The sequence below is a fragment of the Liolophura sinensis genome, chromosome 2 (genome assembly GCF_032854445.1).
Source record: "Liolophura sinensis isolate JHLJ2023 chromosome 2, CUHK_Ljap_v2, whole genome shotgun sequence".
Taxonomy (NCBI): Eukaryota; Metazoa; Mollusca; class Polyplacophora; order Chitonida; family Chitonidae; genus Liolophura; species Liolophura sinensis.
Genome location: NC_088296.1, coordinates 3,906,488 through 3,978,576, shown reverse-complemented (window position 1 = coordinate 3,978,576; position 72,089 = coordinate 3,906,488). Strand labels below are relative to the sequence as shown.

At 40.4% G+C, this 72,089-nt stretch overlaps 2 protein-coding genes across 2 annotated transcripts in view; both read left to right on the top strand.

The window, feature by feature from the left end:
* Nucleotides 1-12,256: 12,256 nt before the first annotated feature.
* On the top strand, nucleotides 12,257-32,159 carry LOC135463181 (uncharacterized). The gene is made up of 5 exons (XM_064740498.1): nucleotides 12,257-12,364; nucleotides 15,570-15,646; nucleotides 28,082-28,273; nucleotides 30,742-30,872; nucleotides 31,096-32,159. Coding segments are annotated over exons 1-5 (492 nt in total). The 5' UTR covers nucleotides 12,257-12,362; the 3' UTR covers nucleotides 31,186-32,159.
* Nucleotides 32,160-65,551: 33,392 nt separating this feature from the next.
* LOC135463193 (corticotropin-releasing factor-binding protein-like) overlaps nucleotides 65,552-72,089 on the top strand; it is a 17,214-nt gene continuing 10,676 nt past the window's right edge. The window contains exons 1-2 of the mRNA XM_064740507.1: nucleotides 65,552-65,590; nucleotides 69,301-69,461. Coding sequence (XP_064596577.1) covers nucleotides 69,312-69,461 — 150 coding nt within the window. The 5' untranslated portion in view covers nucleotides 65,552-65,590; nucleotides 69,301-69,311. The remainder of the gene's footprint in view (nucleotides 65,591-69,300; nucleotides 69,462-72,089) is intronic.

Genomic DNA, 72,089 nt, shown 5'->3' with positions numbered 1-72,089 from the left:
CTATTGGTCACATGATGGTGGTAAAGGTAAATAATTCACTTTAATCCTGACAGCCTGACCAATTATATGTAAATTCAGTTTGCAATGGACCTTGGAAAGTGTGAGATGTCAAATTTTGAAGAAAACAGACGTTCTGACAGCACAATCCCGCCCACTCCCTCCCTCCCTCCTTATTTTATTAGCGAAATGGAACCGTCCCATCCTCCACGACGAGGACGGCAACTGTGTATTGATTGTCAATTTGAGCACACTTCGTTTGCCATTGCTTTTAGTGTTAAAACTTTTGGAGGTAAGTTAGAATTTGAATTTAACATTCACAGTATGTAGCCTAAATTTATGATCAGAAACTATTCATACTTTGCTTCCTGTGTTGTTTATTAGTGGGCATTAAATGGTGTATAGATGTACTTCATTAAGAATCATTAAGAAAAAAAAGACATAAGATGTACTGATTTGAACAGAACTGGAGGAAAATCATGCATTGTTTATTCCGTTTTGATTGGCTGTTAGACAAAGTATAGTGATAAAGGATGTTGGGTGATGTAGTTCTTGTCTGTAGGTCACAGTTGAATTCACAAATTCTGTACTGTTTTATTAATTAATTAGCCAATTAGCGATGATTTCGTTTCCTTGTGTATGGTAAGAGTACTTAACGTAATTTATAAAAATGCATTTGAAGTGTTTTTTTATGGAGTGCTTTTTTTTATTATGTATAGTACTCATAATTATGAAAAATGTTTCTTTACTTCACAATGTTTCTATAAGCTTTGCTAGATGTAAAATGTGTAAACTATGTTGCATTTATTCGTGAGTTTTACTCCCACTTTAGCCTAAATGATACCTGTCATTCGTTATATATTTTGTTGTTGTTAATGATGGCATGTATTAAGTATGAGATGTAGTCGATAACAGATAAGAGTTAATTTGATGTGAAAGTACCACCCAACGCGTATGTGTGTGAGAGAGATGTAAGGTTGAATATAATCTTGCAAACTTAGACAATCCTCAAAGAGCATTTGACATTCCTATTCTGCTGTTGTTGGCTGGTGTTGTCATCATAGCTGATTTGCCCCCGAGCAATGAGGTCACAGGCTCAAATCCAACTCTCCCTAGTTCGGCCGCAGACTCATTTTAGGAGTTTTATCAGGTTTCTGGTGAAGAACTGTATTGTACTTTGAAGACTTTGGTTCCCATACACCCATAAAACTGACCACCATCATCTCAATTAAATATTATAGTGTAACACCTGTGAAATAATAAATTATTGCATTTTTACATGAATAAGGATTATGATAGCCACTTAAAATACTACCGAAATCTTTTTGTGACAAGAACTGAAATTAGCCTGTAAGTACTTCACTGCGCCAAGGCATTGGCACCTGACGCAGTATTCGTGAATACTTGTATTTAATTTAAAGGAAGATAGTTACATGTAGGTGCCTGAATGTATATGTACATGTAGGAAACCCGGAGGAAACCTGAGGCAAACCATAAAGGAAACCGGGGAGGACACTTTGAGGAAACCTCTAGCAAACCACACAGAACACATCAAGGAAACCGGAAAGCAAACATTGAGGAAACACCAAAGGAAAACTAGAGAAAATCACCACCCTGCTAAGTTTTTCATAACCATTGCCATCATGAGAGTAACATCTCTGGAGTCAAATTATTGATTTGTATGAATTGCATTTAAAGATATTCGTAGATAGTGAAAGATTTTTTAAAAAGTATATTAAAATTTTAGTTTGACCTCGATCATTAATAATTGACTCACATGTAGGGTACCTGTGATAATTAGTGAATTGTTCAACGAAGGTTTATGTTTTGTTAATGACTGTTGTTCAGTCGATGTTTTATGGATCTCTGTTTACAGTTATAAACTGATTATTGTTTTCACCTGACCCATTCCCAGCACAGAAGTGTGTTCTGCAATATCCATTCAGACTGATGCTACGTAACGTGTTAGCGTGGGAATTATATTCCGTGATACAATTGACAGCCATGATTTCACCAGTCAGAAACAAGGGGAATTACTCTTGAAGACTTCTGTAAATATTCCTAATGGTGACCATCTTTGAAACCATACTGCATTGTATTATGCTGTGGCATTGAACAACGTTCATCCATTTTAGAACAATGCACAGTTAAAAAGAAGTCCTGTAGGTCAGCTCAGGTTCAAACCCGATTAAGGTCAATTTATATATTTATTATTTGATTTTTTTGTCACACATACCTTTTTCCGGACAGGTTGTAAAAACCATCTAGGAAGAGGATAAATTAAAAGGTGAATTATACTAAATTCTGAAATTTTACTCACAAAAGTGAAAATCTTGTACATTTTAAGGGAACTTAGTATCTGCTGTTGGTTGTAGTGTATTATGTTGTACAAAGATTGACCAGAGCAGCTGTGATTTGGTCGTTTTCTGTTTGTTAAAGTTTAAATATCCATCATGTTCATAATTAAGCGATTAAAATGTTTTCCTAATATCTTCAACAGATTTATCTGGTTGGGTTTTTTTTTTTATTATTATTTATAAATGAATTTATTTTGGATTTTTGTGGCCTATGACATTGGTTAGGACTACACGCACTCTTCCATGTCTGTTCAGGATTGGTTACGTATTGTGGACATGTGTTAATGGAATGTTTTTCTATTTATCTGATCAGAGTTTAATGCTTTCGGTTGCATCCGTTAAGCTTACAGGTGAAGGATTCCCTTGGGCTCTGCCCGGTTTCCTAGCATCATAACACTGGCTGCCGTGGTATAAGTGAAATACTCTAGAGTAAGGCGTACAACACCAATCAAATACATAAAATATAGGTAAAGGAAACTGAAATGGCTGGAGTAAAACGCTGGCCATTGGCAGGTATCTTGCAAATCTACTGACTAAACCAGCAACATGTATTATAAATGACAGTTGGAATTAAAAGACAGTAACATATGAAAAGCACATATATGGATGACAGTTTAATGTAAATCTTTGAAATTAAAAAAACATTGAATGTCCAGACAACTCATTCTTACCACGATATTGTGACAAGTTTGTGACTTATCCACACCGTTTGATTTTCTTCTGCTTTTTTCATTTTCTCTACCTATTTTTTTCTTGCAGTAATTACATGTACACTGATATTATTAGCGTATAACATACCTTGATGTTATTGGTTTTTCTGTGATATCCGTAAGTTTGTGATAGTTAAGTGTAAGGTTTTATTTTATTTTTTATTTTGTACACAGCAGTGTTTTTACTCCTTTTGTTTCGCACAACGTGTTTTATTTCTATTCAGACATATTTACACTGAGCCCTTTGTTTATGTATTATTATTTGTTCATTCCATTAACGCACAATATATATTTATGCTTTACTAGTATTATAATGCTAATCCCTTTGCAGTGGGGTTGTTTGTGTGTGTGTTTTCTTTATCTTTACCTTAACAAAATAAATACGTTAATACATGCATCAAAACCTGTTATACAGCTGTTGTGTTGGCTGTATTGTTATAAGAAAAACAGAGTAAAAATGTTGTTTTTTTTTTTCATTCGTTCAGATGATAATTAAATAATAAGTTTCCTTAATTTCTGGCAGAGGGATGATATTGTTGAAGTTTCTCATGTATAGCTCACCAATCCCCAAATGTTGTTTCCTGTAGCAGATTTCTCTAAACCAGTAAACCGGGATTTCCTGAATCCATGCAGTTTCCATTACATCTAAACTAGGTTTTCGTCAACCAAAGCTTCCATTACATGTACCTCAAAATAAGGGTTTCCTTAACCCCAGTTTCCAAATCGGTAAAATGGGGTTTCCTCGGTCCAATTGCACCATCACAGAGTATAATGTCGGCTTTTCCGCATTCTGCAATATCGTGATTTATGACTTATGCTTACAGTATAAAGACCTACAATATTTCAAAGACTACCGCTAAACAAGGAGCGATACCATTTATTGATTTATTTCATTGCATACTCCTTACGGCGCATGTATCGCTGTTTACGCTCACTTTACATCACTGCCAACACTAGACAAGCTTGACCTTTGGGTCCTGTGCGAGGCACCCAGGATTAGCTAATAATAGCTAATATCCTTGCACTAATATCCTTGCGCGGAACTATAATCAGCATTTGTCAATTAAATTGTTAGAGTCAAATTAGAGTCATGCTGTGCATACCTTATATAAAGAGAATGCATTTGTCTCGAGTATTTTCAGAAACAAATGTTGAAATAAAGCGCTTGCGTTCTCTGAAATCACTTCCGGCTTCGATCATCACCGTGACACATGTGATCTCAGCGTTGTTCAAGATTTCTGTACAAAATTTGCTAGTGGTGGCAGTGATGTAAAGCAAACGGAGAGGCTCTGTAAGGAGTGTGATTTTATTGGCGTTTACTGAAGAATGAATCAAGAAGAACAGCGTTTATTGTGTGGGAACTTAGTGACAAAGTTGCTTCACACGTGTTGCGAGCGGTAGAAACAGGGTCAATCCTGGGTCGGGTCACACCTAAGATTTTAAAAGAGGAAGTTGTGACTTCCTCGCTTGGTGTTCAACATCAAGGGGATAGTGCAACCCGTGTCAGTACAATGGCTCGGGCTTACTTACCTTCGGTAAGGCGTCTCAGTGAAGCAGTGAAACTAGATAAAAGATCGGTGGAAATCTGTCCTGCAACAAGGAGGCACATTACATGCAATTTAAGGATTCCTTCGTCGTCATATGACTGAAAAACTGTTAAGTACAACGTTAAACCCCAAGCATTCACTCACTCACTCACTCCTCACACGTGACCTATATAGGCACGCCCTATTGGTGAATAACAAGTGGTCGTCAAGGAACGATTGCCCAAAGGGGTCGCTGACCACTTACTGTCACCAAAGGCTCACAGCCATGAACGGATGAATCTACGAATGGCTTGTCCAAAGCTGGTTTTGAACCCGAAACACTGATACCCTAGGGAGTTTTAGGTGGATCAGGGCCTGCTCCCAATCGGGCGTGCAATGGTAAGTGGGATCTAATATCCGTCGAAACACTGCAGCATAAATATAGATATGTTGTAATTCATAATTTTAAAGTGGTGTCATAGCTGCTGAGCCAGTCATCAACACCCTCTTTAGTCACGTGGCTAGAGTACTGGAGGTGAAAACAAACCGAATTTAACCCAAGTGAGATAGGCCGTGAATAAGATTTTAGCATAAATAATGAAAACTATAGCTTCTAGGTAAGAATTTTTTCTGGAAAAGTAAGCAGAATGTGCCATACGTTCAGATATGATAGTTTCATTGCCCTGTAGTACTTAAAACTTCAGAAATCAACAAAAATCAGCATTTCGCTCATTGAGCTCCATGCCATTTATCACCTCCTGGTCCTTTTAAGGAACTTGAATTGTCAATGCTATAAATAATGTTTTGCCGCCCACTATAATTAAACATAATTTGTAGAATATTTATTGCCCTGGACAGAAAACTGCCGAACCAGTTTTGCAGATGGCAACAGAATTTTCCTTGGACCTGCATTATAGAGGGACTCTGTTAACAGGAAAGACAAAAAAATGCAGCTGTCATGGGACACATTTGTTCGCTGAAAAGTGTAGACCCTATCTAAAAATGCTGCTGAAATTTGCTCTAAATGTTGCATATAGGTACGAAAACTTAAATATTCCGCTAGGATATGATTCCACCTAGCAAACAAACACTTTCCAACATCAATAAAACAGAATCGGACAGAAAGATTACCTCTTCTTAGGTCAAATTTTGATTTTAAAAAATACTTAAATGGAACGAAGTGAGCTCTCCTTCACAAAATGACGATTATTTTCCCGTAAAGTAAGTCGCGCTATGGCCATATCGGAAACACCATTTTGGCCTAGGTCAAAAGATACTAAAAATTTGACTGGGTATTAAAGTTTTATAAAAGAAGCTGGTGGATTTTAACGTTTGTTTAATTGCAGTTAAGGTTGGATTAACTGAGCACATTGTCAGTGTTGTGGTGCGCTCATTACCGAACACCGTCAGTGTGATCAGGGTCTTGTCTTCAGCCAATATGGTTTTATGATGCGCACAGCATCGAACATCGTCCATGCGGTCAGTATCTTGCCTTCAGCCAATATGATGTTGTGGTGCGCACAGCATCGAACACCGTCAATGTGGCCAGTAAGCTAATCTTCTGCCGATATGGTGTTGTGATGCGCACAGCACCGGACACCGTCCATGCGGTCAGCCGCGCTGGTCTTCAGCCAATATGATGTTGTGGTGCGCACAGCACCGAACACTGTTAATGTGATCAGTATCTATGCGCTCAGCCGCGCTGGTCTTCAGCCAATATGATGTTGTGGTGCGCACAGCATCGAACACCGTCAATGTGGCCAGTAAGCTAATCTTCAGCCGATATGGTGTTGTGATGCGCACAGCACCGGACACCGTCCATGCGGTCAGCCGCGCTGGTCTTCAGCCAATATGATGTTGTGGTGCGCACAGCACCGAACACCGTCAATGTGGCCAGTAAGCTAATCTTCAGCCGATATGGTGTTCTGATGCGCACAGCACCGGACACCGTCCATGCGGTCAGCCGCGCTGGTCTTCAGCCAATATGATGTTGTGGTGCGCACAGCACCGAACACCGTCAATGTGGCCAGTAAGCTAATCTTCAGCCGATATGGTGTTGTGATGCGCACAGCACCGGACACCGTCCATGCGGTCAGCCGCGCTGGTCTTCAGCCAATATGATGTTGTGGTGCGCACAGCACCGAACACTGTTAATGTGATCAGTATCTATGCGCTCAGCCGCGCTGGTCTTCAGCCAATATGATGTTGTGGTGCGCACAGCATCGAACACCGTCAATGTGGCCAGTAAGCTAATCTTCAGCCGATATGGTGTTGTGATGCGCACAGCACCGGACACCGTCCATGCGGTCAGCCGCGCTGGTCTTCAGCCAATATGATGTTGTGGTGCACACAGCACCGAACACTGTTAATGTGATCAGTATCTATGCGCTCAGCCGTGCTGGTCTTCAGCCAATATGATGTAGTGGTGCGCACAGCATCGAACACCGTCAATGTGGCCAGTAAGCTAATCTTCAGCCGATATGGTGTTGTGATGCGCACAGCACCGGACACCGTCCATGGGGTCAGCCGCGCTGGTCTTCAGCCAATATGATGTTGTGGTGCGCACAGCACCGAACACCGTCAATGTGGCCAGTAAGCTAATCTTCAGCCGATATGGTGTTGTGATGCGCACAGCACCGGACACCGTCCATGCGGTCAGCCGCGCTGGTCTTCAGCCAATATGATGTTGTGGTGCGCACAGCACCGAACACCGTCAATGTGGCCAGTAAGCTAATCTTCAGCCGATATGGTGTTGTGATGCGCACAGCACCGGACACCGTCCATGCGGTCAGCCGCGCTGGTCTTCAGCCAATATGATGTTGTGGTGCGCACAGCATCGAACACCGTCAATGTGGCCAGTAAGCTAATCTTCAGCCGATATGGTGTTGTGATGCGCACAGCACCGGACACCGTCCATGCGGTCAGCCGCGCTGGTCTTCAGCCAATATGATGTTGTGGTGCGCACAGCACCGAACACTGTCAATGTGGCCAGTAAGCTAATCTTCAGCCGATATGGTGTTGTGATGCGCACAGCACCGGACACCGTCCATGCGGTCAGCCGCGCTGGTCTTCAGCCAATATGATGTTGTGGTGCGCACAGCACCGAACACCGTCAATGTGGCCAGTAAGCTAATCTTCAGCCGATATGGTGTTGTGATGCGCACAGCACCGGACACCGTCCATGCGGTCAGCCGCGCTGGTCTTCAGCCAATATGATGTTGTGGTGCGCACAGCACCGAACACTGTTAATGTGATCAGTATCTTGTCTTCAGCCAATATGATGTTGTGGTGCGAACAGCACCGAACACTGTTAATGTGATCAGTATCTATGCGGTCAGCCGCGCTGGTCTTCAGCCAATATGATGTTGTGGTGCGCACAGCATCGAACACTGTTAATGTGATCAGTATCTATGCGGTCAGCCGCGCTGGTCTTCAGCCAATATGGTGTTGTGGTGCGCACAGCATCGAACACCGTCAATGTGGCCAGTAAGCTAATCTTCAGCCGATATGGTGTTGTGATGCGCACAGCACCGGACACCGTCCATGCGGTCAGCCGCGCTGGTCTTCAGCCAATATGATGTTGTGGTGCGCACAATACGGGACAACGTCAATGTGATCAGTATCTTGTCTTCAGCCAATATGATGTTGTGGTGCGCACAGCACCGAACACTGTTAATGTGATCAGTATCTTGTCTTCAGCCAATATGATGTTGTGGTGCGCACAGCACCGAACACTGTTAATGTGATCAGTATCTATGCGGTCAGCCGCGCTGGTCTTCAGCCAATATGATGTTGTGGTGCGCACAGCATCGAACACCGTCAATGTGGCCAGTAAGCTAATCTTCAGCCGATATGGTGTTGTGATGCGCACAGCACCGGACACCGTCCATGCGGTCAGCCGCGCTGGTCTTCAGCCAATATGATGTTGTGGTGCGCACAATACGGGACAACGTCAATGTGATCAGTATCTTGTCTTCAGCCAATATGATGTTGTGGTGCGCACAGCACCGAACACCGTCAATGTGGCCAGTAAGCTAATCTTCAGCCGATATGGTGTTGTGATGCGCACAGCACCTGACACCGTCCATGCGGTCAGCCGCACTGGTCTTCAGCCGATATGGTGTTGTGGTGCGCACAGTACGGAAAAACGTCAATGTGATCAGTCGGCTGGTCCTCCGCCGATGTAGTGTTGTGGTGCACGTAGCTGAAGTACAGATGTGAGACAGTTCCTCAGAAACGTCCCAGACGTCAGTGGTTTACGCCAGGCATTCCAGTTGCTTCCAATCATGAAACTCTCCGCTGTTGTATAGGTCAGAATTTCGTGAATATAGCGTTAAACAGCAATGAAATGAAATGAATTAATTCATATGTGTTATCGATATTGTGTAACACAAGCACATTTGAATTATGTCTTGGTGCACGATGTATTCGAAGCTAAAATATCCACGTTCCTCAAAGCCTGCATTAAAACGGAAACGCTTAATTCTGTTACAAAAAATTCGCAATTTATTAAAAAATTAAATTAAAGTATTTTTAGATTCATTTTCCAGTGGTGTCATCGATGATCCCGACATTTTTTTCATCTTTTATTTGAAATTTAGATGTTGGATGCCGTTAAATGAAGAAAAATCTACTGTTATTTCTCCTCGCTAGAGTCCATGGTAATTTTTGACTTATTAGGCTTAGGTTATATCCTATGTGAAATTGGATAACGTTTGTGTTACATCACAGAAATACTGCATCTAAGTATAAATGTATTATAAAAGATACCGCTCATAGGTAAATATATATACTCTAAGAGTGCTTGGGGGTTTAACGTCGTACATAAGAATTTTTCAGTCAAATGACGACGAAGGAATCCTTAGAGTGCATTAATGTGCCGCCTTGTTACAGTACGGATTTCCACCGCTCCTTTATCTAGTGCTACTTCATTGACACGCCTTACCGAAGGCAAGTAAACCGACCCGCCCGAGCCATTACACTGATACGGGTCAACCGGTCGTTGCACTATCCCCTTCATGCTGAACGCCAAGCCAGGAAGTTATAACTTCCTCTTTTAAAGTCTTAGCTGTGACTCGACCTAGGATTGACCCCGCTTCTACCGCTCCAGAAGCCGAGGCTCTACCACCTGTATACTCTTAAGAAAAATAGTTACCGGTAAGCACGTATATACATATGTCACAAACACAGATATGATTGTAATAGACAACTGTATGTGAAAGACTTGTGTATGGCGCGAACACGTTTGTCCGAAACGTGCGCATATATGAAGATGTATTTATCACAAACAGGTTCATATCATCTCGACAGGCCAGGTGCAGGTGGTAGCCAAGTGGATACGACGCTTGCCTTTCAGTCATGTCCGCACACGAGGTGACACCCTGTGCGTGTCTGTGGCTCGACCATATACTTTTAGCATGGGCCACAGAGATCAGCAGTAAAAGTAGAGTGTCGAGAAGTCCTGAGATTTGTCGGCCACGTTTCCAGCTAAGCTTCCACGCTGCCCACCGTGAGATGGGCTGACCATTTTTCCAGCTAAGCTTCTACATTGACTGCTGTGAGATGGGCTGACCATTTTCCAGCTAAGCTTCCACACTGTCCACCGTGAAATGGGCTGACCATTTTCCAGCTAAGCCTCCACATTGACCGCTGTGAGATGTGCTGACCATTTTTCCAGCTAAGCTTCCATATTGACCGCTGTGACACGGGCTGACCATTTTTTCCAGCTAAGCCTCCACATTGACCGCTGTGAGATGGGCTGACCATTTTTTCCAGCTAAGCTTCCACATTGACTGCTGTGAGATGGGCTGACCATTTTTCTAGCTAAGCTTCCACATTGACGGCTGTGAGATGGGCTGACCATTTTTCCAGCTAAGCATCTACACTGACCGCTGTGAATTGTTACATTCACAAACCTGAAACTCGGTCATGTAGTCTGCGCTGTTCCTAAATTGTCGAAGCTGTACCCCCATGGAAACATCTTTCCCGTAATTTTAAAGTATTCCTGAATTCATATCGCTTAACTTATATGGGAGAAAGGTCTTCCAGCAACCAGCGGATGGCCGAGGGTTTCCCCCAGGCTCTGCCCGGTATCCTCCCACCATAATGCTGGCCGCCGTCGTATAAGTGAAATATTCTTGAGTACGGCGTAAAACACCAATCAAATAAATAAATATATGGGAGAAGGTACGCATCCAGGTACCTTAATTCCTCATCCTTGTCGCATATGAAAGAGCACTCTTTCAATGCAATTTATGCACATCTTTAATTTGATTTTGGGGGCAAAAATTGGAGATATTGGTTGGATTTGCCAGTGTCAAGGTTTCGCAAGAAGTATAATTGTATCAGTCAACACAGAATAATGCCTGCATAATATGTTTAAATAAACCTTGCAAACATGCGAAAAGGCTGAAGAATTACAGTACATTTAGCTTTACAATCTGCTATTTTCACTTAACTCCGTTCCTAGCGTGGGCCAGTAAATTTTAGCAATATAGTTAAGTCTATATTTGTCTAATTGTGTCAAAACTAATACGAACAGGTTGTATGCCGGGTCAAAGAGATCGCGTGTTCAAACCCGGCTACTGCTGCTTCGATCAGTAGTTTTTGTCAGGTGCAGTTTCTGATTTATTGCAGCAATCACAACCCCCCCCCCCCCCCATCCACTTCCCCGCCCTCTCCCGTTTGCTGGGGTTATATGAATATTAATTAGCTTCCTGACTCTGTGACACGTACGTCCGTTTTTACATATAGAGTTGTGTTCATGAGCGACAAGTGCACAGAGCTATATATAGACACCAATCTGACAGAGCAGGACTTTACAGAAGTTAAACATATTTATTATTTCTATTAAGGTGAAATGTCAGGCTTTCCTTCACTGATAAAAGTGATATTTCAAAGGCTAAGTTAGATGTTATGCTTTCTTATTACACACCACGACATCATGACCTAAAAAAAGAAATGTTTTATTTTATGACGTTCCGATCTGAGCTCTCATAATAAAGAGAATATTGAACAGTGAAGGTTGAATGTCATAAATATTTCTCTTGTGAAAGGTAGAAATGATAACATATCATTTTCACTTCTCACTCGAAAAATACTTATGATATTTAACCTTCGCTGTGCAATATCCTCTATTTATATAACTTTAATATATCTTGATAGTGAAAGACGTTAAAATTATGATATATTTACCTTAACACGATTGTCGTTAGTTGTTCACTATATTTTAACTTCCGGTGGCCAGATGTAAGCGATTTGGCTTCAGTCCAAGATAGCTTTGTGAAACTCGGTGCTGGCGATTACGGTACACACGGGAAGATTATATTTATTGATTGATTGATTGATTGATTGATTGATTGATTGATTTATTTGCTTGTTGTTTATCCGTACTGAGGACTATTTCACTTACACGACGACAATCAGCATTATGTAGGAAAGAAACCGGGCAGAGTCCAGGGGAAGCACACGATAATTCGAAGGTTTCTGCACGGTGCAGGAAAGAAATCCACGTTTCCGAGCCGTCCGTCAATCACAAACTCATGATCCTTGCTACCGTATGTGTTTCTTTCAGTCCACGTCAGCAGGTGTTTCGGAAATTAACGTCCTACCGAGAAACTGACGGACAGGTAATCGATTTCCATCAAGGTGAGCTTACACAACAACGCCAGAAACAAACAGCGAGCAACTGACAATACAGGCTGACTGATTTTCTGCTCTGACGAACAGCGCTGGCAATCTTTCACTTCAATTAACTGACTCAAACGGACAAAATGTAAGGATTTTTGTACTGGTTGAAAAAGTACGTTTCATCTTTCATCTATTCCCAGGTTTCAATTAGTCATGTGTAGGTAGGATTTTCCTTGACCTTTATCACAATGTTTAATAGATCTGATCAAGTGAGCAGTCTGTACCTATGTGTAGGAGTTATCCGCCTTCAGGCGACTTGGCCAAAATCAGGTCAATCTCTCTTTCTGATATGCATGCATTCAGACAACTTTATCTATAATTTATATTGCGGAGAGGATTTTTTTGGGGGGGGGAATGTCAGTCTGTTTGAAGACTAAGTACTGGACTATGATCTGATATCATCATCATAATTATCATCATTAGCATCATCTTCATCCCATTCATCATCAGCACTTTCGTCATCGTCATCATCTTTTATTTATTTTATTATTTGTTTGATTGAGCGCTGAGTTGAGGGCTTTCCACTCATACCACTGTCGGTGGTCTGGTTTACGGGTAGGGAAAACGGGAGCGTCCGGAGAGTCATCATCTTCATCATAATTATCATCAGTAGCTTCGTCATCTTGGCCACAATCATCAACATGGCCACTATCAAGATGGTCACAATCATCAACATTGACAAATCATCAACATGGTCAAAATCATCAACATGGCCACAATCATCAAAATGGCCACAGTCATCAACATTGACTAATCATCAACATGGCCACAATCGTCAACACTAACGCAATTATCAACATTTTCACAATCATCAACAATGACATAATCATTGACATTGTCACACTCATCAACATGGCCACAATCGTCAACACTAACGCAATTATCAACATTTTCACAATCATCAACAATGACATAATCATTGACATTGTCACACTCATCAACATGGCCACAATCCTCAACATTAACGCAATCATCAACATTGTCACAATCATCAACATTAACGCAATTATCAACATTGTCACAATCATCAACATTGACTAATAATCAACATGGCCACAAACGTCAATATGGCCACAATCGTCAACATTGACACACTCATCAACACTGACTAATCATCAACATGGCCACAATCATCAACATTGACTAATCATCAACATGGCCACAATCGTCAGCATGCCCACAATCGTCAATATTGACACAATAACAATCATCAACGTGGTGACAATCATCAACATTGACACAATTATCGACATTGTCACAATCCTCAACATTGACACAATCATCAACATTGTAACAATCATCAACATGGTAACAATCATCAACATTGACACAAACATTGACATTGTCACAATCATTAACACTGTCACAATCATCAACATTGACACAATTATCGACATTGTCACAATCATCAGAATTGTCACAATCATCGACATTGGCACCTAGCCTTTCAAACGGTACGACACACGAGTTACGGTCTTATAGACAAAGTAGTTGAAGATTGCCCCGCTCCTACTGCTTGTGGGGCCTTGGGGACAATAAACGGTCGACGGCCCTCGCGTGGCCGTGTGCACAGTCTAACGATCGTTGAAAACCACTTGTCTTCCAAGAATGTGCTGTATACATCTGCACCTCACATCATGATGTGAAATAGAAAACATATAATAGATAGATGAATAATGAATCATCGCAATCATTACCATTGTCATCAACGTATTCACCAGCATTGTCATCATTGTTATTGTGATTTTCTGGGTATCACCATCGCCACGAATATTACTGTCGTCGTCATCAATGGGACTAACATCATCATCAGCAGCAGCAGTGTTATCATCATTGCCACCGTCGTTTTTTTTTGATGGGAGAGAGTCATCATCGCCTCTGATATTACTGTCATTGCCATCGTCGTTTGATTTTCTGGAATAGGGTGGCAGGGAGTCACCATCGCCACGAATATTACTGTCGTCGTCATCAATGGAACTAACATCATCATCAGCAGCAGCAGTGTTATCATCATTGCCACCGTTGTTTTTTTTTGATGGGAGAGAGTCATCATCGCCTCTGATATTACTGTCATTGCCATCGTCGTTTGATTTTCTGGAGTAGGGTGGCAGGGAGTCACCATCGCCACGAATATTACTGTCGTCGTCATCAATGGGACTAACATCATCATCAGCAGCAGCAGTGTTATCACCATTGCCACCGTTGTTTTTTTTTTGATGGGAGAGAGTCATCATCGCCTCTGATATTACTGTCATTGCCATCGTCGTTTGATTTTCTGGAATAGGGTGGCAGGGAGTCACCATCGCCACGAATATTACTGTCGTCGTCATCAATGGAACTAACATCATCATCAGCAGCAGCAGTGTTATCATCATTGCCACCGTTGTTTTTTTTTGATGGGAGAGAGTCATCATCGCCTCTGATATTACTGTCATTGCCATCGTCGTTTGTTGATGGCAGGGAGTCAAAATCGCCACCAATATTACTGTCGTCGTCATCAATGTGACCAACATCATCCTCTTCATTGCCGCCGTTGTTTTTTGATGGCAGAGTGTCGCCATCGCCACCAATTTTACATAGCCCGCGGGATCATCCTTGTTGAAGGTTGTTGGAAGACCTCCCCACGTACGACCGGAGAGGAAATCAGCATGAGCGACCGCATTCGTGGGAGGCCCGTGGGTCATTTACCCTTTTAATTACCTGAACAAAACAATATACTAGTATTTTTTCATCATATGTTTTGCTCCATCTGCTTCGGCCGAGGATGTATGTCAGACAATTTGTTCAGTACCCTAGGAATGGCGGTGGTTTACTACGAGGAGAAGCGCTTCAGTGTTCAGCTGGTTAGAGCGTCAACCTCGACGTCGTGAAATCTGGGGCCAAACCTGGGAGGGAGCATACCAAAAAAAAATATCTGCCTCTTGCTGCCTCGCTTGGCTCTCAGCACTGAGAAGTTAGAGCAATAAAACAGGACTGGTTGGCCCGGGTTCAGTATATTGTGACTGTGTAGAATGTAATTGCTGATGTCTTTGGCATGATACTTCAGGAACAGCATGGATTCATTCTGTCACAGAAAGACATGGTATATGTTCACACACCTAATGACTCCTCGTCGTTATATGACTGTAAAAAATGTTCAGTGTGACGTTAAACCCCAATCATATACACATACATAATCTGAGGACTTCGGTTTTCTTCACCCATGAATCTGTTGAGCGTCGTGGAAAGAAAAAAGACTGAAAGGCATTGAAAACACCAGTCTAATGAATAAATATTTGTTTGTTTCACAGGTATACCAGTGAGGTCTTCCTGAGTGTGTTTATCCTTCACGTGACTGCCACGATTACGCTGCTCACAACAACACCAGGTAAATACATGATCGAAATGATACATACGGGAGAAGATAAATGGTGAATTCTTAAATGTACATAATCATCAGTTGTCTTGAATGATTCATGAACACGGTTCTAAAACAGAATCGTAAATAGGGACCAATTTCTCGCCTTCATGGGGATATACTGCAGATTTTTGGTAAAAAAAGTCGCTCATCAAATCAGATTCTTTGTATTTATCCAGAATAGCTCAAATTATTACCTTTCAAGGAAAGTTCAATTTCAAAATTTTATCTAGATTGCTTTACGCGGCTGAAAACAAAAACGTAAATTTGTTCATAATTGTATTGAATAGTGCGTAATGTTTATTTTTAAAAAAATGTTCAGAACTGTAATCCTTACCCTTTCTTTGTTGAAGTGTCATTGAATTATGCATTTACCTTGAACAAAAGAACTTTATAGGTTACTTCCAAAATATTTGTGTTAACTTTATTGAGGTAATCCTCCTTGATTATATGATGTGATGAGGTCATACGTTCGAATCCAGCTCTCGTTTACTCAGTTTCGACTAAAAATTAGAATAGTTTCAGGCACTTGTCAAGGTGCGATGGTGTTTCATCAGCTTTCTTTCATCGTAAACGTAAGGAATATTGAAATGTGCTTTGTAGTATTTATATTTGATTACGACATATGAATGACTGCTAATATATACGTCAGTGTATGCCGTAAAGTGGTGCGCGAGTAGCATGGCAGCGAATGCAGGCAGAAATGCTGTGGGCAATGCTCAGTGCCATTAAATCGAAGATTTTTTTGATTTAAAGCGAAGACTCTATAGTTGGATATCACATTATGGCGGCGAGGATGAACACTGACAACCGGTCCCAGAACTGTGAGTGCTCGATTGTGCCACCCTCCCCTGTACAGCGAGAGGTGTACGTGTGAACTGTCGTTGCCAGCCACGAAAACTAGGCACCCAGAGCTCTATAGTCTAAATCAGCTCACCCTACGCCACAGAAGTTCGCCCGTTTTCCCCAGTTTTGATGTCCACTTAGACGGCAAAGTTGGGCCACGCTGGTCAAAATGGCCGTCGTGCTGTGAACGTCAGCTAATCGCCCTAGACATGGGTAACCCACTAGGTATGCGTGCTTTATTGCTTCATTAGGCTGGTACAGATGTTGATGAAATCTTTGGCACACTTCCTGATACTGGAGAAAGCGATGATTATCACATAGCTTTTTTATCACCAGACTCATATCACACACGTTTAAGACGCCTTGCAAAAACTTGTGACTTCACGGACGTGGATAAGGAAATAGCTTCACAAATCGTCCTGACGTGCACATCTCAGAGGCTACGGCGACTTGCTTTGCGTGAAAACTTGGAGATAAAAAAACCTCTTAGATGCAGGACGCTCCTTTGACGTCAGCCATATGCAAGCCAGTCGTGTGGAAGATGACAACAATCACCAGCCAGCATATGTCGACGCAATTCAACAGGCCGCGTGATGATTCTAACTCGCCGGGTTATTCGCGATGTCGACTTGGTGGCAGGACACAAAACAAACAGTGATCGCAGTCGCGTAACCTCGTTCAAACCGCAGGTAAATCCAGTGTGCAGAACGGACAGTTGACATGTGGTTCCTATGGTTCCTGTGGATATAATCTGTCGCACAAAAAAATCTTGTCTCACGAAAGAAAAAACGTGCAACCACTGTGGGAAATCAAACCACTTTAAACCACTTTAAGACAATCAAACCACAAACAGAATAAACAAGAAATACGTTACGTGCGTGAAGAATCAAGACCAAATCCTGGCAACGATGACGAATATGTTTACTGTGTCTCACCTGTTATCATTGGCCAAGTGATTGAAGGTGACAGTTTGCCCATAAGACAAATGACGCTGAACGAACTCTCTATATCATTTATGATTGAATTTGTCTCATCTGTAAACATAATTGACATGGACACCTATGACGGCATTAAACGTGCCGATCCAAAGCTCAATCTAAACCCCTCGAATACACGCCTGTTTCCATACGGGACAGATTTCTCCCGTCCTGTTATTGGAACCGTACAGGCTGGCATTACCCATAACAACATCACCACAGAGAAATTGTGTGTTTTCAGTAGTAAAACCTGTAATCTGTTGAGCTATCACACAGCACAGAAACTCAAAATGTTGTACATTCGATCGAGCGTGAGCACCATCTCAGCAAACCAGTCACATGACTCCAAGTCATGGAGACAAGCGATTATGGAACATTTTTCCAATTTCTTTAAGAGTATCGAAAAAATCAAGGGACAAGTGCATCTTCACGTTGACCATTCAGTTCGCACGAAACAGCACCCGCAGTGCCGCATACATTTCCGTGTCCATAAAGACGTCGAGGTTGAGCTACAGAGGTTAGAATGTCTCGAGATTACTGAAAAGGTCTAAGGGCCAACTACATGGGTCAGCCCTGTGGTCGTCGCTCCGAAGAAATCGGGAGGAGTTCGTGTCTGCGTAGATACTAAGGAGGCGAATAAACTGATTATACGCAAAAAGCATCCAGTGCCTCCAAGCACTCCGCAACACCAGCTAGAACTTGATGTCGCAACATAACAAATGTTTGGCGTTAATGCAGCATCCCAAATCTTCGAAAACGAAATCGCAAAGCTGATACGTGACCTGTCGGGTTGTATGAGTTTGTCAAACGACATCCAGGTGCATGGCAGAAACAAAGACAAACACGACAAAAATCTTTAAGCCGTGCTGCAGAGACTGCACGAAAACAGTGTTAACTGAGTTCTACGGACATATTTTTGACGCTAACTGTATCTCACTCAACCCTCGTAAGATTGGCGCAATCACAAGCCGGTCGGCCCCAAAGAACGTGAGTGACCTAAAGTCCCCTCTCGGTATGGCTTAATACGTATACCTGTTTGTGCCTGTTTGGACCTGACTTTACTATCATGACGGACCACAAACCTTTGCTAGAGATCTTTCAAAGTCAAAAACTGACCTCTGCTCGTCTCGAACGCTGGCGTCTACGCCTCACGCCGTACAAATGCAAACTTGTTTCCGACGGGGATGAAACTTCACCAGCGACTGAGAGTGTTGCTGAAGCCTACGTCAACTATGTTGTTCCCTGAAAGCCTTGACACTCGATGAGGTCAGATAGAACATACAGAATTACCCTCAGATGCAGAAATATGCACTCTATTTTCAGTGGTGATTGGACAGGTTCAGAACGAGCTGACCGTGAGCGACAGAATCATCGTTCGCGGTAATCGAATCGTGATTCCCCAGCCCCTGAGAGCGAAAGCCATAGACCTTGCCCACATTGGTCACCAAGGGATTGCAAAAACCAAACAACTGCTTAGACAGAAAGTCTGGTTTCCAGGTATTGATAGGTTAACTGAACGATGTATCCGATCGTCCTTTCCCTGTCAGCTTCCATGAGCCGTCCGATAACGCGTGAGCCACTATGCACGACAAAACTTCCATGTACACCACGGGAGGAAGCAGCTGTCGATCTCACAGTACCGTTTCCATCTGGCAAATACATACTTCTTGTTGTCGACGAGTACAGCAGCTTCCCAGAAATAGAGGTCGTGACTTCCATGTCATCCAGAGTAGTGATTCCGAAACTGGCAGGGTTCGCACGGCTGGGTATTCCACAGAAAGTCAAATCCGATAAGGGACCGTCTTTCAATAGCCAAGGCTTTAAGACTTTGTAGCAAACCTTGGTTTCAAGCACCGGCACGTTACCCCTCTCTGACCCGGAGCCAACGGTGAGGCAGAACGTTTTATTGCAACATTGAACAAAAACATGAGAACTTCTTCAGTTTAACACCGGAATCGGAAACAGGATTCGTTCAAATTTCTTAGACATTACCGTACTACACCACATTTCTCTACCCATGTTTCGCCATTCGAAGCACTGAGTGGACGTCAGATGAACAATGTCTTCCCGCAGCTGCCGACCGCTTAGGACAGTCATAACAGAATTGCTGAGCGCAACACCCTCATACAGCGTCCGCTTCGGGAGCAGTAGATCCAGGATCAATCCTGGGTCAAGTCACACCTAAGACTTTAAAAGAGGAAGTTGTAACTTCCTTACTTGGCGTTCAGCATGAAGGGGATAAAGCAACGACTGGTTGACCCGTATCAGTATAATGGCTCGGGCGGGGCTGCTTACTTGCCTTCGGTAAGTCGACTCAGTGAAGCAGCACTAGATCAAAGAGCGGTGGAAATCCGTCCTGCGACAAGGAGGCACATTACATACACCCTAAGGATTCCTTCACGTCATATGACTGAAAAATTGTTGAGAACGACGTTAAACATCAAACATTCACTCACTTACTCAGTAAGCAGAAGGCGAAATCATACTCCGACGATAGACACAACGCGAAACCAAACGATCTGTCTGTAGGTTACACCTTAATTGTGTGACAATGGAAAAGATATAAACCTTCTACTCCATTCGATCACCGTCCATACAGAATCACGAGCTTGCAGGGCAACATGTTTGCTGAGTCGTTGTGGTCAAAAGGCCATCACTCGTAGTGCATTGCACTTCAAACCAGTCATAGCAGAAGTTAATCCTACATTCGAAGACTAGGAGGATGAAGATTGTGATCTGGGTACCCTCTACACCACAACCCCCTCCCCCACGGCTGACAACTGCTCTTGGATCACCAACACAGCTGTCAACTTGTCGCCCCACGCATCTTTGTCCATGCCTGAAACCTCCAGGTGAACATCGGAGATCAACACGGAAACCCCCAGTTCGTTTCAAAGACTTTTTTCTATAGACACCCACTGTAGTGACATTATGTACAAGGTTTTAGTTTAGGCAGTCTGTGTTAAAGAAAAAAAAAAGCAAGAAGGACGTACAGTCACGTACCGTCGATTTTGATTAACATGTAATCACGTAAAGTTACTTTTCCAAGTTTGATGCTGAAAACCCCTTGTTTGACAGTTGTGTTCTTAAACGCTCCATTCCGAAGAAGGGATAGGTGTAGTGTTTATCTTTGATTACTCCATATGAACGAGTGCTAATATAAATACTGTAAATAGTGAATGCAGGCAAAGATATTGTAAGCAGTGCTCAGTGTCGTTAAATTGAAGTCTTTCTGACTAAAAGCGAAGTCTCTACAGTTGGATGTCACATTCTTGAAAAAATCATAAACCACAATAAACCAAATATATAATATCACTGCACAGCAGGATAGCCTGGTGTTTTATTTTGTGACTGGTCAGAGTGGAAGTTACAGGTGTCGTGTGGGTATTTTGTGATTGGTCAGAATGCATTGACAGATGTGGTGTCGGGATTTTGTGACTGGTCAGAATGGCATGACCTATCTGGCATGGGTATTTTGTGACTGATCAACATGATATGACAAGTGTGGTGTCGATATTGTGTGACTGGTTAGAATGACATGACAGAGATGGTGTCGGTATAGTATGACTGGTTAGAATGCCATGCTAAATATAGTGTCGGTATTTTATTATACAAATTGTTCCCTCAGTAGATACGTGCCCTAAAGAGCCCGTGCAATTGCCCTTGCATGTGTATCAATAGCCTTGCATGTGTATCAATTGCCCTTGCATGTGTATCAATAGCCTCTATTATAAATTTACTGGCTCTCCTAATTATCCTTTCCCCAATTCTGATTTCAAGTACATGTATATCGGTACAGTTTTGCGCTGTGTTCATATGCTCTACGACTATTTTTCGTAGTGTATAGATAGAACCGAATTTGTGTATTCATCATTGTAAATAGCGATGACATTAACCAATTGGTGCCTGATCACGGTTCTGATAAGGTAAACACTAAACTTATAATAACACATTGCTATCTGGAAGGCTAACTGTAAATATTTCCTTACTCTTACAATCCTCATCTTTATATGCTATATAAATGTTCCTGATAACTATACCAATTACCATTCCTCGATACTACCTGTACAGGTGGTCAGTCATGTTATATTGTTTGGTACGTCATATAATTAATTTAACACCACATTTACTTACAAGTACATGTGGAATATCTGTATCTTATATTAATTATCGATATAGATTAGAAATTACTCAACTCGTGAAATTAGGTCCAGTAAATACTTATAAACTCATGATATTCCCTACCATGGTTGGTGGAGTTTCCGAGCATGTGCTTCCTTTATACCTGTCCTTATATATATCATGGGTGACTTGAATCAGTATAGGGTGGCAATTGGAGCTTGGAATAATTTTTTACATTATAAAAAAAAATCGGATGTTAAGTAAGTTAGTGAAGTTTTACGAACATCTTTGCTGTGCAATTATAGCACAGAGTTCATGTCTCGGTCTTTGTATTATTGCTATTCTTTCTACGCTCTGTAATCAACATAACTTTTTAACTATACATATCACTTTATTACTTAGATGTGGAGACATACATGTAAATCCAGGGCCGTCATATCAGAATAATTTAAAAATTTGTCACTTTAATGCTCGTAGTTTACTTGCTCAAAGTAACCATTGTTCTGTATATTGTACCTTAAATATTCTGGTAAATGGTAAACCAAGAGCATATAATAGATACATATGGGATTTTAAATGTGCTGACTTAAATGCAGCTTCAGTCAATTATCTCTACCGCTCCCTGGGCAGCCGTGTGTGACATATTCGATGATATGGATGATAAACTGTATGTTTGGAACAATCTTTTTTTATCTCGTTGTGCTGAAACAATACCAAATAAGCAAGTAACAATACGACCGAGGGATAAACCATGGATGACAAATGATATTCGTTATAAATTACGAATAAGAAATAGATGTTTTAAAAAATTTAAGAGGACTGTCAGGGGAAGACAGATTTCGATTTTATATACTTAGGCGTGAAGCTAACACAAGTAAGAGAAAAGCAATATTAAGATATGGTGAAAAACTAAAGTGAAAACTGTCTAATCCCAATTTAGATACCAGCAAGTCTTATTGGTCTATAATGAAATCTCTGCTGGGTTCAAAAGCGAAACCACCTGTCCCTACTTTAATCGTTAACGATTAAAATGTATCAAGTGATACTGAGAAAGCTAATGAGTTCGTTAGATTTTTTGCAAGCCATTCATCTCTTCCGTCAGTAATACCAGTTTTACCTCCATTCACCTATTATACTGCTGCACGCCTTAAATGTATACAAACAAGTGAAAGGGAAGTAGCTGATTTTCTGTCCAAACTAAATATTAGGAAAGCTTCTGGTGCTGATGGAATTAGTAATTTCATGCTCAAAAATACAGCGGAAAATATAGCACCTTACCTCACCAAACTATTTAATTTCTCACTTCGGTCAGGAGTCTTTCCATCAGCTTGGAAACTATCTAGAGTATGCCCTGTCTTTAAAAAGGGAGACAGACATGATATGTCAAGTTACAGACTAGTTTCTCTATAGCCCTCTCTCCCTAAAGTCTTAGAAAAAGTAGTATATAAGCACTTGTATGAATATTGTATTAACCGTAACCTTCTGATATCGAATAATTCTGGATTTAAACATGGCGACTCGACAATATGTCAGTTAGCTAAAATTGTACACGATGTATACAGAAGTCTGGATAACGGTAATGATACGTGTTTAGTTTTCCTAGATGTAAGCAAGGCTTTTGGTAAAGTCTGGCATGAGGGTCTTTTGTTTAAATTTAGACAGTTGGGTGTTGGGAACCCATTACTGACATGGATTAAGAATTATTTATCTAATAGAAAAATTAAAGTTTGTTTTAACGGAGCAGATTCAGACATATATTCTATTCAAAGCGGAGTTCCACAAGGCTCCGTTCTAGGGCCGCTTCTTTTCCTAATTTTTGTAAATGACATAAATGTGAACATTGAATGTAATATCAGTATTTTTGCTGATGATACATCTTTTGTCCGAAGAGATGACTGAGTTTATTACATCTGAAAATAAAATAAATCGAGATCTAGGTGGCTTGTCTCAATGGGCCAAACAGTGTTTGATAACATTCAATGCACAGAAAACTGTATACTTACTTGTTTCCTTAAAAAAGAACCCGATGAACCCAAAACTGTATTTAGATGGTATTGAAGTGAAGAGCGTTCAGTACCATAAACACCTTGGTATCATTCTACAGCACGATGGTAAATGGGACGAACATATAAGATCACTCGTAAAAAAAATGTAATAAGAAATTAGATATTATAAATAGAGTGGAGAGGATATTAACAAGGAAGTGTTTAATAACTTTATACAATAGCCTCATCAGATCTACAATAGAGTATGGCGACATATTATACGATAACTGTAGTATTGCGCTTTCCCAAAAACTGGAAAATGTTCAACGGCGCGCGGCTTTGCTTTGTACAAGTGGAATGCGTCGTACATCAGATAAAGCTCTGCTGAGTGAACTCAATTGGACACCACTATATGTTCGGCGTAGACAACATAGGATTCTGCTATTTTTAAAATTGTAAATGGACTTTCCCCGCCTTACCTACAGTCCCTATTATCGAGACGATCAACAGAGTATAATACATGTAACTTAAGGTATAATGAAAATTTACGTATATTTAGATGCCGCCTCAGAATATATAAATCCTCCTTCTTCCCGAAAACAACTAAGGACTGGAATAACTTACCTAAACATATTCGCCATTCTTCAATGAAAGAACTTCGAAAATTTCTATCTCCATCAATTATCACTACGTCTAGTGATTTAATATCGTTATATAATGACTTTAGCAACTTTTCTTCTGTCCAGCACTGCAGAATGAGAATGGGACTCAGTGCTCTTCGGGCAGACCTTTTTAAGTATGATATTATCGAAGATACAACTTGCCATTACTGTAATGATACATGTGAAGATACCTTTCATTATCTTTTTATTTGCTCTCAATTTGCCACCCATAGGAAGCACATGCTACATACTCTCACACAAATTATTTCACCCGGTGTAAATTATTCTGTTTTTATTCCACAATGTTCACGATATATATGTGATATACTTTTGTTTGGCTCTAAAGATTTAAATTACGAAGATAATAAACTTGTTTTTCAATGTGTGCATAAATTTATCAATGATACAGAAAGATTTTATGACCATGGTAATGGTAATAACGATATTAACATTGTAAATAATAATTAATTTATTTCAACTTATACCTGAAATATGTATTCTCATATTTATACATATGTACTTCGTTAGTTATTATGTTAATAATTGTTGCTTTGAGGAGATCTCCGTAGTAGCCAGTAGGCTGTGAGAAATCCTCGTTAAATAAATAAAGAATTAAATTAAATTAAATTACATGTGGTGTCGATATTTTGCAACTCTTTAGAATGACATGACAGATGTGGTGTCGGTATTTTATGATTGGTCAGAATGGCATGACAGTTGTGGTGTATTTTATTAACTCGTCGAAACGACATGACACGCATGGTGTTGTTACGTGTACTTTTTGACTGATCGGAACAGCATGACATATGTGGTGTTGATATTTTGTGACTAATCGAAAACAGCAAGTGTCGTGTCGTTTTTTGTAAGTGACTGGATCGGCTTGACACGCAGGTCTCCAGTGTCTTCGACATTCTGTTTTAATGAGATGGTCGTTAGCGCAGTCATTCTGCCGTAACATGAGACGTCATTTTGACACGACCCAGATCATGGTGAAGAAGACAAAGTAAACAAACATAGAACACAACACAACCTGTTTCTGTCAAACTCGATGATAGGTTAGTCACCTTCCCACGCGACTAATCTCCTTTCACACCGTGTGCGTATGTCTCATGATCTTCCCGGTCACCCGTGATAACGACTTAGACCAATCAATACTAGCGTTACCTCCAAAAGTCACGCGCAACAAAAACACGGGTCGATTTCAACCACACTATTAGCTCTACAGCTGGCCTTTGGTACATATGGGTAATGTTAAGGAGCTGTAAATATTACGTCTGAGATTCACTGACACCCATTTGTGGTTTGTGGTAAACACAAGCTGGGCAAAATGTCTCTTGTTGTGCAGTGCACATCCCCCTTGCTTAACCAAGAATCATTTATGGCTTGTCATAAAACAACAACCGCACAAATTTTCTTGTGCTGTCTAGTGCAAATCCCCCTGGCTTCACTAAGACCCATTTGTGGCTTACCTTAAAATACAAGTTGGACAAACTGTTGCTTACTGTCCAGTGCAAACCCTTCTGGCTTCACTGACCCATTTGTGGCTTGTCGTAAACACACTCCAGACAAATTGTCGTTTGCTATGCAGCTCACATTATCCTGGCTACAGATTTGTTAAATTATTCGAAAGCAGCTGAGGCTTTTCAACAGGTGACAGAAGGGGCTGTTATTTCCCTTGTGGTGGTGCTCGACATTTCCATCCGTATTAGCCAAGCGTTCTACAGATTAAGGCTTGATACTGTGACCACGTGCAATTGTGCCATAAACCAGAGTGGAGAGTTATTGTGATCGTCCTGCGGAACACAAACACTCCCTACCGTCAGCCCTTTTAACTGGGTGCCTTGACACAAGTGACATATCCTACATAATCCATGATCTTTATGAATGATGTACGCTAATTCCATCCCACCGATATGACCTGTAATTTTGTGTACCACGAAATTTTGCCAGTGATTTATATGTAATTCTCCATGGATGGTGACACTCCTGCTTCGTCCATCATTATAACTGATCGCCATAGCAGAAGTGAAAAATGACAGAATATAAGGCGAAAGTAAACAAATAGTAATAAATTATATAACTGGAATATTTTCTTACGCTTAAAGCGTAAATAAGAGTTTATTTACGCAAGTGATAGAGCATGACGATAAATGTCCCTGTCATTTTCCCAATGTTTGAACATCTGTATTTAACCCGATGTGATCATTTGTCTGACTAAAAACAATTAATACTAGTATATCCATTTTAAACAGGACTTTGACCAATGAGGTTGAGTGTTCAAGTCCATTAAGGGAGAAGATTTTAGGTGGGGGTAGGGGGGTAGGGGTGAATTCAAGTCCCTGGAAAAGGACTGTGGTTATTTCCGTCGTTACGTGAAATTGAAATATTCTTGGTGTGGACCATAAAATACAAACAAGAAATTCCAAAAGTCATCTTTATTTGAAAACGCACGTCAGTGACGCATATAAATCGACTCCGTCTAATCCTACAATGTATACAATTTACAAATATCATTGCCAAATAATATTTTCATAATCATCTGTTGAACTGTGTTTCCACAGACATGCGATGGCATGTCTGACATTTTGAGATTATTTGTCAGTTAATTCTTGAAGATGATCTATTGCTGGCGTGAAAATACTGAAACGAATGCGTCAAGTAATCGCACGAAGTAACTCAATTCCATGTTCGTGGAAACACACCCTAACACGGCACCACTGTGACAATGTCAGTGCAAGAGGACTTACCATCACCTATGGTGTTAATGGTAAGTCCTCTTGCACTTTGGTATTAACATTTACAAAGAACAAAGATAATTTCTGTGAAGCCCTATTAACATTTAAAACAGCTTAGTCCCAGGATATAGTGTAAATACTTCTGGAACGCGTCCTTTTGAGCTTTTCGATCTTCTCTTCCATTTGTATTTAAACAAATATACTTCTACACTGAGAATGCATACATTATTTTAGCGGTGGAGAGCGTAGGTCATGATAAAACATGAAAAATTGTTAAACATATATTATAATGTATTTTATACCTACAGTTTCATTCTGTGTGGCCGTGTTCTGGCATTTAAAACACCTTGAGTTCTAATCTTATTTATTTATCGATGTATTTATTTACTTATTTGATTGGTGTTTTACGCCGTTTTCAAGAATATTTCACTCATTCCCCGGCGGCCAGCATTATGGTGGGTGGAAACCGGGCAGAGCCCGGGAGAAAACCACGACCATCGGCAGGTTGCTGACAGACCTTCCCACGTACAGCCTGGGGCCTCCGTGGCTCAGTCGGTTAGCGCGCTAGCGCAGCGAAATGACCCAGAAGCCTCTCACCAATGCGCTGTGAGTTCAAGCCCAGCTCATGCTGGCTTCCTCTCTGGCCGTAAGTGGGAAGGTCTGCCAGCTACCTGCGGATGGTCGTGGGTTTCCCCCGGGCTCTGCCCGGTTTCCTCCCACCATAATGCTGGCCGCCGTCGTATAAGTGAAATACTCTTGAGTACGGCGTAAAACACCAATCAAATAAATAAATAAATAAATACCAGAGTGGAAGCCTGCATGAGCTGGACTTGAGCTCACAGCGACCGCATTGTGAGAGGCTTCTGGGTCATTACGGTGCGCTAGCGCTCTAACCAACTGAATCACGGAGGCCCCTTCAGTTTTATTCTAACTTAACACGTGAATGTTTAAAGCTACATGTAGCAGTATGTTATTTGCAATTTGTTAGACGTCATTGGCCAAGAACTGCTCAAAATAGAGCCTTGTCATCACACTGTACAACCAGTTCCTCTCCTACATTCCGGTCTATATCTTCTAGTTTCAGCCGGCACTCTTCCCCGGTCCGCCATCGGCGAATGCCCACGCGGTTACGTCATGAACGCCCTGGTCGGCTGTGAGGGTCTAGAAGGGATGACATGTAGCCGAGACCAGGACTGTCCCATGATCTCTCGGTGCTGTTTTAACGGCTGCCAGATGACGTGCCTTTCCCTTATGACCCTCGTCCAAACATGTAAGCCGTTATGTATTCATTCATGACTGCATGAATTGTTTGAAATCTTTCTATTTGCTTTTAAACACACTTCATTAAATTATTTGAAAGACAGTCAGAGGTAAATTTATGCAGATATATTTACCTCCACCAATCAAACAATCCGTGTGGTAGGCAGCGCATATTTCGTGTGTGTGTGTTTGAAACCATATTGAAGTTCAGCTTCAATACCAGGTTTAAGTCCAGTTAGTCATCGTACATGCTGGTCGTTCATGCTTGTTGTGGGTGGGTGGAGGGGGGGGGGGGAATAATCGTGGGGATGGAGTGGAGGTAAGGGCTCTATGCGTGAAAACAGACATTCATATGACTGAAAAATTGTTGAGTACGACGTTAAACCCCAAGCACTCACTCACTACAAAGAGAAAGAGTCAACAGTTTTCAATGATGTTAGAAAAACGCAAGGTGTGTTCTAGTTGGCTGAGTGAAATCAGTATTCAAATCTTGCTAAAATCAGTTGTCGACAAAAAAATATGTGTCTCAGTTACGCTTTATTTATTTGATTGGTGTTTTACGCCGTATTCAAGAATATTTCACTTATACGACGGCAGCCAGCATTTTGATGGGATGAAACCGGACAGAGCCCGGGGGAAACACACGACCATGTGCAGGTTGCTCTCAGACCTTCCCACTTACAGCCGGAGAGGAAGTCAGCATGGTCTGGACTTGAACTCACAGCGACCGTATTGGTGGGAGGCTTCTGGGTCATTACGCTGCGCTAGCGAGCTAACCAACTGAGCCACGGAAGCCCCCACTTGTGCTTTGATCGCAGTTAGATCGCCACTTTGGAAATAAAAATACAGTTGGGCTTTGATCGCAACTACATTTTTATTTCCAAAGTGGCGATCTAATTCAATACGATGAGTAGATTGCCCCTAGCCCCGGGTTAAACGGGATTAGAGTCAATCATGAACCAGAGTGCCAGAGAATTATATGGCATTGCAACATTAGACAGACGGCTACAAGACCTTCTCTGCTTCGTGAATATCCAATTCCGCTTAACCGAAGCTAGGTGCTGTATATCCAACGTACTGAATTAAATCGGCACGTTGGATATATGAACTGCTTCTCTTTACATAATTCCGTCCTAATTTGGCACGTTGTATTATACTCTCTTAGTTCATATGCAACAATGAGGGACACCTTAGTTCTCCTTTCTGCCACGCGGGGTGGCTACTCCATTGAACAAAAGCTCATTAACGTGCCTGGAAGCACATGATTCAGTGATCTCCTATCAAAACAAAAGCTGTGTGCTAGCGCCCCCGTCGCAGTGGGGCGTCTGAGTTTAAAGTAAGGAGAGTGTGGCTTATTACACGCGTCGGGTCTTCCGTACTATTAACAACACGTATTGTTAAATGTTGATAAATAATACCGCGGAGCTACAAGGATAATGTGCATGTACACTGCTGTCTTACAAAATTCATTTACGTCTAGTCATAACACCTTCCTGTATACTGTATTACATCCTATACTTATTCTACATTCACGGGAAACGACGTCCATCGAAGTAAAGTTTTATTCTGATTTTGTGGACTGCTGATATCTTTTTTATGGATTTGTTTATATCTCTGTTTGGCCTTATAAAGGCAAAGATTTAAGTAAAATGTACAGTTTTTACACAGGTCCATATGTAGTGTCTCTGCTGATGTCTCGACCAAACTATATTAATGTTTGACATCAACAAGAATATACAGGAATATATTCGTGGAAAGTATGTTTCAGTGAATTAAATTTGTAATTACGTCTTGCTTTAAAAATTCTTCAAAGTTAAATTATAGTGTGCACGAGATGTTGTAGTAAATTCAACGTTGTGAAGGTACGTTGTAGGGCACGAATTAGTGAATTGATTATATGCTTCGAAACACGTCTGACGTCATTCTGACGTATATATATATGGTGGGTATTTGGGTCCCTGGTGGTGTCAGATTTGGAGTGAGTGAGTGAGTGCTTGGGGTTTAACGTCGTACTCAACAATTTTTCAGTCATATGACGACGAAGGAATCCTTAGGGTGCATGTACGTGCAATGTGCCTCCTAGTTGCAGGACGGATTTCCACCGCTCTTTTATTTAGTGCTGCTTCACTGAGACGACTAACCGAAATCAAGTAAGCCGTCCCGCCCGAGCCAATACACTGATACGGGTCAACCAGTTGGTTGCACTATCCCCTTCATGCTGAACGCGAAACGAGGAAGTTACAACTTCCGCTTTTAAAGTCTTAGGTGTGACTGGATCAAGGATTGATCCTGGATCTACCGGTCCCGAAGCGGTGTCAGATTGGAAATATACCAGTCCTTGTCTGTATGCTAGCGAATACACTGACAAATCGGTACGCCGTACTTTACTGACACGGCGACGTTAATTCATTAATTTACGCCATGCTGACGTCACTCTGACACACGTAATTATACGTAACCAGTTTTATCTGTATTCAGACTGCGTAGAAGATGGAGAGAAATACCACCCAGGAGAGCTGTTTAAAAGCGGATGTTCCATGTGCGCATGCGGCAAGAATGGCAAGAAAACCGGATGTAAGAGAATGCCAAACTGTGGTCAGCCTAACATGGTGAGTCTGAAAATACTCTCTTGTATGTTGGTAGATCCATGTATTAGTTTATTTATTGGCTTAGGACATATGTAATCATGATTTATTTCGCTTACGTGATAACAGTCGGGATTATGGGCAGAAGAAACCAGACGGCGCATGAAAAAAGGCAGTTCCGTTTGCAACAACAAAAAAAAACATTCTACAATAACTGTAGAACTACCTGTTGTTTTTTTTATTACAGATTTTGTTGCCTGACGGGCCGATAGAAAGCGATGACGTTATCATGGCGCCACTGACTGCTAACCCCTGGCTTGAACTGCCCGGGTGGTAAGGGGAAACAACTCAGCTCATGAATTGGAGATACGTGTACATGCATGTGCTTGGTGGAAATTGGGAGATTGCATCAAATTATGACTTAATGGACAATTACTTAAGACAAAAATTATTTTATCAGCCTAATCTAATATTGATACTTTTTATTGATCTCTCTGTTTTGATTAAACTGATGAACTCTTATATTACTAGATCTTTCGATACCTAAATGGAGTGGACATGAAATAAAACCAACGATCAGAATGAAACCAAAGATCATCAGTGACAATATTTTCAAAAAACTGAATCATTCTGTGTCTTAAATCTTGGAATACAATCACCAAAACTATTAACGATTATTGATATAAGCGTCATGTCCGACATTCGTGTACCACTCGTGGTCCATATAGGGCGTTCCAAGTCGATAATCGCAAGATCCATTTCCAAAACAACGTTTAACACTAGCTCCCAAATACAAAGGTTTGTAAGAAATTATACAAATAAGAAATAAAGCCGGTAACACAAAAGAGAGAAGCAGTCATCAGTTTTCAATGATGCCAGACAGACAGTTGATATTCCAGGCATGAATTCCATTTTAAAGTTTAAATTCGTAGCCCATAAATGAGATCCAGGTCAAATTACAATTACACAAGGTATTTCAGTCGCGCTTTAATTGCAACTGTTTATAAAGGCATGATGACTGAGCTGTAATTTCTTCTCGAGTGCTATCATTTAAATGTAGTTAATTTGTCTTAAAATGAAACAGTTTATCGATACAGCTATGTCATTTATTTCTGTTATTTATTATCGCAGTTATTAATTGATGTACACTTAAATACTTCAGACGTATTTTAAAATCAGACATTTGTAGATATCAATATAACTGCAGTAATAGCAGATATCCAAAAATGGATTCTTGTCATCGACAAATTAATAAACATTTTGATATAACTGAAAGGTGTGTATATATATAATGGTCGATGTCTGTAACTAATTTATCCCCATAAAGAATTCTGAATGGAATAAAGTTTAATTTAAACCTCCCTAGCTGGAAAGTATACAAACTGTTGTATGTTTTTAATCGGTTCGATGTTAAACAAATTGGGCTGTGTATTTATTTATTTGATTGTTGTTTAATGATACTAGTGTGCAAGAACCTTTACTTGTACAATGGTAGTCAGAATTTTCAGTGGCGGTTATGGGAGTCCCTAGGGTTAACTAACAACCTTTGGCAAGTTACTGACGAACTTACCCGCGTGAGATGTACAGACATGCACAACCCACTGGAAGAAATCGTTAATCTAAGTAAAAAGATCGCAGGAAAAAAGGCATTGCGCCATAAATTCCTTAACTATGTAGAAAACGCGTCCAAAGATAAATACTCCAAGATAAAATACACAACCATGCAAAATGTCTAAATTTTTGCCAATTATTATGGAATGAATTATCTCATTTTAAAACGCATTCAATATTTCATGACAAGATTTTTTCGGCTAAAAAAGAAATTATGGTAAGTTACAGACGGAATTTTCTGCTAAACTTCGATCCTGCTCATAAACCTTAACTCAGACATTATCATTTCTCTGAGCATGTGCCTATTAGATAGATAAATCTCATTGGCCATCGGATATCCGAGTTATGCTTCGTATTACTGTCTATTGTTAAAGAATTACCGATAAATGACGTCACAAAAGCAGAATATCATTCTTCAAAACGATCTCAGGCTGTACTGATTGTAACTGCCATGACAACACATGTTAGAAACGTACATGTTGCCATGGGTAATACCTGAACCAAAAAATAAAAATAAATATGTTGCCGTATAATTGTAGAGGTAGAATATAGAGAGTAAGACCAGAACGACGACGTCAGTGTGATAACTGACAAACTTTCACGCGTAACCAGTGAAATACGGCTATAACACAGAGAGTAAAAACCAGAACAACGACGACAGTGTAATAGCTAGCAAATGGTCACACGTAATCAAAGACATACGGTCTCTTGTCAATTTGCATCAGTTTTGATTATGTTCTACCAGTTTGTGTAAAATTTTAAATGGAAGCAATGTGATAATAGACTTTTAAATTTTAGTGTAAGTTAATTAATTTTTAAAGAACATTGCTCTATTTTTTATCAGATTTTTTTGTATGATATGAGCGACTTACACCATAGACAGTGAAACGAGGCCGCAGTGATGACAGCATGATAAAGTTGGCAAATGGTCACACGTAACCGGTTAAATCCGGTCTCTTGTCAATTTACCTAGCTCATTCAGAGTTTCATTCCGAATATATATGCTTATAGAAGTAGCACTGTACTCACCCCCCCACCAGTTAGGACGTAATTGCAATGGTAAATGTGAACAAATTACATGCGACTTAATTTAGTTGCCTGTGGCGAAGGTTATTACACTGTCGTCACTGCTTTGATCTCACTGTCTGTGCTGTAGCCTTTCATTTATTTATTTGATTGGTGTTTTACGCCGTACTACAGAATATTTTACTTATATTGAAGGCCAGCATTATGGTGGGAGGAAACCGGGCAGAACCCGGGGGAAACACACGACCTTCCATAGGCTGCAGGCAGATCTTCCCACTTACGGCCGTCGAGGAAGCCAGCATGAGCTGGTCTTGAACTCACAGCAACCGTTCTGGTGAGAGGCTTCTGCATGGGTCATCGCACTGCGCTAGCGCGCTAACCACCTCGACCATGGAGGCCCCCTGTAGTCTTATAGTATATCATTTGAATTCCAAGTCGAAATTTGGAACTTTTTTATGTGGGGTACCTACGCTCTCAAGACGTTCAAATAGTGATACGTTCATAGTAACACATGTTACAGTTGTTCTCATGTTGTCAAGATCTGAAAATAATAGTCGAAAGTTTACAACGAGGTGGGAAAGACTTACGTGTGTGTATTCCAGTGCGTTGTCCACAACACTTAATGTTCAAGCATCGAGAGTGCGGCGTAAAACACCAATCAAATAAATAAATTAACCATCGAAGGGTCCACATTGCTATTACGCACAGTATCTTGTCATACATAAAAAAAGACACAATCTCAGTTTACGCTTTTATTGCAACTGTTCATATAAACACAGCGCTGAAACATAAACTACGCCATGTTTATCCAGCCTCTTTGGAAACATACTTTTGTGTGAGAAAAGATATAGGCCGTTTTGCATGAAATAAGTGTTATCATGAAATAGAATGGATAATTGTTAAGGTATGGTATACGTAACTTGTGGCATGAGAGCATAATACATGTAGTATGTGGTCGTATGTCAATAACATTAACATTTTATTTTTCAGAAACTTACATTTGTGGTGCAGGGGCTTTCCCTAATCTGCAGTGTCTAGCGTGACTGGAGAAGGCTACCATTTTTCCATTTTATGACCCATACATCACTTCAGTGCTTGTCTGGAGCTTTATAAGTCGGATGTTTGCCATATAAGAAAAGAGGACTGGTATGGTAAGGCGGGGTTATCGACCCCAATGCAAGAAAGTGTACAGCCCAAGAAGCGAAACAGACTATAGCTCTGAGTGGCAGCTGCTGACACACTCGTAAGGCCACTTCTTTTCTCAGTTCAGTTTTACTCTTCTTTTCTTATATTTATTTATTTATTTATTTATTTATTTGAGTGGTCGTCACTGCTTTGATCTCACTGCCTGTGCTGTAGCCTTTCATTTATTTATTTGATTGGTGTTTTACGCCGTACTCAAGAATATTTCACTTATACGACGGCGACCAGCATTATGGTGGGAGGAAACCGTGTAAAATCGTGTACCATGCTAGAATATCAGGTGTCAATAACAAAATTTGTATCTCAGTTGCGCTTTGGTTGCAATTATTCATATATCCAACGTGTCGGTCTAATTAAACACGATGAATATACCCCCCCACCAGCCCCAGATTAAGCGAAATTAAGATTAAGACCCAATCATGAAGCAGAGCACCACAGATTCCGGGCGGTCTATCCATATTTACCTATAAACTAATTATAATCATTGTACAGCTGAAGTGAACGCATTTGTTGGAACAACCTTGACACATTAGTTTTTGCAGTAATAACTTGTGACGTTGGTTGAAATCGTCACACAACACACTGTATCTAACAAATGCTACATGGCGAGATATGTACACACCATATGCAGGACGGTTCGGTATATTGCTGCCCAAGTAAGGGTGATTTACAATGTCAAAATTGAAACTATCACTCGTGTCATAAAGTCTGCGAGAGAGGAAACCGGTTTGGTATTTGTACAAATATATGTCCAGATAAGATGTACCATCTGGAGAGTCATTTTTTTTTAATCCAGCGAGCGTGGGTAAATATCTTTCACAGTCTTAGCTGTATATGGATTGTTTAAAGCCAGCAAATCAACGTCAGAGTCATCCTTATTGTCACACAGTACACACATAGGTAGTTTTCATAATATGCAAAGTCTTCTTTACGGCATATTGCAGCAATTATTCTCTACAGAGATATTAATAGGAGCCATAAATCACGAAATGACATACAGCTATAAGAACAAAAAAAGGTCGCCTCGTTCGTTGCCGTCTCCTAGCGTGTGTAATTAGGATGTATGTCCTTTCATGTATGATCGATTTCGCTAAATGCCTCCTGGTTTTGCACCAGGATTGCACGTGGCTCTGGTATATGATGTGATTCGCGTATTTCTGATATCATTTAAAAGCAATTAAATAACTACAGGGAGGAAAGTCAACATCGTCGTGCAAACAGCCATGCTCGTCTGTCTCTGTGTGTGTTTTCCTTTAAACTAAGCTCAAACAAATGCTCTAAAATTGCGCGTGCGTGTGACGTCACTCTGGGCTGTGATGCTGTTTGCATGGCGTGCAGATATCCATGTCACCATCCATACAACAACAAAAAATGACATTTGGTGGGAGAGTGGAAAAGACCGGAGAATTATGGCACTGTAATTACACGGGCTAGTTTTAGAGCGGCTACTGGGCATAGCAGGTCAAAGTCATTAACACCCGGAACTGCACGGACTTACCTCTGGTCAGTAAGCGACGGCCGTGCCCTGATCAGTTATTACATGGTCTGTGATATGATGTTTGAGTAAAACTAGGACCGAGATCCTTTTCGTTCTTTCCAGCTTAGCTTTTAGAAATACAGATATGTACTCCTCCATTCACTAAGCCGGAACTCGGTCTTTCCGAGTATGTTCCCCTCAATATGACAAAGCCGTACTGTACAGAAACATCGTGTCTTTAATGCTGCATTAATTCTGCCTTCGTATCACATAACAATTCGTAAATAATGAAGACCATAACGTCCAAATTATCACATATGTACCAGGTGGATAGACTGGAAGCCAAATTTTGCTGCCCGCCGTGTTCAGTTCGAGCCAGTCGCACTCGGCATGGTTCGCAAAAAAAAGGACTCGTTTGGATTTTGAACAAAAATATGAACGCCATTAAGAACGCGAATGACAACTTGTGTGGGCGTCTTAACTTTGTTTTTGCTCTAATAATGAACGAAAGAAACTTAAGCAAACTATCGTGACAAATGAAGATGATCTTAGTTTTCAGAGCAGCTGAGACCACCTTAGTGACGAAGTCACGTGATTCGACCATGGCGGTTTGCGAAGTTCTGATGCTGTCGGAGAGATTCGTCGGTTTGTTTGGGTTAATTGCGATCTTACAGTCGGTATTATCCCCGCATAATGGGGTGACATGAATACAGAGCTACTTAAAGATCGCTGGACACCTGTTTTTCCTGCTTACATCTTTGACACCATGAGGACAGCGCAAGCGACAGGATCGAGTTCCAGTCTAGTGAATGCAACGAATCAGAATGGTTTATGTGGAAGCTAAGCTGCGAACATGGCCAACCGATCTCAGAGCTGGAGTAAACCGATCTTGTAAGACAGACGTGGTTGCTCTTCTATCTCGCGGTCTCCCGTTTTAAGGTTGCTCTTAGAGCTTAGGCGGTCCCAATACCGTAGCTGATGTGAAAGCGGAGAAGAAATAAAGTAGCACTAAATGGAATTCCACTGAAAACTAATTTAAGTTTGTTTTACTTAATGAAATCTCCTCAAAATTCTGGATTCTACGATGATCTTAATGCACCTCCGGCTTATGGTGTCAGTAGTGTCACAAATACCCTCGATACTTAGAATTTGATGTTGAAATGGGTTTTTATTTGTGGATAACTGCAAACACCACCAATAAACTGTACACTCATTTCTCCTGAAGGTAAAAATATAAAAACAAAAACTCAATATCAGGCCACATGCACCCAACACTATCTCTTGTTAACCACTCGGCTATGAAGGACCCTTTTCTTGCTTTAAGATATTCTTGTTTTTCTTTCCGTTGCTTTGAAACCAGTTCCAAGTCCACATGACTGACTGATTGATTGATTGATTGACGGGCCAGTTAAATTTATTAACAGCAGGGAAGGGAAATTATGGTTTAAATATATACAAACTCTGGTGCTAAAGTTTGGTGGGTATAAAACAAAGTGGGAGTTCATTCGTCTTTAGTTTGATCAATCTTCGCTATGCCTCTAAAGTGAAAGAAAGTAGATACCAGCAGATGCTGGCTTCTGATGAATGTCGCTCTGATACACGCTATCCCATTGGCTGTGTCTCTCCTGTGGTCCAATGTGAAGTGCTTGCAACAACACAATGGCAGAAGACGATTAAAACTTAAAACAATGCAAAACTTACCGCGTTACTTGACAAAGGATGAATTCATATGTTTTTTGTTGAACTGCTCCAAAAGTGACCGATCACTTTGCCAGGTGTTTAAAGTACTCACCAATGATTCGAAAAGAAGTGACACCTGTTTGAGTGCTGCTCACGGTAGGTGCAAAAGCAATCTTCTGAGATGTGATCATCCATCCCCCATTGTTTTAATCTCTGACCCAGGTCACGAGGATTAGCAACACCGCAGGAAACAAAGGAGGATCAAAGCCACCCATAATGATACCAGTGTGAGGTGATTGAATAATTTCGGCCATATTACATCCTGGAAAATTTTAAGATTTGTTTTTCAGCATTCTCTTAAATACGCCAAAAATTAATTGCTGCGAACATATTTTTGGAGAAAATCAGCGCAAATAAATTCCAAAAATAATAGTTTTATTCAACATGGCGGTACCATGCAGTTCTCCGTTCTCTCAACACCAGCAGAAATTTACCAAAGCTTAATTAGTGTATTTCTCAGCATGAGTGATGCGTATTAACTACCAACTAGTCGTTGACCTCAATGTAAGCTGAACCCCTTAACACCTTCTGCTGTAGATTATATATCACGTGCGTTTGTCACAGCGCCATCTGGAGGTAGCAGGTGCTTGTTGCATGCAAAGGACTCCCCCGTAGTAGGCCTAGTTCGTCACCTGCAGTAATTACTGAGGCTAATTGTTTTACCCATTTACTTGAATATTGTACGAAAACAGAAGATTTTAACATTCGCCACTGTTCCTGAAATGTCTTAAGTAAAGCTTTACAACATTCAAAGTTTCTGATATAGTGTCACAAACATCCTTGATTAAATGCAATCTGTGCGTAAAACATTAGGTATACTACAAGTGTTGGATACGGGTTGTACACTGTTTACTACCGTGGCTTAACCGACCTGGGATAGCAGAGCGTGAATTTCACAGGTTTAATACCACCGTTATGAGTTTATGAACAGCTATAACGAAATAATTTATGTATTTTTTGGATAAGTGTTTTACGCCGTAGTTTAAAAAAATGACTCATAATACGGGGACCGGCTTCATTTTTGGAGGATACCGGGCAGAGCCCTGGGGATGTAAAATACATAAACTGATATATTTTAAAATCATACTGCCTTGTTTTACGACAATGACTATTCTTAATGAGTTTGGAATTTGAATCTTGCAGTGCTTACTTAAGGTATATACCGGATAACATACACAACTGGAGCGATGATAAGCTATATACGGGATTACGTATAGGACTGAAGGGATGTTAAGCTATATAAGGGATTACGTACAGGACTGAAGGGATGTTAAGCTATATAAGGGATTACGTACAGGACTGAAGGGATGTTAAGCTATATAAGGGATTACGTACAGGACTGAAGGGATGTTAAGCTATGTAAGGGATTAGATACAGGACTGAAGGGATGTTAAGCTATGTAAGGGATTAGATACAGGACTGAAGGGATGTTAAGCTATATACGGGATTACGTATAGGACTGAAGGGATGTTTAGCTATATGCGGGATTACGTATAGGACTGAAGGGATGTTAAGCTATATACGGGATTACGTACAGGACTGAAGGGATGTTAAGTTATATACGGGATTACGTACAGGACTGAAGAGATGTTAAGCTATATACGGGATTACGTACAGGACTGACGGGATGTTAAGTTATATACGGGATTACGTACAGGACTGAAGGGATGTTAAGCTATATGCGGGATTACGTACAGGACTGAAGGTATGTTAAGCTATATGCGGGATTACGTACAAGTCTGAAGGGATGTTAAGCTATATACGGGATTATGTACAGAACTGAAGGGATGTTAATCTATATGCGGGATTACGTACAGGACTGAAGGGATGTTAAGCTATATACGGGATTATGTACAGGAGTGAAGGGATGTTAAGCTATATACGGGATTACGTACAGGAGTGAAGGGATGTTAAGCTATATGCGGGATTACGTACAGGACAGGACAAATGTTAAGCTATATACCAAAGGGCCCTCATTGCCTCGGTGGCCTAATGGTTAGAGTGCCCGCCTCGAAGGCGAGAAATCGCGAGAGAAGACTTTAGATAGTTGCTGTTGCCTCGCTTGGCTCTCAGCACTGAGAGGTTAGAGCAAGGAAACAGTACTGGTTGGCACTGTGTCAATATAATGTGACTTGGTGTGGCTTCATTTTTGGTGTATTTGGCATGATATTTCGCTGACTCTCCCTGCCACAAGAAGACACACTATATACACACACACACCTAATGACTCCTCATGATCATATGACCGAATCATTGCTAAGTACGACGTTAAACCCCAAGCATACATACATATATACATAGCAGAGGGTCTTGTCTGTTGCGTGGAGATATCTCGCCTTGTAGTATTTGTTAGACTCTACGTGTTAATTGATCACTTTATTAAACGTCACAAGTTATATTACAGCAAAACTATTGTGTCAAGGTAATTCAATCCAACGTCTTCACTCTAAGTTTGTTAAATTTTACAATAATGTGATAATTAGTCTTCTCATTGCTTAAAAGAAGTATATTTCTCGTGTAATATGGACACAGCGTCCAGAATCTCTGGCGCTCTGCATCATGATCGTGCCGAATCTCGCTTACCTTGGGGCTAGAGGTTTTGTATTCATCGTGTCGAATTAGATTGCCACATTGGATGTAAGGACAGTTGCAATACGCTACTCTGTCTGATGATGCTCCTTGAAGTATCAAATCATCAAGATAAGAGGCTGTATAAAGTCGCTTTCCCTTGCATTCGTTAATATTCCCGAAAGCTTCCTCCAAGGGAATGCTGACGGTCTCCGTCGTATAAGTGAAATATTATTGAGTTTGGCGTAAAACACCAATCAAATAAATAAATACCTCAAACGATACAGTTCATTTCGCAGGATTACATACTCGTAACATACGGTCTGTGCGCCCTTGTGTTGTCAGTTACCTAAGTAATATAAAACTTGATTGCAAGCTTTCACCAATATGTTGCCAAGCAGGCATCAACTTAATTAAATATCCAGCGTCAAAATGAGTCTAGTTGATGATGAAATGGATCATTTCCGTCAGTGTGATGACTCCGTAATTTGCACTGGTTCGTATCTGGCTAAATTGCCAAGAATTACATTTATTTAATTTTTTTCATTTGTATTTTGTGCCGTTTAAATTGTAATGTTCGGGAATATTCCATTTCTTTATAATGAAGAATGATGGCCCTCGATGGTTGAATCGAATAAAGATCTATTCTCTCCCAGTGGATGGGGCCAGGGCCATAGAGGTCGCGAGTTCGAATCCCACTCTACTTTGTTTGGCCTTTGTAGTAGGTAGTCGGTTTGCTTCTCATGTGTCATTTAAACGGCAGCAGTTTAGTACCAGAAGATTGTTTATTTATTTATTTATTGATGTTTTGTGTCGTGCGCCAGAATCTTTCACTTATACGACGGCATACAGTGCCATATTGGAAACCCAGTGTAAAGTCACATACATGGTGTACCTTACCATATCATATTCGTCAGGTTTGTCAACGCATGCGCTGGTTTGAGGCTTCACACTTTTCCTGTGTAAAGCGACAGAGTATCAACAGATATGTACACTTAATCTGATATGTTATATATGATCTTAATAATGTTAAATCAAACATTTTTTCAATGGTAGAGGAGGGTGGTTTTTATAACTTTAGGTTAGAAATGAGACATATTAACATGACAAATGTATTGATCACAACTTTATTTATTCAGTGAGTGTCTTCGGTAAAGAAACTATAGTCTGTTTCTTTTAGCGGATCGCCTACATTCAATTGTGTGTAAAATCAGTCATACTGTCTACCAAAATTGCCATTGGTCAGTAACACTTAACAACACAAGCTCTACACATTAATATGTTTTACGTCTATTCCAAGGAAAACGCAGATAAAATACTTTTTTCTAATTCTAATGTTAATCCCTGTAAGCCTGGTTTCAACACCAAGAATTGCCTCGGAAGACGTTATAATTATTCCAAAACGAAGCTGCATGCTGGCAAATACATATGCCATATATTTGTTATGTTAGCTCAGCTTGTAAATACCACTGGAAGAAGTCATTCGGTACATTACCAAAAAAAAACAAACAAACAAAAAAACAACAAAAACAAAAACCAAACAAGAAAAAAAAAGCTACAACAAGAAATATTGTAAACTACACTAGCTGTATGCTCAATTAACGCATTTAATTTTGTTTCCCGCACCTTTACAATACACATAAAGTAAAAATGCTAAAGACGACTTGGATTCTAACATTGTGTTACAGCTTGCAGACAATCATCAGGCTGGGTAACATTTGTATTCCTGTATTCCTTTATTTATTTGATTAGTGTTTTACGCCACACTTAAGAGTATTTCATTTGTACGACGACGACAAGTATTATGGTTGGAGGAAACCGGAAAAACGATCTTCCCACGTACGGATGGAGAGGAAACCAGCATGCACTCACAGTGCGTACAGCATTGGTGAGAGGCTCTTGGGTCATCATGGGCCACGGAGGCCTGTGTAACATTTTTAGATATTGGCACGCATATTTTGTGCAACACTTAATACGTATCATTATAACTTATAGAACCTTTTAATTCGTCCGTTTCGGGGTCAATTTTGGGTGGAGGACCCAGGGTCAATCCTGGTTGGGGTCAAACCTAAGATCTTAAGAAAAAGGAAGTTGTAACATCCTCGCCCGGTTTCAGCATTAAAAAGATAGTGCAACGACTGTTTGACCCGTATCATTATAATGACTCTGGCAGAGTGACCTCGGTAAGTCGTCACAGTGAAGCAGCACTAGATATGAGAGCGGTGGAAATGCGTCCTGCAACAAGGAGGCACATTACATGCACTCTAAGGATTCCTTCGTCGTCATATGACTGAAAAATTGTTAAATACGACGTTAAACCCATGCACTCACTCACTCATTGATTCATTGTCTATAGATGTTTATAGTAAACAAGAGCGAAATCAACTGAAATTCGTGTGAAACCGTGACAGTGTGATTGGTATTAATTTTACACGAGGGAAAAGACAATCAAATAGCCCCATCAGTTAATTATAAGTAGACCCAGCAAAGGAAATGACGTGATGCCAATTACAGGCAGACGAATCATGACAGCAATCCACATGTGAATTATCTGGGACAAGGCACGTGGTTAGAATAATTTGCTTTTGTTGAAGCTGCCTTATTAACCGTTATTACTGTCGAGGGGGGTGGGGTGAGGGCTGGGTCGCTATGAAAGAGCCTAGCACCGTAGGGATGTGACAAACAGTGCTCGGGAAAACAACATATTACAGGTGTTCTGATATCCAAACCGTGTTTCGTGCTAGATACCTTACCAACTTGTTCCCTCCGGAAAGATCCCGCCCCTCGCCCCCACCTCGTTTTCAAGTCAGCCATCCGTCCACTTATAAAGTCCGGAACATCAGCCAGTTCATTGGCCCACCGCTAACAGCTACAAGCCCTGACCGTCCGCGTCGGCTTGGCTCCACAGTCAGGTCTGTCCGCTACCAATCGTCAGTGCAGCTCTTGATACGTGCGTCCGATTCGAGCAGTATCTTAGATTCGCGTTTGTCCACACCTCGTCGTCTACCCACAGATCCACTTCTCTCTCCCTCTTTATATCTCTTCACGCACACGTCTCTCACACAGATTCAACGGCATGAGCGCAACAAGTTAAACATAATTTAACAACCTTCAAGTTCTTTCCATTCATCGAAAGGCGTTTGACGCGGGAGTTTCCAGGTGTTCCCTAAACAACGAAAGCAGTGTCTTTTTTCTTGGACTTCATCGACTAACGGAATCATGTGGAGTTTCTATCTCACCTTAGGTCTCATCCAAGTCATTGCAGTTTATTCCATTCCAGTCAAGGTAAGTTTATTATTTTTCCTTCCCATCATGGTTTAACGATCAAGAATACCTGTCATTTTTGCCTCAAATAGTGAGCCATTAAAGGGGCATTCACGAGTAGTAAAATGACCAAAACAAAACATGGTTTAGTAATAAAGAATACCTGTCATTTTTGCCCCAGTGAGCTATTAAAGGGGCATTCGTGAGGAGTAAAATGACCAAAACAAAACTTGGTTTAGTAATAAAGAATACCTGTCATTTTTGCCTCAAACAGTGAGCTATTAAAGGGGCATTCGTGAGGAGTAAAATGATTAAACCAAAACATGGTTTAGTAATAAGGAATGCCTTCATTTTAGAAGACCATTAAAGGGACATTCGCGTGTAGTAAAATGACCAAACCAAAAGGGCAGAGGCGGCGAGCTTTTAAAAGAAACGATGTCGTACACTGAGTGTAATGAGCGCAGAGATTAACTTATGTAGCGCTGTCCTGCTCAAAAATGGGTCCAGAGTAATATCTTCGTCTTTTTGCTTTTGCAATTAAAAGTTAATCAAACGCTGATTTATTCTCATTAAAACAGTTTAAACGTTTGCATAATAACACCTATACTAATTCAGATACACATGCGATATGAGTGTTGTGGTTGTGTGTAATAGTGTGGAGGCTAAGAGTCTATACCGGGGATTTCGGGCAAACAATTCATATTCCCTAATCAAACCAAGTTTTCTGTTTTAACCAAGACTAGCTCTCTTTATTGCCTTCAGTAAATATCAGACTCGTATTTGTACAATTTATAGTGTCGAAATGATTCTAAAGTTTGAAAAAAGTTATAACGCAAATGTATTTGACCAGTAACACGTGATGAGGCTGATATATTGTGAAAAGTGATTGTTTGTGCTTTTCTAAAATAACAGCAAAAATTCGATTAGGTTTGGGCTGATCGATTTTTTGGCCATTGTCGAATCACGTGACCTCGTCTCAGAACCGCTTTAGGGATGCGCCTTTTGACAAACCATATACTGTAACCTTCACTGTATGTCTCTACCGTGCCGTTGCACGCACTGTACTTACGTTATTACGAGGTACACGGTACACAGAAAAAACTTTCACCACATCGCACTTTAAGGTTACTGAACGTCACTTGGACGAAAAGCTCTCGCACAAAACGTACCATACAGATTTAAACACTGTGGTAGGGTCCTCCGAGGGGGTTAGAACGCCGGCGCGGCGCAATACGGTTGCTGTTAGTTCAAGTACAGCCCAGCTCATGCTGGCTTCCTCCCCGGCAGTACGTCTGCCTGCAGCCTGCGGGTGGTCGTGTGTTTCCCCGAGGCTCTGTGCGGTTTCCTCTGCCGTCGCATAGGTGAAATATTTTTGAGTACAGCGTAAAACACCATTTGAATAAATAAATAAATCTCTTGTAAGTAAATACGGACAGGTGTCTCGGTAGGATCTCTGACACTCTGCTTCACAATCTTGTCTCATTTCGCTTAACCCTGGGCTAGGTCCCGTACATTCGGCGTAAAACACCAATCAAATAAATAAATAAATAAACATTGTGATACAGCAGAGCGGATACATACCACTTCAGTACTGTGCTGTGCGACTGCGGCATTACCGCAAGGATCATGACTTCACGGTGCCGTGTGGCCACTGACTGTACTATACCGCCATAAAATGGTTACACTACCATGACCAGCTACTGCACAGTATTGTTCAATGTTTTTTTTTTTGTTTGTTTTTTTTGTTTACCTACGTTCATTACCGTGTGCTGAAGGTTTTACTGTGTATATACCGTGTGGTTGTCACACAGAAGCGGGTGAATTTATTTATTTGATTGGTGTTTTACGCCGTACTCAGAACTGATCGAAAGCGCAATCAAACGTTCGATTGTCGACAACACATGAACAAGTAAGGTTTATGATTTGAACACTGCTTCAGTTCACTCGCCTGGAGCATTCCTTGCGTCTTTCCATCGTCTTTCGGAAACTGTCGACGATTTGTCTTTCCATGGACACGTTCTAATTTAATGACTTGATATGCTTTTTATACTTCCTTAGTTCATTGATAGTTTGTGTTGAACGTTGTTTGGAAGTTGATCTTGCGATTATTGACCTGGAACGTCCCAGTTTGTTGACGCCTAGAACTATAATATTGCTCTCTAAAAACTTAAATTCTCGATTCATCTTAAAGATTGGCTTTTTTTCAGTTTATCCCAACATATCAGTCTTGGCCTTTTGCGATTTATCCCGACATATCCGTCTTGGCCTACTGCGATTTATCCCAGCATGTCTGTGTTGGTCTTTTGCGATTTATCACAGGACATCTGTTTTAACCTATCGCGATGTATCCCAGTATGCCCGTCCTGGCTTGTTGCTACTGCGCCTGTTATGCGTGATCCTATACCTGCTCCTGTTTCCGGTGTTTTAGGAGCTATGTATGATCAGATGGCAGTAGTTATGCTCTCCAGGCCTGGAGATCTGACGTACTATCCTAGCTTACCGCATTATCGCTTTGTATAAGCTATTCGCGGAACACGTATTTTACATCGTGCTTTGCATTGATCGGTATCTTACAGAGTTTCGAATATAACTGATGGTGTTTTATTAACGTGTACATGCGATGTGATCTTTTGTGGTTTCCGTACTTACACAAGACTATTATCAGTTGATTAGGTTTGAGAGGCTAATGAAGCCATTATAGTATCGCTTTGATATAAGACCTTATCCGAGAGAGTACAATGAACCAAACCCTATGGCTTTTGTTCAAAAACGTATACATGCCGAGGCGTAGGTGAGAGCTCTTTTAACCATTGTTCAGGTTTTGTTCGTCTTTGTTGAATGAAAAGACAACACTATACCAAATATAAAAAGAAATGCGCACATCGAAAAAATCGAACGCGCTGTCGCGTGATCAATTTTGACAAATCAGGTGCGCATTACTTCTATAGCCCGGGAACGCACTTGTTTCAGCTTTGACGCCTGGTGATCCCAGCATGTTTTTGTCGTTATGAATAGTTTATGAGTGGAATGTGGAGTGTCGGTGGTGCCGTTTGTGGTACCAGTGACAAAAGCTCACATTTGCACCAATGCAAATACATAAATTAAATACGATGCCACTGACCATCGTAAAATGAAATATCTTCTACTCTGGCTTCCAAGCCGGTCATACTAGGAAGCTAGCAACCTGCGGATGGTGGTGGGTTCCCCCGGGCTCTGTCTTGTTTTTCTCGCACCACACTGCTAGGCGCTGTCGTATAAGAGAAATATTCTTGAGTACAGGGTAAAGCGACAATCAAACAAATACATTTTTAAAAAAATGAAATCTCTTCAAAATTGGGCACATAGTCACACTAATTTGACGTTTGGCTCCAGACATGTATATTGCGTGAAGGGAAATGTATTTTTATAATACAGGGAATATATATGTTGTAACAAGGGGAATATGTGTTGTAACAATGGGGATATATGTTGTAACAGTGGGGATATATGTTGTGAGAAGGGGAATGTGTCTTTATAACTCAGGAAAGGTATGTTATAACACAGTTAAGTATTTTCAAACATGGAGAATGTCTTTTTGATTTTTGTAACACGGCAAAGTCAGTAACAATATTTCTACCAGATCTCGTAAACTCTCTTAAAAATTGGACAAGGCCTCGTCATACATCCTAAAATAGGCTGGAACCTACTGCCAACGACGAGAGGGCAACTATAATTTGCATGGCCATCTTGTTTGACCATCTTGATGAGATCTTGCGTGCGAAAGCATGCCTAGCGATACCGTGATCTGAGCCAAGCCGCACGTTCCTAGCGATACCGTGATCTGAGCCAAGCCGCACGTGCCTGGCAATACCGTGATCTGAGCCAAGCTGCACATGTCTAACAATACCTAGATCTGATCCAGGGTCAACACTCTCTCTCTCGACCACATGAAACAGATTTATCACCTAATAATACGGGTGACATGATTCCAACACATCTACATCGGGATAGAACGACCATGACGCGATGATACTGACCTTGAAACAACAGTGCAGATTAAGGTCCAAAATACTGAGTGATGTAATTGCGACTAATGAAGGTGTATTTTAATTAGGCCTATTCTGGGTTTACTTTAGATTTATTTATTTGATTGGTATTTTACGCCCTCTTGCGATTTTCATAATGGTAAACTTGCGGGCCGAAGCGCGATGAAGGTCACTATTACATTATCAGGATAATTTCCGCCGTCGTATAAGTGAAAGATTCTTGAGTGGGACGTAAAACACCAATCAGATAAATAAATAAATAAATAAATCTCTTCTAAGTAAATATGGACAAGTGCTCCGGTCTCTGACATTCTGCTTCTCAATCTTGTCGAATTCCGCATAACCCAGAGCTATAACCCGTATATTCGTTGTGCTGAATTAGATCGCCATCTTGAATATTTGAACACAGGCACATATTTTGATTATTATTATTTAATATTATTATTTTGATTTAGAAACTGATTTCATTCATTCATCTAGATCAATCCTTGCCTCTTTCTGACATCATTGGAAACTTATGATTGCTTCTCCTCGCATGATTCTATCCTGATTTCGTACTTAATACACTCGCGTGGTTCCTTGGTGATTTGTATTAAACGTGGTTTTGGGAATTGACCTTGCAATTATTGACCGGGAACGTCTATTTTGGTTGACAACATCTTGCCAATTTGTCTATGTCAGGGTTTTATTCTATCGGCTGATGAAAATACTTAAACAGTAGCAAGTTACACGCCCCATAGCACCATGCCTTAAGCGGAATTAGGTAAACAGATGCAGTTAACTGCAATTTATTAGCCGTCACTGGTTAGTCTGAAATGGCACAGTGCATTTTGTCAGGACCTCCTTCATACCTTTGGAATGGGCCACACCCATTTTAATACGGAGATTTCGAGGTGCGACGTCACGACAACAGAGTCTCTTTCCCATGTGGCGTGACATGACGTCGCTTTAAGGACGCTAGGGTCAATCTTCCCGTTTTAACATGGCATAGCATGTAGAATATAGAACACTAATTAAACATGATTTGATATTCTGAATTATGTTCTTATAGGTTCCCTGAGAATTTCAACATTTCAAAAATAATGATGTTCTGCTGGTATTTTGATCTACACGCAAACACAAGCGTGTTACAAGACACGCAAGTATCCCTACCTACGTCATTTTGCGCCTAAACGTCACTGTTGTAATGACGTTTAATGACGCAACTAGAAAGTGCGTATTCTACCCAGCTGGCCGTATCTCTCAACTTTAAGTTTGCAAATACGTACATGTATTGGTTTATTCAGTTATTTGATGGTTTAGTTAATCCTATTTGAGTTTTTAATGTCTAATGCCTAATTCAGCTTGAAGGGATACAAAATCGACGCTGATTGGTTGACAGTGGAAATAGGATTTCCTGGGTTGAATATTGCAACCTTGGTCACGCTAGAATAAATGTACCATACCTAGCCAATTAGAATCGATTTTTTCTTGACGGAAACCAACCAGAGGGTTCAGAAGGGAAACAAAAGTTTAACGGAAATGGTCCATACCACCGAAGTTGGAATCAAAGAGACTGAGATCACCGTGAACCTTTCTCTTGACTAGTGACGTCTAATATTTTTCAACTAATATCAATGCAATTTTTTTAAAATTAATTTTGTGTAAGCCATGGTGCTAGGGAATGTGTAAATTTCTACTGTTTATGTAAGCATTTACATGAAAAGTTAGAATAAAACCCTGTTAAAACGGCAAGCGGCCGTATTTCACTGGTTACGTCTGATTATTTGCTAAACTACCCCACTGTCGTCGCTGGTCTGATTTTGCTCTGTGTGCTGTAGTCTTTCATATTATATTACACTATATTAGGCGTTCTGTATACATCTCCCCCACCTTTTCTCTAGGTATAGATTACCAGATAAGCCAGGTATACTCTATAATATATATTATAAACTCTTTCTCCGGCCGTACATGGGAAGGTCTGCCAGCAGCCTGCGAACGGTCGTGGGATTCCCCCAGGCTCTGCCAGGTTTCTTCCGACTATAATGCTGACCGCCGTCGTATACGTGAAATATTCTTCAGTAAGGCGTAAAACACAAACCAAATAAATAAATAAATAAATAGATAAATAAATGAAATTAAGTTTTTTTTTGTATGGATATTCCAGTGTATTATAATAAAGACTATAGCAGGGGCAAAGTAGCGAACATAAACTCCGCGTTAGCGAACATACTATAGGATGTAACAATACATCCTTTTTTAATTCAATTTCATGTCAAGCCCAGAACATAAAAATAGCAAAATACCGTGGAAGACGATACAGTCTTAATACTGTAATGATTTCTACGTGTATTGGATGTCTATGAAACACAGACCTTTTTTCAGATCAATGTTTACATATTTACCATTATCATTGCAAAACCAAAAAGATAAATGTTTGGTTTTTTATCCATCGAAGTAAACAACTCCTTTTTTCATTCAATACCCATTTGTTCATTTGTTGAATATAGCCGTCTACAATTTGTCTTGACGGGAAGTTTTCAGATCAATCTTTATTTAATCGGACTGGAACGCCAGTGGAACTGTCATTTCAGCATTGAAATCCCGCGATTCTTAGATTCCTGGACTTCACAAAGCCAGTATTTACTTTCACATGCGCATTTGGCTGTAAACGCTGGTTGGATTGATCTTAAGACGGACAAAGTGTTCAAGCGGAAGCCATCATGACGTACCGCTGTGCACAAACGCAACGGTCTTTGTTCATCTTTGAATATGTTCTTTGCAGAAATGAAGGGATTAGCCTACACAGTTGTGGAAGTTATTTCTCTTTTCATATTTTAGCAACCGCTCAATTTTTCTGATTTGTTTTTCCTTGAATTGCTTGAGGGCGTCTCAAAACAGATCGGCCAAAGCCGAATTAAAACCAAAGAGCATATGCGGATATCAAACGGCGTTGTGTTATCGTAAAAGATTGCTAGTGGCTCCGAGTACAGCGCATTTTAAAATTCTTCTGACTAAATTTACAGCCTGTAGCGCAGTTACATCATAAGCATGATTTATTTATTTAATTGACCGGTGTTTTATACGACGGTGTGATTATGGTGGGAAGAAACTCACGACCATCCGCAGGTTTTTGGCGGACCTTCCATACGCACGATGATTCCGGCGCTCATCTCTTCAGTCAGAATTGTAACCCAGCACCAGCTACTTTCTATTTGTCCCATTATTTTTATAGATCTTTAAACCCGTTGTCTTTAATGATAGTTACATAGAATTCATATTGTTATTATTGACAACTACCATGGTGCACGATTTGAATACTGATTTCATTCATTCGCCTTCATTCCAGGCGCATTTGCATCGCCATACAAAACTGTTGACTGCCTCTATTTGCATGAATCCGCCCTAATTTTATACATTATACACCTTTCTAGCTCTTTGATGGGTTGTATTGAACGTTGTTTTGGGGAATTGATTATTAACCCGGAACGTCCAAATTGGTTGACATCTAGAATCGTATCAGGTGTACGAACGCTACCACAGTACATTCTGTTAACGATGTTCCGCAAAGTAGACCCAAGTCAGGAACGTTCTTAAAAAATACGCTGAAAGAGTAGAATCTGAAATAATTGCGCCTGGATGGATTTGTAAGTTTGGCATTTAAAAAGAAATCCCGATGATTTTATCTGGTTTTCACAAATCCTGATCAATGTACCACGTAGAAGCTTTAGTACCCACTAAGGACAGGCTTAGGACTTAGCCCACAGGTGAACCAATGGCCGCGAATGTCAGTTGAGACATACAGTACACAGCATATAAACATGGTAAACTCTCATGGTTTAATCTTTGACATTTCGTGGACCGCTCGGATTGTCTTCAAGATGTAATGCAGATTACAGGCAAATCACTGGACATAAGTTCACCCATGATAACTAATGTCGATCCTTGATACGATGTGACTACATGCATTTACAAAGGCCACCCTGTGTTTTTGCACCCGAGGAAAAGAAATCCTCAAAATACCACGATTCTAATGAGACAATTTCAAATCCGTAAAACAACTGAACGGATGCAGTCTGTGCTTACTTTTTACGTCTTGCAACGGTAAATATGTGGCTTAATTTCTGGTTCAATTAACTTAGGGCTCGGTGGGCCTCGCGGCGACACAAGCCCTCTCTGTTAAGCCTGATGCTATGTGTCAGCCAAGCTTTACTCTCTATACATGTTGCTATGTCAACCAAAATAACATACATTTTTGTATTGGACTCATGCGCTGTACAGATTTATTTATCTTTCTTTATGTCCATTCTGAGTATGCCTTTGGCTACATACTGAGAACAAAATAGATTATAGCGACATAAGTGTGAAATACGGCCTTTTGTCAGTTTACTTCAGTCAGGGTTTTATTCTAACCGTTCGTGTAAATGTTTAAACGGTAGCAAAATAATAATGGCCTTTTTAATTTTAGTGTAAAGTTAATTAATTTTGGAAAAACATTGCTCTATTTTTTATCAGATTTAACATATTTTTAGTGGTTTTACCTGGGTGTTAAGCAATTTGACATACTTGACAATTTTCACTACCTGTTTTCATATTACACCATAGACAGTGAAACGACAGTAGTGATGACAGCATGATATAGCTGGAAAATGGTCACAAGTAACCGTTGAAATCCGGTCTCTTTTCAATTTACCTAGCTCAGTCAGGGTTTTAATCCGAATGTATTTGCATAAAAGCAGCAATGTACTCAAAAATGCAGGATTAAGAAATGCAGTTCTATCTTAGTCACATCTTAATACATATCTCTGATCTAGATTTACTCAAAATGCTGTTTTGTCATCACATTTAATATACAATCACATTAAAACAATACGACTATAGGAAGAAATTATTAAAAAGCAATCTTTTCATTGCTCGACTCTTTTCACTAACCAGGTGGTATATTGATGGCCTTTGGGAAATAAATAATTACCGTGCTGCCGAGATTGTGAAAGAAATCTATCCACATTCGTTGGATTCGAAGGAGATAACAGATCTTATGTGGACCTAAAGCTGTACCAGGAAGATCAAGGGTCTTATCTCACGCTGTCTGTGTGATAAATGACAATGGGTAATTTCAATGATGATATCGTATATTATCCCTGTTTGGATATTTGCATTTGGCGTATACATATCTCGCTTTGCAGCATTTTGTTATACACTGTATAAAATGTGATGAATCCAATTCACTCGCACAAGTGTGATTCAACAAATATAGTGTGCCAAGGCTTCCTCTCCGGCCGTACGTGAAAAGCTCTGGTGGAAACCTGCAGATGGTCGTGGGTATCTCACGGGCTCTACCCTATTTCGTCCATACCAGTATGCTGGCGACCGTCCCTTAAGTGATTATACTGTTGAATATGGCGTAAAACACCAATCAACTAAAAAATACATAAGTATATCTAGCTCCCACCTTCTCGTGTTCGTGAACAATAGGTTCGCGGGTTCGAGTCCATTTTTTGCTGATGCTTTGTGTCACGGGTTCACGCTATTGATGTGACGCGGAATTTTTCTCCATGGGTTGGTTCTCTGATAAACCTTTGACGCCCCAACAATTAAATAAAGTAATAAATAAAAGGAAACTGTCGTGATAGGGCATATTATCTGCTCTGTAAAAATATCAGTTTTCTTTTAATCTCGTCTTCTTCAAGCTGAGGTGTAAAGTCGTGACAAATCCAATGAAAGTTCTCTTGAGCCTTTACCGCTAACGTCTTATCCGAGCCCACTTCCAAAAGCGACTTCGCAAGCTTTATTAAAGACAATAGCTTTCAACGAGTCGTTTAGAACGGTGGCGAATGAATGGCGTGAGGAAGCCGACCCTGTCTCGAGTCTCCTGAGAGGTGGAAATCAATACAAGGCTTCACGTTTCACCATTTTACCGTCGTGTAGAGAGAGCGGTGTCATTAGCCCCAAAACAACCCGTCGCAAAAGACACGGGTTAGTACCTATTATTAGCCAGATGACTGCCGATACGTTTTCCTGCCGATCTCTGTTTTAGCCCAGAGTTCTCCCCGATTCTTTTACAAGGTTCCAAGTTAGAGATTTAAATCTATTCCACGTTGGGTTCTTTATTCAACGTAATGGTCTTCTGAAATCCTGCAAGACTAAAGCTGAACATCCAATTGCATGTTGTACACGATTCGACTCCCATGCCCTAAATGCTCTAAGAGAGACCCTTTCTACAGACAGACAGATCCCATGGAATGTTCTAGTGTGATAGTTTTCTATCAGGTGTGTAAAGGTTGGAAGCGCTACAGAATTCTACGCTAGTTGAAAGGCTACTTCACAACTGTCTGTTGTAAAGCAACAGTCCAATCAAAGAGAGTTTTGGTTCCTTCTTCACATCATGTCCAATATTTAATGAAAGAAAAAGGAAGGACCGTACTGTTTTAAAGAATCAGTTGTATGTTAAATTTACAGTCGACTACAACCGGTTATGATGTCTGATATCAAATTTTTCAGTTCTCTGAATTACAGTTCATGTTTTCTGTTTCCCGTTTTGTGTATGTTGGCCAAACCAATGTCCTAACGCGGCCACAGTGCACTATCCATTTACGATTTATGAATACGGGTTAACGTTTGGCCCCAGAGCACTGTCCCTAAATCTCCGATCCCCGAAAGCTTCGGGCCTGGTAATCCTCGTTCCCTGACACAACTCCATTCAAACTTGTGAGAGGGGTTGACTGATGAAATTGTTAAAAAAGCTGACAAACAGCCCACAGGGGTCAACACCACTTCGTAAAAGTTTAGTGAATACTCTTTTAGCACCAATATTATCCATAGAATGAAACTTAGAAGCCTCTCCTATAAAATGACACCACCCAACAAGCAGGAAAAAAAATGAAAAAAAAAACAGTAGCTACAATAGGCAACAGAAGGTAAAATATGTTTGACCCGGAAGGATTAATTGTGACCCGGAAGCGTTGCCTTGGCCTGTGGCCATGTCGGTATTACAGTTTTCCGGTTGATAGTTGAATACCCTATTCACCATACATGAACTGTTTGTTGGCTCGTGGAATCTTCAACCGTGCACCTGTATTAAAATAATGTCAGTCTTGTTTATTGCCTGCTTTTTGTTATAAAATTCATATCAAAATACATATTTTTATGCAAGAAAGGTAGTTTAAAAACAATAACCTTGTAACCATTGAATATTTTTTCTTTAAACAACTGTCTGCTCAAGTCCCATAGTCCTGTATACACTCAGTATCCCTGGTGAGAACGAAATTTGATTCTGCAGTTGGAAAACCAAGAGAAAAATTAATTGAAAAGGTAATTACCGGTATGCCATAGCCTCTTTTCAACACTATAAAAATCTTTGACTATACCATAAACTGGCTGGTTATATTCTGTATGTACTAAATTTAATCCTGAATTCAGTTGTAATAGCCCTGGAAATGTACGAGCTCAGAAATATAGCGTGAAAATACATAATTTGTTAACTGGGCTAGCTCGTTTAAACATCCGGATGCACGCCACGTGTATTTTTCTACCTTTAATTGGAATCTGACAGAAGATTTACACAGCCTCGCCAAACAGGCCTCGTTAGATGTGGAGGAAAGCACACAGAAGCGGATGTTGCAATGTATAGTTTGACGCCTACCATTTGTCTTTTTACACGATTAGACAAGAAATCGGGGGTGGAAATCCATTTGTGCTGGAAAGTGAAGAGGAAAGAGCAGTCCCACTGCGCATGTCTGCTATGCAATGATCGATACCAGGGAACTCTTTATACTCATTATATGCAAGAACAGAATATGAATGACGGGTTGTTAACTCTGTAATCAACCTACAAAGTATTATTCTGTACTAACAAATGGTGCATATTTACAGTAAAAGTCACCATTTGCACAGTAATTTACTGAAAGATAACGTGTTTTCCATACCCACTTCGGTGGCCTAGTGGTTACGTCGTCCTCTCGAAGTCGGGAAGCCCCGGGCTCAAACCGGAGTCTTGTCATACCAAAGATTTTAAAGGACTCGCTCTGCAACAAAAACACACAGTATATGTACACACACTTAATGACTCCTCCTCGTCACATGACTGAAAATTGTTAAGTGCGGTGTTAAACCCAAAACATACATACATAAACACATAGCCCTGCATACATATATACATTCATACACGAAATTGTTTCCCTGTGTAAATATATATGATTAAAGCCTACATTGTTTTTCTTTATAACAGATCAGTGTTATATTTGGCATTACAAGTGGAAAGGTCCTCAAATTGGTGAAATCCGGCATTTAGTTGATATACTTTACGCTGTACAATACTTCCAGTAAAATCAGAGTAGAATAAGGAGTGAAGACGTACACCATAATTAGAAACACCATAGTAAAATATGAAGTAAAGATGTACACCATACAGAGTAACACCAGAGTAGAATATGGAGTAAAGATGTACACCATACAGAGTAACACCATAGTAAAATATGAAGTAAAGATGTACACCGTACAGAGTAACATCAGAGTAGAATATGGAGTAAAGATGTACACCATACAGCGTAACATCAGAGTAGAATATGGAGTAAAGACGGACACCATACAGAGTAACATCAGAGTAGAATATGGAGTAAAGATATACACCATACAGAGTAACATCAGAGTAGAATATGAAGTAAAGATGTACACCATACAGAGTAACATCAGAGTAGAATATGGAGTAAAGATGTACACCTTACAGAGTAACATCAGAGTAGAATATGGAGTAAAGACGGACACCATAACACCACAGCGGCATATAGGGTAAAGACGTACAGCATAGAGAGTAACACCAGAGTAGAATATGAAGTAAAGACGTACACCATACAGAGTAACACCAGAGTAGAATACGGAAAAAAGATGTACAACATAGAGAGTAGCACCACAGTAGAATATGGAGTAAAGATGGAGTAAAGAGTAACACCAGAGCAGCAAATGAAGTAAAGACGTACACCATACAGAGTAACACCAGAACAGTATATAGAGTAAAGACGTACATCATAGAGAGTAACACCAGAGTAGAATATGAAGTAAAGACCTACTTCATAGAGAGTAAAACCAGAGTAGAATATGGAGTGAAGATGTAGGCCCCTACACCACAGAGAGTACCACCGGAGTAGAACACGGAGTAAAGACGTACAGCATAGAGAGTTACACCAGGGTAGATTATAGAGTAAAGACGTACACCATAGAGAGTTACACCAGAGTAGAATATGGAGTAAAGATGTACACCATAGAGAGTAACACCACAGTAGAATATGGAGTAAAGATGTACACCACAGAGAGTGGCACCGGAGTAGAAGACGGAGTAAAGACGTACAGCATAGAGAGTTACACCAGAGTAGATTATAGAGCAAAGATGTACACCATAGAGAGTAACACCAGAGAAGCATATGGAGTAAAGAGAGTTACACCAGAGCAGCATATGGAGTAAAAACGTACACCATAGAGAATTACACCACAGTAGAACATGAAGTAAAGACGTACAGCATAGAAAGTAACACGAAAGCAGTATTTCAAGTAAAGACGTACGGCATAGAGAGTAACACCACAGTAGAACATGAAGTAAAGACGTACAGCATAGAAAGTAACACGAAAGCAGTATTTCAAGTAAAGACGTGCGGCATAGAGAGTAACACCAGAGCAGTATATGAAGTAAAGACGTTCAGCATAGAGAGTAACACGAAAGCAGCATTTCAAGTAAAGACGTAAAGCATAAAGAGCAACACCAGAGCAGTATATGAAGTAAAGATGTTCAGCATAGAGAGTAACACGAAAGCAGCATTTCAAGTAAAGACGTACAGCATAGAGAGCAACACCAGAGCAGTATATGAAGTAAAGACGTACAGCATAGAGAGTAACACCAGAGCAGTATATGGAGTAAAGACGTACACCACAGAGAGTAACACGAAAGCAGCATTTCAATTAAAGACGTACAGCATAGAGAGTAACACCAGAGCAGTATATGGAGTAAAGACGTACAGCATAGAGAGTAACACCAGAGCAGTATATGGAGTAAAGACGTACAGCATAGAGAGTTACACCAGAGCAATATATGAAGTAAAGACGTACAGCATACAGAGTAAAACCAGAGCAGCGACGACCGTGTGATAGCTGTCAACTGGTGACACGTAACCGGTGAAATACGACCTCTTGTCAATTTACGTCAGTCAGGGTTTTGTCCTAACAGTCCGTGTAAAAGCCCTAATAGTATAGCAACTTACACAACGCCTGGCACTTTTCGATTCGAAATTCAAACCCATACTATTTGTGGGTTACAAATATGTGAAGAAACATACAGACTGCGCTTGTGGTCAAGGATAGGTGAGGTGTGATCCTATACTGCCCCAATGCCCTTAATGGTATTGTCTAGGTGGACCAGGTCCGTACCTTATAAATTCTGACGCGCTTTATAAGTCTATTAACTATTGGCTGAGAGTTCCTGGCATGTCAGACACCGTATACGTCAAGAATTAAGCGTCCACCAAGCTTCATGGTACGAACAATGACGACTAACGCATCTGACGGAATATAACCTCGACAACGTGTTAGAAAATCTAGAGCTTAGTCTCGCCTGGATCAACCATGGCGTAGCAAAATGTCCGTGTTTTGATAATTTCTTATCACTTCAGCTTGAAGCAGAGGCTGACAGATGGCTACAAGCAAAACTCGTTAATTAGAATGGCTGATAGTACTATAGAAATGGCATATAAGACAAGAGGTCGTATTTCACCATTTACGACCATTTACACGGTTGTCGCTGCTCTGATTTTACTCTCTCTGCTGTAGTCCTTGTATACGTACGTCTGATACAGCCACAACAGTTCAGTGAGATACATTCTCAACAAAAATATGAACGTACAAAGCAATTTTATATTGCTTTATCTCAGTATTAAATAACGTGTTAACTCAACAATTAGGGTCAATATTCTTTATCAATCATGGCTTCAATTTCCACCAGATTTTTACATTTTAGGGGAAACAGAGTGGTCGGTAATCACAGTTCACGCACTTCGTGATGGTAACAGTGAACACAGTCGGTTGTGAGTGCTTCATGTGTTAATATTTTTGTTGAGATATACCTGCCATATCGGATTTCTGTTCTGATTTGTAGTGGTTGATGACTCTCATGTTTCCGCTGTGTATCATTTGTTTTGATAACTCTTGTTGTTCACCAGTATGATGTGTAAATCTTCACTTCATTTAAGACAGAGCATTAGTGACTTGCCAAAGGTCGATGGTTTACACCGGGTACTCAGGTTTTCTCCACCTATAAAAAAGTATAGGTGAAAACTTCTGAAATATGACCATACGCAGCAGTGAAATAAATAAACAAAGAAATGTCTAGATTCAGTCAACCATGCATAAATCTGACCGCCATGGTCTCAGTTAATTATTTTATTGTGGTATTAATCAACAGTCAAATTAATATATAAAATAAAATATGCACTCAAAAGATTAATCTGTTGATTTTTACAGAAAGTCTGGTGTCTAAGTGATGTTAGAATGTATTCTTTTTGTTGTAGTATATTGTTCTCTTAGATATTTTATTTATTTGATGTAAAGATTCCATTAAACTGACAGGATGTTGTGCTGAATATAATAATAACAAAATACATTCTAGCATCACTAAGACAACACACTTTCTAATAACAAAATACATTCTAGCATCACTAAGACAACACACTTTCTAATAACAAATACGTTCTAGCATCACTAAGACAACACACTTTCTAATAACAAATACGTTCTAGCATCACTAAGACAACACACTTTCTAATAACAAATACATTCTAGCATCACTAAGACAACACACTTTCTAATAACAAATACGTTCTAGCACCACTAAGACAACACACTTTCTAATAACATATACATTCTAGCATCACTAAGACAACACACTTTCTAATAACAAATACATTCTAGCACCACTAAGACAACACACTTTCTAATAACAAATACATTCTAGCACCACTAAGACAACACACTTTCTAATAACAAATACGTTCTAGCACCACTAAGACAACACACTTTCTAATAACAAATACGTTCTAGCATCACTAAGACAACACACTTTCTGTTAAACTTAAGGGAATAAATTTTTGAGCGTAAAAATCACACAGAAGGAACATAGCCAAGACAGAGTGTTTGACAGTTCACGTGATTACTTTGTCACTTTGACTGATTTCGCAAAGCTCACCTAACATTTACACGAATGTGTTAACTGAGTTAGGTATATAGTACTGTTTACAGCTTTCAAATGATGTTAGTTATTACCGAATGACTTGAAGTATGCGTGAACTAAGACCATTTGGTTTGTTCTTTTTCTTAATGTATTCGTAATTATGGGGAACCTTAAATGTGTATAAAACAACTGTTATTCTCAACTCTCGCCAGGCTCAGATGCTGCCACATTAGAAGCTAAGAAAACTCGGTGATCAAAGCCAAAAATGATGCCTAAAAATCTGAAAAATGGAGACGAAAGATAGCTGTTTTGTCTGATCTGGATGTCAAAAGAATACTTCATCTATTTTTGGCTTGAGTCATATTTCTTTCTGCTTCAGGCGAAATTCGTGTTATGACCAGCTATTTTCCGATACATCAGGGAGACGCATTATCATATAGTCCGCTTCCACAGTTTACAGGGAACTAATTCCTCAGGGTGAATATAATTACATGGGTGAACACACGGAAACAACCGGTCATTTAAAATGTGGAAATGGGACTCAGGCGGAAAATGATCCCCGTCGCGCGAAACCATGGCGTTGAATTCCCCTCCGTCATTGTCGGCAGAAGGAGATATAGATTCACTTGTAAAATCAACATCTTTGGCGTGATTCGTGATATAGCCTTGAGGAAACAACTCTTTTACGAGTGAATATCCGTGGTTATACAGGACTATCGGTGCTTTCATATTAGGGCGCGGAACATCCTTTTTTTCTTCCAAACACTAAAAGCTTATTGGCTTTAGTGCCGATGTATTGTTTCCACTCTGACTCCGTTGACATTTTCCCACATGTTGAATTTCAGCCAATCATGCCTCATTTAGCCATTTTCTGCCTGGCTTGAGGCCCCGAAGCGTTCGCCATTACAAGTCTCCATGTTCAACTCTTCGGGCAAGATCTATAGGCGGCTGTGGACTCGTCGCCACAGTTAGCTTCACAGGCCGGTCTATCGTGCAAGAACACGGTAGTAATTTGGCTGTAATCAAACTCCATTACCTACAGTTTTGATTAAAACATTTCAGCATTTGCGACTTCTCCGTGCGCCATATTCCCATTTCTTTGCGACCACGGAGAAGGGAAATCCATGCAAATCAGGGGCGTTCATACAAAGATGTTGAGCATCTCTATACTTACATATAAAGAAATACGGAAGCCGATAACGCCACTCGCGTTTCCCCTGTAGTTGTTTAATTTAGCTTGTGTTTCATTCGTTTCTTTCTTTGCCTAGGATTTGGCGGGATATACGTTGAGTTGCGCGAAGTCTTGCTTCTCAGTGTAAATTTCGCTCCAAGATGATAGGACTGACATGTGAACACGAGCCTATCTCACGTGATTTCGTCTGGCATGAGTCTCACGCCGAGTCGGTGTCGCGTTCAAGTTTTGTTGTTGTTGTTGTTGTTGTTGTTTTGTTGTTTTTTTTTGTCATTTTACTTGTCTCATTGCATGCGTGTCTCAATTTTGACATATTTATAGCGCTGCTTTACTAAAACGCCATGCCGAAGACACCAAACAAGACGGTCCACAATGCCGCAAAATGCCGGAAACAGGCGCCTAGTACACTACAGTGCATGTGGCGAAAAGTCATACGTATGTGACCCGACTCTAACCTCGCCCCCCGGATAACCGACTTAGGAGACGGACGCTCTTTACCACTCAGCCGTCCATGTGCCTTTGGCCGGTTGCATTTTGATCTAAATAAGTTTTCGTAATGTACGAAGAGCGAATTCGCGTCAATGAAAAGCATTGTAAAAGAACACAAATACAAGAGCGTAACCAGAAAGCATCTGGTTTTCATACCTCACAGCTTATGATGTTTCAAGCTAACATTCAGCTCATTCTAATACTCGGTTCGATGTCCTGCTTGCACGGTTGAACATCGCCAGAATTAGCCTCATTAAGCCGCAGTGTCATACTACCCTCTCATATAACATAGATGTAACACGTTCTAACGAATCTAGTTTGGATCAAATTGCAAAAGAACTAAATTCGTCGATTTAATTGGGTGCAGTATGAACCTACTCAAATTTTGATATTAATCGCATTATCTTCCAGCTGGCTGCAGTATAGACTCTGTGCAAGGCGGATGCGGCTTCTCGCGCTCTGAAGCTGCGCCTTTTAATATCTGCGGGCCAAGAACACATGAGTGGAGATTAACAAAAACCGCACGTTTCTTCCTAATCCTGACCCTCGGGTTTTATGACGGGACGCGCCAGTCGTGAACTCGAGAATGCGGGATTAGTGAAATGCGAGCGTTGTTATTGTTAATCTGGCGGAGTTTGCCACAAATCGTAAGAGAGTAGCAACAAAATCGCGCTTTTTATGATAATCTCGACTCTCGTGCTCTCCTCCCGAGGGTTTTGTTAATCTTGAATCTCGTGTTCTCTTCCCGCGGGTTTTGTTAATCTTGAATCTCGTGTTCTCGTACCGCGAGTTTTGTTAATCTTGAATCTCGTGTTCTTGTTCCACGAGTTTTGTTAATCTCGACTCTCGTGTCCTCGTCCCGCGGACATTAAATGACACGGCAGTGCGAGTGGCTGCATTCGTCTTCCATGGCTGTCACAGTCATAGTTTTCCATTACGACTTTTAGGGTTTATACATCGCCCTTTTACAGCAACAACCTTGTTTAAAGTCGTGTGTTGGAAAATTGCTGAAACTAGAAAAAAAGGGGAAAAGCAAAAACACAAAAGCAAAAATATAACAGAAGGAAGGAGGGGCAAAAAGAGTAAACAAAAGGAAACCGATGAAAATGAACAATGCTATCCCGTACCAACCCACACACCCAAAACACACCCCACCTAACCCTACCACATTCCCGATGTGAAAGTTACACGACTACATGTGACTAATTAATTAGTTGAGGTGTCAGTAGGATTAGAGGTATGCTGGTTACAGGTAGTACATAACATGCGGTCACACACTCATTACACATCCAGTCTAAAATTATTCTATTTTCATCTACTGGTATTAGATGCCCGGTGTCTCAGTATAACAGATGTATTATATAATAGTGATGCGGCGGCTTATTTCACCATGCGTTCTTACATAGAAACTAACAGCATCAGATCGTCAGCGAGAAACCAATGTGCTCAAATACACACAGGTGTAGTGTTGATACACTTGTGAACAAGTAAATACACATAGCACAAGCCTGAATGAGACACATACATGATCAGATGTACACTGTTACACTGTTTTTATCCTTGTGTATACTCACGCACACACACATGTTGTACAAGCCTGAATCAGACACACACATGATCAGATGTACACTGTTACACTGTTTTTATCCTTGTGTATACAAGCCTGAATGGGACACATACATGATTAGACGTACACTGTTACACTGTTTTTATCCTTGTGTATACTCACGCACACACACATGTTGTACAAGCCTGAATGAGACACACACATGATCAGATGTACACTGTTACACTGTTTTTATCCTTGTGTATACAAGCCTGAATGGGACACATACATGATTAGACGTACACTGTTACACTGTTTTTATCCTTGTGTATACAAGCCTGAATGAGACACACACATGATCAGATGTACGCTGTTACACTGTTTTTATCCTTGTGTATACAAGCCTGAATGAGACACACACATGATCAGATGTACACTGTTACACTGTTTTTATCCTTGTGTATACAAGCCTGAATGAGACACATACATGATTAGACGTACACTGTTACACTGTTTTTATCCTTGTGTATACAAGCCTGAATGAGACACACACATGATCAGATGTACGCTGTTACACTGTTTTTATCCTTGTGTATACAAGCCTGAATGAGGCACATACATAGTCAGATGTACGCTGTTACACTGTTTTTATCCTTGTGTATACAAGCCTGAATGAGACACACACATGATCAGATGTACGCTGTTACACTGTTTTTATCCTTGTGTATACAAGCCTGAATGAGACACATACATGATCAGATGTACGCTGTTACACTGTTTTTATCCTTGTGTATATAAGCCTGAATGAGACACATCCCGGTACACTGTTACACTGTTTTTATCCTTGTGTATACAAGCCTGAATGAGACACATACATGATCAGATGTACGCTGTTACTCTGTTTTTATCCTTGTGAATACGCACGCACACACACACACGTTTTACAAGCCTGAATGAGACACACACATGATCAGACGTACACTGTTACACTGTTTTTATCCTTGTGTATACAAGCCTGAATGAGACACATATATGATCAGACGTACACTGTTACACTGTTTTTATCCTTGTGTATACAAGCCTGAATGAGACACACACATGATCGGATGTACATTGTTACACTGTTTTTATCCTTGTGTATACAAGCCTGAATAAAACACATACATGGTCACATGTACGGTGTTACACTGTTTTTATCCTTGTGTATACGCACGCACACACACATGTTGTACAAGCCTGAATGAGACACACACATGATCAGACGTACACTGTTACTCTGTTTTTATCCTTGTGTATACAAGCCTGAATGAGACACACACATGCTCAGACGTACGCTGTTACACTGTTTTTATCCTTGTGTATACAAGCCTGAATGAGACACACACATGATCAGACGTACGCTGTTACACTGTTTTTATCCTTGTGTATACAAGCCTGAATGAGACACATACATGATCAGATGTACGCTGTTACACTGTTTTTATCCTTGTGTATACAAGCCTGAATGAGACACATACATGATCAGATGTACACTGTTACACTGTTTTTATCCTTGTGTATACAAGCGTCAATGAGACACATTCATGATCAGATGTACACTGTTACACTGTTTTTATCCTTGTGTATACAAGCCTGAATGAGACACATACATGATCAGATGTACACTGTTACACTGTTTTTATCCTTGTGTATACAAGCGTCAATGAGACACATTCATGATCAGATGTACACTGTTACACTGTTTTTATCCTTGTGTATACAAGCCTGAATGAGACACATACATGATCAGATGTACACTGTTACACTGTTTTTATCCTTGTGTATACAAGCGTCAATGAGACACATTCATGTATATTTTTAAAAACACACATCTAATAATATTGTTATTACTCTTGTGTACACATGGATGGTTTTATGGATGTAATTATATTCATTTTAATTATTTCTTTATTTGATTGTTGTTTAAATTCGTACTGAAAATGTTTTCACTTATGTGATAACAATCAGGTTTATGGGTAGAGGAACCTCGCAGAATTTCGGGAATAGAAGACTTCCGGCAGTTGTCATGGCGATGAATAATTATGATTGAAGTAAAACTTTTATAGTCATTAAACCAATCAGTGAGAAATAGGGAGGTAAAGGAAACTAATTCCTGCATTGTCAAAGTGGCCCAAACTTATGTACACCTTTGTTTTACTTTGTAAACACATAACTAGTCCGTCACACCTTTTGGTCCAAAACGAAATTGAGGGAACAAAATGGATATTTCTGTTAATCAAACTTAAGAAGTTCAAAGCCCTGACATTCGCCCATACATTTGACAAAGCATGTTTTTCATCGCATTTTTTTTTCGATCTCTTTTTTTCAGAAAAATGATTTGCTGAGAAATCCAAGGAGCGCAGAAACAACGATAGGTGAGTCAGAACATAAATCTGTTTTGTGTGTGTGGGTGCACTCAAAAAAATAATATGTTACATTTAACAGAAAGTCTGTTGTCTGAGTGATGAAAGAAAATATTCTGTTACTATAACGCAATATTGCGTCATTTTCATCTTAATGTCCTGTTAGTCTAATAGAATGGTTATGTTGAATTTATAGAATATGTGTGTTATATTTAGCAGAATAGTCTGCTGCAATAACTCATACAACAGTCTTTCTATCAGATTTAATAGATTAATATTTTGGGTGTGTCTGTTTTGGAATTGGAGATTGGCTTTGGCAGTAATATTGTTAAAACGTGAAAGAGACCCTTATGGATGTATAACTTCCTTTGTGTTCGAGGACGACGTCCCTACTCCCATTAGAAACTAACATGGATACAAAGTCAGCGGTGGTATCATTGTCACTGTGCATGCAACAAGGGCTGAAAAGTTGGGGGTGGGGGGGTGATCATGTTAAGTGATAAAGTGATGATATGCATGCCAACGCTTCCAACGGTCTTCTGCAAACAGTACAAGATCGCAGAAGTGGGAAAACTTAAACTCTGTTAATTGAACCACTAATGCCCACCTACGGGAGCTTTTCTTCGCCTCCAAAACATCGAACAATCCTCTTGTAATAAACAACTTTATTTTCTTAATAGTTACGGAACAGGGATTGCAGTATTTGAAGAAGAAAAGGACAGCACATCTCCTTACTCTTTGCTAGAGAACAAATTAAGTCTAACATAAATCCTCCATCCCAAACTTGAGTGAACAGTAAACTCCTACCCACGTAATTTATCTGACAGCATCGACGAAATACCCTGAGACGATCCTCCCCTCGGGAAGTCAGGGGAAAGGTTTTGTATTACATGTACGGTGTTTATACTCCGCCGAAACCCCGTCACATCTGAGCTGTAACATGCCTTATTACAGGTTTACATGTACGTCACACCTCCCTCGCTGGCACGTTCGCCTAAACGGGGTCACCCTCGTCGTATCCGATTGCCGTTTGACGGATGAGGTCGCGGGTTCGAATCCCTCCCCAGCAGATTCCGCTGAGGTTTTGAATTAGGGAATTTTGTGAGGTACGTGGTGAAAAGCGGTGGCTTTCCTCCCCCCCATAAACATGACCCCCCTCGTGTAAGGGAACTGTGCTTGAATACAGTTTCAAGCGTTTATTAAAGAGAAAAGTAAATGTAACGTATAAATATGATAAATATAAAAGAGGAGACATAGTAGGCGCTAAAAGAGTAACAGTACGACACTAAAAGAGTAACTGTACGGCACTGAAAGAGTAATGATACGGCACTAAAAAGTGCGAGTACTGCGCTAAAATGGTAATAAGAAAGCACTAAGTGAGTGATGGTACGGCACTAAAAGTGTACGAGTACTGCTCTAAGAGAGTAATAGTGCGACATTAAAAGAGTAATAGTACGGCACTAAAAGTGTATGAGTAGAAAAAATGAAAAAGTATCAGTACGACAAAAGGGTATCAGTACATGTGTGACTCATATTACAATCTTCTATGAAGCAAAACAAAACTGACGTCAGAACAAAATAAGATGATACATAATAATACATGAACGAAATTGACAGACGAAGACAGATGGAACGGACACTAAACAACACTTGGAGATTTCGTTAACAAGCCTTCCAAAATAAAAGTAGTAATCTCGCCAGCAAATGTAATCATATCTGACCCTTACATACAATCACAGAAATAACTCTAATTAATATGTATTTGAACTACCACTGGGTTTGATAAAACACGGATCAGTTTCAGGCACGGCAATATTATCTTCTTGCGGAGAATGGTAGCCAAAATGGAATCAGTATAGTTTTATTGGCGCTGACAAAGGACGATTTAATTGAGGCTCATAGCGCGATGCTGGGGGCTTAAACAAGCAAGACACAATTCCAATATCACAACCGCCTTTATATGAGCGGTTACAACAAACGCACGGATGCTAATCATCAGCTTCAGGGAACACGGGATACATCAGTTCTGGATTGTTTGTGTAATGCCACGCGCTCTGCATGGGCGGCTGAGCTGTTACAGTGGCGATACAAGTCAGCAGTGCTTGGGATCTAATCACCGGTTTTACAGCCGTAAAGGGACTACCGTTTGTTAAAGTCGTCTTTTATATCCTCGACACGATTAAAGTCTCGTACATTTCTCGTGCAAGTGTTTTTCTTTCTTTTTTTTTTGAAACTCTACCAGTCTTTCTTCGTCGCAACGGATAGGCCTTTTGATCCAGGAAGAATGTAGTATATGCATAGCTGTGGTTTACCCGGACACTCTCATTTCCTCCACCAATAAATCAAACTGTCCTCCTATAACAGAAGAACTCTTGGGTGCAGAGTTAAAACCCATCAAATAAATGAATTAAAATAAATAAATTAATAAAACGAGACAGCCTTTAATTGTTCGCGAAGTTGTAAATTCTTTACTTTGCATATTGTATTCCAGAAGTTTTGGTACCTTGATAAAAAAAAAACCCTGAATCAACCGATTAGCAATCAACCAATCAGTGAACAGATCAAATGAAATCAGCCGATTAGTAATTGAAACGTCAGAATCTTATTGGTCAAGATATTCTCAAACAAAAAATCAGCTTACTGTAATTATTCAATCTTTTCGCAAGTTTGTAATGTGTTTATTCAATCATTTTCTAAAGGCATTATTCTATGAAGACTGATTAAATTTTACTTTGTGTTAAGCCCTGAAATTGGCCAATCCAACCAATGCAGTTTTATCTCCGAAATCCAAAATGTGCATAAATTGTATCATTATGCGAACAGGTTGAGGACTTAGGGACTCTTCTCCAGTCAACCAACCAATAAATAAGCGGTTTACATATCAGAAAGTATTCCGCCCAAATACAGGGCCCACTTTCACAAAGCGTTGCACGACATTTTTATCGTGCATTTGTCGTACGATATTTTGTACGTCACTATTACCGTACCATTATCCTATATTTGCGATTGTCGTACATTTGCGGCATCTTTGTGAAACTGGGCCCAGATGTTTCTGCATAATCCTAAGCGCCCCCGGTGTCAGTATAATGTGGCTGGGTGAGGTGTCATGTCTGGTGTCTTCGGCATTCTACTTCAATGGCGGCAAGCAGCATTTTGGCGACATGGACTCGCCCTGCCACAAGAAGACGCAGTATATATGTACACACACCTAATGAATCCTCATATGACTGAAGAAGTGTTATGTACGACGTAAAACCTCAAGCATTCATACATGCAAATAAATGAATATGAATGAACTTTGGACTACACATATTATGCCGGAAAGATCACGTATGCGGAAAGGTCACGTATGCGAAAAGGTCACGTATGAAACCACGACATGAGCGTTTCATATTACGACAGTACGCTACGGAATAATTCCCCCTCAGCCAAATAATCGGTTTTTACGTTTCATAAAGTATATATATCATACAAAGTGTGAGTTTTCTGTCAATCCATTATCTAATCGGCGAGCTGTTACCATTTCAGAAAGTACGTTATTGACCAGTTCTACGTCAACTCATCACCCAATCAATCAGAGGTTTACATTTCAGAAAGATCATTGATGATGAGTTTTTCGTCAATCAACCGACCACTCAGTAGGCAGTTTAGATTTCAGAAAGTACATGACTCCTGAATTTTAGTCAATCAACCGACCAATCATTGAGCGGTATACATTGCAGGTTGCATATCGATGGAGAGTTTTGCGGGTCAGTACTACTACCAATCAGATGGCACGTCAGACGGAGTCTGCGGATTGTTCCTAATAGGGCTTAGTAATCAACTGGTGGAGATCGACTTTACAGAGTTCCAGGTAGACTGCGCGTCGGGAGGACTGCTCAGCGTAAGTTAACAAGTGGTTCCTTTTTAACTTCTAACTTTTAATTTATAACTTTTAATATGTAAGTTTTGACTTACAACTCAATTTTCATGTTTAATTCGCTGTTATTTATGGCCCTATTTAAGAATTCCACTAGTATGCTGGTGGTCAGGTGTACGGGTGGACACAAAGAAACCACAGATCTTTGACGAGTGAGATAAACGTGAGATTTGCGCGCTATATTTGGTGAAGAAAACTATATTTGGTGAATATTTTCGTCGTCAACCGCTTATTGAGATGTAGGACAGCGAGACATTTAATATTTTTTTTAAAAATGACCCACACAGCACGATATGTCCTCACACGACATGGGTTACTCAACAAGATTCAGTAGGCCAGATTCGTTGCTTCTGGCCAAAATATCAACCGCATGACACAAGCCCAAAACCATGTCCGTTACTTGCCGAAGGACGTGGTTCGCTCTGGTGACTTCGTTTTGTTAATCCGTGACAGCGATGATCACCGTCGCATGAGGGAAATGTTCCAGTCAGGACGTTTAGCACAAGGGCTCAGTTTATAAAGCTGGGAAGATGAATCACATTTCGTGAGAAAGCATTTTGGGAAAGTTTAGTTTAGCCTAATACACTCTCCCTCAAAGGAGATAAGTTTAGGTGGCTCATTGTGGTGACACCAGGAACTGGGATGAATATCCACTTGTGACCTAGGGTCATGGCAGAATGATTTATTTATTTATTTATTTGATTGGTGTTTTACGCCGTACTCAAGAATAGTTCACTTATACGACGGTGGCCTGCATCATGGTAGGAGGAAACCGGGCACAGCTCGGGGGAACCCACGACCATTCGCAGGTTGCTGTCAGACATGGCCGAATGAGCTTCTGTTTTAGGATTAATGACACTCTGACTTTCCCAGTGAGTAATTGTGGATAAAAATGATGGCGTGTTAAACTGATTATGCCACACGTGTATACGTTGACCTGAAGTGGATTTATCTTGTAACAATCTGCATATGCTTTTTTTTTTGAGGGGGGGGGGGGACCCTGTATCACACCATTGCCTGGGGAATTTGAACTTTGATATGGAATTCATGCCTGGAATATTCATTGTCTGCCCGGCATCATTGAAAACTGATGACCGCTTCTCTCTTATTTGTATAATTTCTTACATACCTTTCTCTTTGGGAGTTAGTGTTAAACGTTGTTTTGGAAATGGATCTTGTGATTATCGACTTGGAACGCCCTTTACGGACTACGAATGGTATATAAATGTCGGACTTGACGCTTATATCGCTATTATTTAATAAGTATAATGGCTCTTGCTTAAGACTTGGTGGTAGGGGGCTTGCAATTCTCCACTATGTAAGAATTTAGATGAACAGTTAGTACAAAACCCTGACTGAGGTAAACTGTCAAGAGGCCGTATTTCAGCTGTTACGTGTGAACATTTGCCAGCTATCGCACTGTCCTCGCCGTTGTGGTTTTACTCTCAGTGCTGTAGCCGTATTTGACCGGTTACGTGTGACTATTTGCCAGCTTTCACAATGTCGCCGTTGTGGTTTTACTCTCTGTGCTGTAGCCGTATTTGACCGGTTACGTGTGACTATTTGCCAGCTTTCACAATGTCGTCGTTGCTCTGGTTTTACTCTCTGTGCTGTAGCCGTATTTCACCGGTTACGTGTGACTATTTGCCAGCTATCACACTGTCGTCGCTGTTGTGGTTTTACTGTCTGTGCTGTAGCCGTATTTCACGGCTTACGAGTGACTATTTGCCAGCTATCGCACAGTCGTCGCTGCTCTGGTTTTACTGTCTGTGCTTTAGCCTTTAATTATACTGGCTGCAGCTTTACATCAGAAGGTTTGTAAGCCTCAGGGTGGGAGGCGGTCGCCTCACCTCCTGGTCTACTTCCATTCCTCTACCCATAACATTGTCTGCTGTCGTATTAGAGGAAAATTCTTGGGCAAGAAACTAAAGGCTGAAAGCCCCTCATAAACACAGTCCAAGGGTGCAGTCCACATAGGCATCATTGTTGTCGATTAAATTTAAGAACTTTCATTTAAGGTGGTTAGATGAAATATGGCGCAATATTCTATTCCAGACCTGTTTACATTCATATTTCATTTCGTAATGTCCATGCCTAGAAAAAAATCAGTCGCCACCATTAGCAAACATACGATGGTTTAAATACTTTTGTGAAACAAACTGTACGACGATCGCCAAATAGATTATAAACATTAGTGCAGGGAGCACGTAATTTGGTACTAATTAAATATTTAAAGTTATAAAATAAATCCCTAGCTGATGTAAACAGATAAGACGCCGCATGTCACCAGTTACACATGTGACCGTTTGCTATTTATCACACTGTCGTCGCTGCTCTAGTTTTACTCTCTGTGTTACTGTTATTATATTACTGTATATCTTCAAATCGGAAAATCACCTTTAAATGGATGAATAATTTTCCCATTATGAAAATCTGCTGTTGTAAATGACCTGAGTGGATTTCCTGTGGATTTTTTGAAAGAAACATTATCATGATTATGTAAGATTTCACTTTCTGTGGAAAGCACAATTTCTTTTGTTGAAAACTGGTTGAGATTAAGGCAGGTTTCGCACCACTGGCCTCTGGATCATA

What these genes read in the sequence shown, in the direction of transcription:
- LOC135463181 (XM_064740498.1), top strand. An exon ending in GCTGCTCACAACAACACCAG is followed by an intron (nt 15,647 to 28,081) that starts GTAAATACATGA and finishes TATATCTTCTAG; the next exon opens with TTTCAGCCGGCACTCTTCCC. An exon ending in TATGACCCTCGTCCAAACAT is followed by an intron (nt 28,274 to 30,741) that starts GTAAGCCGTTAT and finishes ATCTGTATTCAG; the next exon opens with ACTGCGTAGAAGATGGAGAG.